The sequence below is a fragment of the Rutidosis leptorrhynchoides genome, chromosome 3 (assembly GCF_046630445.1).
Source record: "Rutidosis leptorrhynchoides isolate AG116_Rl617_1_P2 chromosome 3, CSIRO_AGI_Rlap_v1, whole genome shotgun sequence".
NCBI lineage: Eukaryota > Viridiplantae > Streptophyta > Magnoliopsida > Asterales > Asteraceae > Rutidosis > Rutidosis leptorrhynchoides.
In genome coordinates this window covers 404,155,188-404,227,276 of record NC_092335.1, presented here as the reverse complement: position 1 = coordinate 404,227,276, position 72,089 = coordinate 404,155,188, and positions in this window count along the sequence as shown.

Here is a 72,089-nt window from a genome sequence, read left to right as displayed (position 1 = left end):
TTTTCCCAAGAGTACGAATTTGTCACCCTTACTTCTTCTTCTTTCATTGATTGATCGATGATTTCGTCGGTAGAGGCTAATGTGTCGATATGTTGTGAAATTGGTAAAGTTGAATAAAAAGTATCATCGGGATAATTGGTGATTTCAGAGCTCTCGAATTCATCAAAATTCGATGATATGAGATTTTCTTGCACACGACTCCTCAGATCAACAGGTGTGTAATCTGATAGAGTTTCAGCTTGTCGATTTACAAACTCTCTCATTTGTTCATTTTGAGCATTGAGTTCTTCGAGTTTGATTTTCATAGTCTAAAAGATTTTCAGACACATAATTTTCCTCGTCTTCTGGTTGTTGAGTTTGGAAATATTCTTGGGAATAATCTCAATTTGAATTGTATTCTTCATAATCGTTCCATTCAGGTTCCATGGGTGCATAATTTTCCATAGGAACGTAATAATAACATTCCCATGTTGAGTGATAATCTCCACAGATTTCACAACCAGTTATTGTTTCGTCATTCGTGATCCAAGATTGACCGAACGAATTGTCATCAACACCCGTTTGAGTGTATTGATTAAATTGATTTCGGATGTCATAAAGAGTTTCCAAAATATTCTCGAGATTTTCCATAATGCGCTTATTACCAAATTTTAGCTACAATGTGGTACATGTACTAATTATCCTATTAGTTATAAAACTAAAAATTATATAAGTTATCAAATTAATAGACATTTTTGATTTTTCCCACGTTTCGAATAGCCAAAAGATGCAGCAGGGAGCCAGAACCCTTTAAATCGGAAGCTCACAACTCAGCCACTAATAAATCCAACTATTACTATGAACCAGAAAATTTAGATGTCTATCTATTTAACCGCTTAAAATAATTTTTCGTTTTTTGAAATTTTAGAGAAGAAATAGAAAATTCTAAGTCCTAAAAACTAGATCGTCGAGAAATAAGAAAGAAAAAGATCGCGTCGGAAAACCTCTAAAAATAAAAGGTCAAAAAATAATAAAAAGAACGTAGCGCGTCGAAACTTAAAAGTCTAAAACTAAGAATTAAAGGTTGCGTCTAAAGGTATTAAAGCTTAAAAGAAATTCTATATCCAAAACGGCAATTACTTAAAAAGGTACTAAAATATTAAAACGGCGTAGCAAAATTCTAAAGCACCTAAATCTTAGTCTAAAAAAAAGCACTTAAGGGATTTTATGGCAAAGCCTAAAAATCTAGAAATATAAAATAAGCTACGGCAAAATACTAGTCTTAAAACTAATTACGAACGATAAAGATACAAATATTACGAATAAACGATAAAAATACAAATTATAATTAAAATGATAAAAATACAAATTTTATAAAAATATTATTTTTATATTATTATTATATAAAAATATTAATCTATATATTTAATAATAATAAATAAACTTAAAATTACAAATTAAATATCAAAACAAACTTAAACTAATTAATATTATAATTAAACCCTAATTTAATTAATAATAAAATTATAAACCCTAACTGCATTTAATGCTCGAGTCAGACCTGCCAGGGCAGACCATGCGATCGCATGGTGTTGAGGCTTCTGGCTTATGCGATCGCATGGGCCTGTAAGTCCAGTTGTTTGTTTTTTTTATAACTTTATATTGTTTTTCTAAAAATATATATAAATATATTTATACAAAAATAAATTAAAAATATTGCATTTCGCTGACTCCCCGGTAGCGGCGCCAAAAACTTGATGTGCATAGAGGTGTATATAAAATAGTTATTAATTTTTACAAGAAAATACTATTAAATACGATACAATTTTACACAAGTTTTATTTATTTATATAGAGGGGATATACCTAAACCTTGCTACAACACTATAGGCAGTATACCTAATCGTAGAGTAGTATAGTTTTTAGTAAGTCAGGTTCGTTCCACAGGGAGACGACTTATTTTACACTATATTTTTAAACAATTATATCTGTACAAAATATATTATATTAATAATATATAAAAGGGGGTTTACCGTTTAATGACTGGTTTGTCGATTTTATATTTTAAGTCACAATTAAAACCTAATGCAAAATATAAATGACGATAATTAAAGTAGTGAAAAATAAATGACAATAAATAAATGACGTTAAATAAAATAGCGAGTAAATAAAAGTACGATGAAAAATACAATAAAACAATTATGCTTATTTAAACTTCTGTAATTATGATGTTTGACGTTTTGATTTTAATTTATTACCCTGGATTAATTGTCCTTTGTCCTGGATTATTCGATAAGTCCATCTGGTTTTGTCCATAATAGTCCATCGGTCATAATTATAAAGTGCGAGGGTCTTCGCCAAATTAACCTTATACCCGAAGTCAAATATTCCAACTAATTGGGGATTCGAACTGTAACAAGGTCTTAATACTTTGTTTAATGAATACACCAGGTTATTGACTGCGTGTAATCCAAGGTTTTAATACTTTGTTAACAATTACACCAATTATCCTTGAATGTAATCCACCCCTGTTTTAATGAGTTCAGTGACTATTAATCCAGTTCCGTGTCCGGTAAAATGAATAATTATTGGTATTTATAGATATCCCGCCCACCGTGCCCAGTCAAGCGTATGTGATTATATATAAATACGTCAAATTATAAGTCTATATATTAAATTAACGAGGTATCATTCAGTTAATATAAAGCCCATTAATAGCCCATAGTCTAATTTCCACAAGTGTCGTTCTTTTATCCAAACCCTAATTATGGTACAAAGCCCAATTACCCAATTTTAGTATTTAGCCCAACATCATGATTACTTCGGCATTAAATAAGCATAATAATAACTTAAGTACGAGACATTAATTTAAAAAGGAGAACATAGCTTACATTGATTATTTATCGCGTAGTGTTACACGGACAGAACTTCGACTTTAAAACCCGTAAAATAACCTTTTCATAACCCAAACTAACTAATATAAAACTACACTATATTATATATATATATATATATATATATATATATATATATATATATATATATATATATATATATATATATATATATATATATATATATATATATATTATATATTTATTATACAGAGGGAGTAAAGAGATTGAATTGGTGTACATAAACTGCAAAATTCGTCGCCTTTTATAGATGTGGCCAGCCTTTCCCTGCCATGCGATCGCATGAGATTAAGGAGGCCAGGCCATGCGATCGCATGGCCAGCCTGTCCAGGACACATTCTTCATTTGAAACGTGGGCGGCTCTTATTTATTTATTATATAATATATATAATTTTATATAATTATATATATATTATATTATATTCTTGTGCATAGTTGACTTATAATTTTCGGCCCGTTGCGTCGCACGTTGATAGTTGGCTCAGGTCCTGGTTCCGAATTTTTGAACGTCCTTTCGTACTATTTAATATCTTGTACTTTGCGTTTCGCAATTTGTAATTTGCACAAAAAATTATTTTCCTTAACTCCCAAAATCCGCGCAAGTCTTTTAACTCAATTTTTGGGACGCTTTTGAGTGCACTATGGCTTTAAGGACCATTTTTCAGTTTTAGGAAGCTTTTGAGTGCACTATGACTTTAAGGACCTTTTTCCAGTTTTAGTGGCACTTTTTCTTCAATTCTTTAATCTTCGTGCTTCGTCTTCGCATTTATTTATTTAAACGATTACAACTTAAAAATAAAATAATTACAACTAAAAACTTTACATATTGGGATGATATTTCGACTAAATATATGTTCATTTGGAGCATTATCAAATATGTAAAAGTCAACAAAAGTCATATTGACCAAAATGTCTTCCAAAATTTATACATGATTATTATATAGTTTAAATATAGTCGTTTTATATATTTAAATATTTTTAACAGATTTTATTAAAGTAAATAATATAGTTCTTTTATTAATAAATAAAATTTTATATTAAAATTTATATAATAAAAATATACTTTTATATACCTTAAGTAATAAAAATTATAAAGTTCATTTAATATCATAAAAATAATATGATAGGTATTATTAATGTAATTATATTATATGTAGTAAAATATCTGTGTATCACATATTTACTTGATAAAATAATATTGATAATAATAATAATAAGTAAAAGTTGTATTATTTTGTAATAATTAAAAATAACAATAATTATATTTTCTAAAAATGATAAAATGATAATATTATTAATAATAGTACTAAAATGATAATAATAATGATGTTTCATATTAACAATGATATTTTTATTAAAAATAATAATTTTAGTAAAAATGATAGTTTTAATATTAATAATACTTTTAATAATAATAATAGTAAAATAATGAAAACGATATTTTTCCTTTAAATCAATATCTTACAATATCTTAATTTCATCATGATACTCGTACTCATTATTTCCTAATCGCTTCGTTTAATAGCTTTTAGTCGTCTTTTATATCGCTTTCATATTAATAATAATAATAGTAATCATAATAATTAGATGTTACTAATATTAGTTTTAATTATAATAATACTAATAATAATAATATTAATGATAATACTAATAACTATTTGAATGATAATAATAATAATAATAATAATAATAATAATAATAATAATAATAATAATAATACTAATAATAATAATTATAACCTTAACGATAATAACGATAATAATAATAATAATAATAATAATAATAATAATAATAATAATAATAATAATAATAATAATAATAATAATAAAAATAATAATAATAATAATAATAATAATAATAATAATAATAATTAGATTATAACGACGATAATAACGACGATAATAATAATTATTTTTACAAAAATTCAATTGACTATAACTTCTAAACCGTTCATCGAAAACATTCGATATCTAAATGAAAAGTTCTCAATTTTTCGCTAGCTTTCCAACGACATGCATATCATATACCTTATCTTAATAGCATATGTATTTAATTCAAGATTCGACATAACCTATCTAACGACAATAACGAACGTATAAGCATGCATAATCCTATATACTCGAGCACTAGTCAGGGATACACTAATAATATATAAAAGTTAAGTTATGAGGGCTCACGTATCAATATTGAGATTCAATATTGCAGGAAAAGTACGTAAACGCGACGGGGATGATAAACACTAGTTTGACTCACGAGCAATACTCCCGAACCATACCCATAACCTCCATAGCTATAACCCATAATTTTCTTAGCTCTATCCCGCTCAAAAAACAATTTCGAAATCACTCGGACAGCACTCTGTCGTAATATTTTATGTATACTAATAATATCTTGAAATAATACGGAGTAAATATATATATGTAAATCGATTGAGAGAGTTTAGAGAAAATTATTTTCAAGTTTCTATGAAATAATGAAACCTATTGAATTCTATTTATAATAAATTTTTGAATTATTAAAGTGAATTATTAAAGTATGAATTATTAAAGTGAATTATTAAAGTATGAATTATTAAATTGAATTATTAAAGTATGAATTATTAAAGTTAAAGTAAAGTAAAAATAAAGCAAAGGTAAAGTTTAAGTATAGTAAAAGTATAAAACTATGTACGTATAATACGCGTATAAATATATATAATATTAATTTAAATCGTTATATATATTTAATAAAATAAAATATAAATATCGTTATCTTTATCATACTGGTTAAGTAATGAGTTATCAAAAGTGGTTCTAGATATTTATAAAAGTTATATACGTTTTAATAATAAAGTTCTTTTTAAACTGAAAACGTTTTTGTACGTTTGAAACTAAATCAAATAAATATGATAATTTTGTTTTCCAAAACTAAATATCTTTAAGAATCATTTTGTTTAAAGTTTAAAATAATGGAAATCGTTATATCATAAAACATTTTAGAAAAGTAGAATCATATATATTATTAATAGGTTTTAAGTTTTTAAATTACAGTCTGTTGTTGAAGCATGGGATAAAGTCCAAAGGTTAAATAAACGTATGAAATCATCTTAATGAAAAATGTCGAGTTACTTAACTTGTCGATATCCAACATCTAAGTTAGTTACACTCCACGTTGTTACTTATAAATCACTTTACCATTTTTCGAATGTTGTCAAAAAGAATAGATTTCTTAAATCACAGTGGACCTCATAACATAGACCCGTAATCATATTACAATGTATAGGATAAATCAATCATTTGATATTATCTTCTAATTCCATCGATAAACATATTGAAACAAATACGTTCGTGTAAAGTATTATACGTTTAATACTTTATTAATATTCTCAAGTGATAATATATATATATATATATATATATATATATATATACATATATACATATATATACATATCTATTTATGTATAACGGTCCGTGAATCGTCGGAATTTGGTCGAGGTTATAATGAATGTATGAACACAGTTTAAAATTCTTGAGATTTAACTTAACAAACATTGCTTATTGTGTCGAAATAATATAAAAATAAAGTTTAAATTTGGTTGGAAATTTTCGGGTTGTCACAGTACCTACCCGTTAAAGAAATTTCATCCCGAAATTTGAATGGGATGGTCATGGCTGACAATAAGTATGTTTTCATGACGTATACGAGTTGGAAATTAGAGTTTTATTATCATCAAGTAATATAGATAAAGCAATTTTATTTTTGTGAAGAGTACGAGTGAAGTTATCACAAAAGAATAAAATGAGTAAATGCATGTTCTTTTTAATCAATGACATAGTCACGGTTGATTTCCGGAATTCAAGGAATTTAGAGAAAATCTTCGAAATAAGATTTGGTTCTTCGGTAATTAAGGAAGTTAGGATCCGCTTTGATTAAATGCGATAATCTGTTTTGATTGCTCTGTCGGATATTTTACTATATATCCACCTCCTTCGTTTCTTTTTAACTCACACCTTCTATTCTTTCTTCCTCAACTCATATTTTAAAACATTCATTAATATGCTTCATCCAGTTCTGCTTCTTGATATATTCCTCACTTTCATATATGTCGTTTTTCTTTTTCATCTGCCACCAGAAGAATCTATTTACTTCTACTATACTCTTGGTTTTATAGTGTTTTTAGTTCTTCCCTGTCTTTATATTTCCATATGCATCGATATATACGGGTTGTAATTTCCAGGTTGTTGTTGGCCTTATATTTCAAAGTTCCTGCTTCTGCTTTCTATAATCATTGTCATCCCCAGTTAATGCTCTTTTTTATTTACTGCGATTTATATCCCAATTTCTATTTTGGAGTTTTGTCCTTTCGTTTCTTCTTCTTGCGATTAAGCACCGCTTGTAATGGTCCAGAATTCGCAGATATAAATTGTGATGCCCCGTACAAAACCATCGTGTACGAATCATCAACAACAGGATCATTACAAGGTCAAATACTATATGCTGTTTCAAAATACGTTTGCATTCATAAAAGGATGACATCTTAACCAATCATCAAATGTTTAACAACCAAAAGTATACTTCTACGAATAGCAAGCATAAGTAATAGTACGTGACCCATAGGTCGTTACAATACATCGTTTCAAAAGTAATAAAGTTTGAATGCAAGATAAAATGTTTCATGCGGTGACATCTCTAGTAAGCACAGCGGAAGTCTACAAGGCATGACTAGTACAGCGAAAACAAGCAAACCTTAAGCACCTGAGAAAAACATGCTTAAAAACATCAACACAAAGGTTGGTGAGCTATAGTTTAAGTATAACAGTAATGTAAGGTAGACCATGAGATTTCAGTGCTTCAACAGCGTTTCAAAACAGTATGAAAAGTATATGTATAACCGTGGGCACTTGGTAACTAACTTAACGTAAATAACACTCCCTAAAAGTATACTTGGTGAGTGCGTAAGTTTACGAAGTATTAAACACCCATTAAATGCTAGCGCTACTAGCCCGAGTGGGGATGTCAAACCCTATGGATCCATATTTAAGATTCGCGTTCACCGGTTCAAAGACTAATGACTAAATGTTACCGAGCTAAGGGGAAAGTTTATGCCGTTGTATAACTCACACATATATAAAGTTTAAGTACTCGTGCCTAGTATGTAAAATGTAAAATGCGCATGTATTTTCAGTTCTCAAAATAGTTAAAGTAAAAAGGGATGCTATAACTCACAGTGATTAAGTAGTTAAGTTGACACGGGAAAAGTAAGCAAGTATGTTTGTCCGAAAAGGTCCTCAACCTAAGTCAAAAGTTACTAAGTCAGTAAATCGTTCCCAGAGGTTTAAATGTATGTAAATTAGGTCTTAAGTACCATCATCATTCATCATTAACAAAAAGTGTAATGTAAGTTTTAAGTCAAGACTAGGGTTTGAAATAAAGGCTGACTTCGTTCAGTCGCCACGACCTCTATACAAACTGAAATGAGGTGAGACTAGGGGCCATGGCTCCGTATATAAGTCCCCTAGAGGTTGACCAATTTCCAGAAGCAAAATCGTCTTCGTTTGACCGTGGAGACGGTTTAAGTGCGAGTAGGTCAGAAATTTCAGCACAACGTTAATAGGGTGTAATGACTTTCGGATGGCCGTAAATCCTAAACCGTAACTCGGATTAAGACGAGGTCTAAACGAAAATAATCTACTCGAACCGAACTAACTGAAAATAAACTTTATAGTAGCCCAGGTAGTCTGATTAGTTCCAGAAACAATAAGTAAATGTGTTCCGGTGGGTTCTTGGTGCTTGATGCTCATCACGGTTCTCATCCTTGATGCGTATAGCTTCAAGTGTACAACTCGTTGATGTGTTTGCATCATCTTAAACAAGTTTTGACCATCATAACACTTTTGTAGGTCTAAGATAAGTTGCACAACTCACTTAAGAGTTGTATGTAGTTTGATGAACCAAAGTTACATCAAGATCTTAGATCCGACACATACATGAGTTCTACTAGTAATACTAAGCTACAAACTTGAAAATAAACTAAATAAACAAGATCTTAAGTTGTAGAACATAGTTCTTAGTTAGATCTTGAAGATCCTAGACCCAAAAGTCTAGATCTAAAGTTCTTAAGTTAAACCCTAAGTTATATAACTTGGATCTTCACTTTAATGAACCATAAGTTATGAAACTTAGATTTTCAACTTGAAAAATGTATGTAAGCTTACAAGCTTTTATTTACAACAAAATTAGTAGACCATAAGCTATAGAAACTTAGATCCAACATAAGTGTATGAAGTTATAACTAGAAAGTACATCACAAGGCTTTGATCTTTAAAGTTGTGATGTACTTTAAAGTTGTGATGTTGTAAATTTGGACAACCATGAGCTTTAATGAACAACCATGAGCTTATGAAGTGATGTTGTGATGTTGTAAATTTTAAAGTACATCACAACTTTAAGTGTAGAACCATAAACTAGAAAGTTTAGATTCTTGTTCTTGGTTCTTCTTCAAACAAAGGTTGGAAGTAACCAAGATTACATGAAGATACAAGTTAAAAAACTTGATCTTTAACAACAACAAACAACAAGTAAGTAATCAACAAACAAAGACAAGTAATTAGATGATGATGGTGGCGGTTTTTATGAAGGAAAAAGAGAGGAAAATAAATCTTGATACTTACAATATTTGAGAGAATAGAAATGAGAGAAAGTTGAGAGAAAATGTAAGTATGTGTGTGTGAAGAAATGAGATGAGATACTAGTAAATAAGTCACCAAAAAAAATTGAAAAGTGAACTCCTCCCTCACATGCTAGGTCGACGGTTTCATGGTGCCAAAAGGGGAAAGGTCAAGCTTCTACTTTCATACATGGGGAAGTGGTGAGAGCTCAAATTGGTATTAAAGTTAAATGGTGTTAGAAAATGGTGTAAGTATACAAGTAACTAGATTCCTCATTCACTAATTAATCTAAGTTTCATCTTAATGTAATACTAGCATAAAATATGGGCTTACATGTCCATTAAGAGAGTAGGGTGGGCTTCCAAGTCCATTTCCAATAATAAAAGCCCAAGTCCAAGTAATTATGCAATTAATCAAATAAAGCCCAAGTAACTAACTACTAACATTAGTTAATTAAAAATGATTAATAATAATTAATCATGAATGTAAATAATATTCAAAATATTATTCCTGTAAAGTACGTGTGTCACAAAGACAATTCGAGCCATGAAAAGTTAAATACGGTAACAAGTAACACGTATAAGAACACGTTTATTAAAACGCAAGCATTAATAATAAATTAATAATAATTAAACATTGGAAAATCCAGGGTCGTTACATTACCCACCTGTTAAAGAAAATTTCATCCCGAAATTTTAAGCTGAAGTAGATGGAGGAGCTGGGAAAAGGTGAGGATACTTCTGCATCATTTGATCCTCTCGTTCCCAAGTAAACTCAGGTCCTCGTTTGGCATTCAATCAGACTCGGACGATTAATCTTGTTGTGTTTCAAAGTTTTGACCTCACGGTCCATAATTTTGACAGGCTCTTCCACGAAGTGGAGTTTGTCATCAATCGTAAGTTCCTCCAGTGGTATGACATGTTCCGGTTCAGCAAGACACTTTTTCAAATTCGATACATGAACAGTAGGATGAACTGAGCTCAATTGAGTTGGAAGATCCAAACGGTAAGCAACGGGTCCAACACGCTCCAAGATTTCAAAAGGACCAATGTACTGCGGGTTTAACTTTCCACGTTTTCCAAAACGAATCACACCTTTCCAAGGTACAACCTTCAACATTACACGGTCACCCACGTTGAATTTGAAGTCCTTACATTTAAGGCCGGCATAACTCTTTTGGCGATCACGAGCTGTCTTGAGTCTTGCTTGAATTTGAACAATCTTCTCAGTTGTTTCATGGACTATCTTGGGTCCGGTGATCTGCGTTTCGCCTACATTGGCCCAACAAATAGGAGATCGGCACTTGCGGCCATACAATGCTTCATAAGGTGCGGCATTAATACTCGAATGATAACTGTTGTTGTAAGAGAATTCGGCTAGCGGCAAATGCCTTTCCCAGGCCTTTCCGAAATAAATAACACATGCATGCAACATGTCCTCCAAAGTCTGAATCGTGCGTTCACTTTGTCCGTTGGTCTGTGGGTGATACGCAGTACTCATGTCGAGACGAGTTCCCAAGGCTTCTTGCAAAGAACGCCAAAATCTGGAAGCAAAATGGGGATCGCGATCTGAGATGATTGATAAAGGCACACCATGACGAGATACAACCTCTTTTTATGTATAGTTGAGCGAGTCTCTCCATCGTATCAGTTTTCTTCATGGCTAAAAAGTGTGCAGATTTGGTAAGACGGTCAACGATAACCCAGATGGTATCGTATCCGCCCACCATCTTTGGTAACTTAATAATGAAATCCATTATTATCCTTTCCCACTTCCATTGCGGGATTTCCGGTTGCTGAAGTAACCCAGAGGGCCTTTGATGTTCGGCCTTAACTTTCGAGCAAGTCAAACACTTTCCAACATAAGTTGCAACGTCCTTCTTAAGATTAGGCCACCAGTACTGTTCCTTAAGATCGTGGTACATTTTACCCGCTCCTGGGTGAATCGAATATCTCGACTTGTGGGCTTCATCTAATATAAGGTTCCGTAGATCTCCATAACGAGGTACCCAAATTCTTCCGGCATAGCATCGGAGTCCAGTTTCCTTAACTTCGAATCGAGAAACGAGGATGTTCAAGTATTCGTGAGATATATTCTCTTCCTTGAGAGCCTCATCTTGGGCTGCTCGGATCTGGCTATTGAGGTTCGAATGAATGGTGATGTTCAGTGCCAGAACACGAAGAGGTGCCATCCTTTCCTTGCGACTCAAAGCGTCAGCTACAACATTGGCCTTGCCAGGGTGATAACGAAGTTCACAATCATAGTCGTTCAACGTCTCGATCCATCGACGCTGTCTCATATTCGGTTGCTTCTGATCGAAGATGTGTTGGAGGCTTTTATGATCGGTGAAAATAGTGCTCTTTGTTCCATAAAGATAGTGTCTCCACAGTTTTAATGCAAAGACAACGACTCCAAGCTCGAGATCGTGAGTAGTGTAATTTCGTTCATGAATCTTCTGTTGATGAGAGGCGTAAGCGATAACCTTTGTGCGTTGCATTAGTACACATCCAAAACCGCTTTTCGAAGCATCGCAATAAACGATGGAATCGTCACTGCTTTCAGGAAGTGATAAGATAGGTGTGGTGGTTAACTTCTTTTTCAAGGTTTGAAATGCTGACAACCTATTCGGGTTCCCAAATGAGCTTCTTCCCTTTATGAGTCAGTGCGGTCAAAGGAAGCGCAATCAAAGAGAAACCTTCAATAAATCTTCGGTAGTAACCGGTGAGGCCTAAAAATTGGCGAATGTGAGTAGGAGTAGTGGGGGTTTCCCACTTGCTGATAGCTTCGATCTTTGCGGGATCAACTTTGATACCTTGATCACTCACAACGTAACCCAGAAATTAGACTTCCTTCAACCAAAATTCATACTTGGAGAATTTGGTATAAAGTTGCTCTTGTCTCAAGAGTTTGTGTAGTAATCACAGATGTTGCTCATGTTCTTCTTCGCTTTTGGAGTAGATGAGGATATCATCTATGAAGACGATAACGAACTTATCCAGTTATGGCTTGCAGACACGATTCATGAGGTCCATAAATACGGCAGGTGCATTGGTTAAACCGAATGGCATCACGAGAAACTCATAATGACCATAACGAGTCCTGAATGCAGTCTTCATCACATCGCTCTCTTTCACCCTCAACTGGTGATAACCGGATCGCAAATCGATCTTAGAGTAAACGCTCGATCCTTGTAATTGATCAAAAAGATCATCAATTCGGGGAAGAGGATACCGATTCTTGATCGTCAATTTGTTGAGTTGACGGTAGTCGATACACACGTGGAATGATCCATCCTTCTTCTTCACAAATAAAACAGGTGTGCCCCAAGGCGAGAAACTTGGTTGGATAAATCCACGGTCTAGTAGTTCTTGTAATTGGCTCTGCAAATCTTGCATTTCGGAAGGTGCGAGTCGATAAGGTGCACGAGCTACAGGTGCAGCTCCTGGCACTAAATCGATCTAAAACTCTACTGCTCTCGGTGGCGGTAATTCAGGCAATTCCTCTGGAAAGACATCAGAAAATTCGTTCACAATTCGCACGTCATCCACGCTCTTCTCCTCAGTTTCTAACATTTTCACATGTGCTAAAACATCAAGACGTCCTTTCTTCATGATCTTTTGTGCTTTTATGCAACTTATGAGATTCAGTTTTGAGCTACATCTCTCTCCGTAAATAATCAGTGGCTCACCGTCTCCGTGTGGTATACGAAGAGCTTTATCTCCACAGATAATGTCGGCCCTTATCTTGGTCAACCAATCCATACCGAGTATAACGTCGAAGCTTCCCAACTTAATGGGTATTAAGTCTATCTCGAAATCCATGCCGGCTATGTTGATAATAGCTCCTCGGCTAATTTGGTCAACTTTCTCAAGTTTTCCATTGGCTACCTCTACAAGCATACTCTCTTTTAAAGGAACTAATGACCAATTTATCTTAGAGCAAAAGTGTCTACATACATAACTCCTATCAGCACCAGTATCAAATAGGACAGAAGCTAAGCACCAGTATCAAATAGGACAGAAGCTAATAGATTGTTGATAGTGAATATACCTGTCACCAAGTCGGGCTTCTCATGAGCATCCCTTGCATTTACATTGAAAGCTCGTCCACGCGGTGGTCCGCCATCCTTTCGCTTGTTGGGACACTAATTTATGAAGTGGCCCATCTGTCCGCATTCGTAGCACTTTCTCGGTCCATTGAGGTTCGGCTTTCCAGTCATGGTGGTTGAAATGTCCCGTTCTTATTGATTAAAAACGTTCCATATTAATTGATTTCGTTGCGTGGTTTTGACCTCTATATGAGACGTTTTTCAAAGACTGCATTCATTTTAAAACAAACCATAACCTTTATTTCATCAATAAAGGTTTAAAAAGCATTACGTAGATTATCAAATAATGATAATCTAAAATATCCTGTTTACACACGACCATTACATAATGGTTTACAATACAAATATATTACAACAAAATAAGTTTCTTGAATGCAGTTTTTACACAATATCATACAAACATGGACTCCAAATCTCGTCCTTATTTAAGTATGCGACAGCGGAAGCTCTTAATAATCACCTGAGAATAAACATGCTTAAAACGTCAACAAAAATGTTGGTGAGTTATAGGTTTAACCTATATATATCAAATCATAATAATAGACCACAAGATTTCATATTTCAATACACATCCCATACATAGAGATAAAAGTCATTCATATGGTGAACACCTGGTAACCGACATTAACAAGATGCATATGTAAGAATATCCCCATCATTCCGGGACACCCTTCGGATATGATATAAATTTCGAAGTACTAAAGCATCCGGTACTTTGGATGGGGTTTGTTAGGCCCAATAGATCTATCTTTAGGATTCGCGTCAATTAGGGTGTCTGTTCCCTAATTCTTAGATTACCAGACTTAATAAAAAAGGGGCATATTCGATTTCGATAATTCAACCATAGAATGTAGTTTCACGTACTTGTGTCTATTTTGTAAATCATTTATAAAACATGCATGTATTCTCATCCCAAAAATATTAGATTTTAAAAGTGGGACTATAACTCACTTTCACAGATTTTTACTTCGTCGGGAAGTAAGACTTGGCCACTGGTTGATTCACGAACCTATAACAATATATACATATATATCAAAGTATGTTCAAAATATATTTACAACACTTTTAATATATTTTGATGTTTTAAGTTTATTAAGTCAGCTGTCCTCGTTAGTAACCTACAACTAGTTGTCCACAATTAGATGTACAGAAATAAATCGATAAATATTATCTTGAATCAATCCACAACCCAGTGTATACGTATCTCAGTATTGATCCCAACTCAAACTATATATATTTTGGAATCAACCTCAACCCTGTATAGCTAACTCCAACATTCACATATAGAGTGTCTATGGTTGTTCCGAAATATATATAGATGTGTCGACATGATAGGTCGAAACATTGTATACGTGTCTATGGTATCTCAATATTACATAATATACAATACAAGTTGATTAATTTATGGTTGGAATAGATTTGTTACCAATTTTCACGTAGCTAAAATGAGAAAAATTATCCAATCTTGTTTTACCCATAACTTCTTCATTTTAAATCCGTTTTGAGTGAATCAAATTGCTATGGTTTCATATTGAACTCTATTTTATGAATATAAATAGAAAAAGTATAGGTTTATAGTCGGAAAAATAAGTTACAAGTCGTTTTTGTAAAGGTAGTCATTTCAGTCGAAAGAACGACGTCTAGATGACCATTTTAGAAAACATACTTCCACTTTGAGTTTAACCATAATTTTTGGATATAGTTTCATGTTCATAATAAAAATCATTTTCTCAGAATAACAACTTTTAAATCAAAGTTTATCATAGTTTTTAATTAACTAACCCAAAACAGCCCGCGGTGTTACTACGACGGCGTAAATCCGGTTTTACGGTGTTTTTCGTATTTCCAGGTTTTAAATCATTAAGTTAGCATATCATATAGATATAGAACATGTGTTTATTTGATTTTAAAAGTCAAGTTAGAAGGATTAACTTTTGTTTGCGAACAAGTTTAGAATTAACTAAACTATGTTCTTGTGATTACAAGTTTAAACCTTCGAATAAGATAGCTTTATATGTATGAATCGAATGATGTTATGAACATCATTACTACCTTAAGTTCCTTGGATAAACCTACTGGAAAATATAAAAATGGATCTAGCTTCAACGGATCCTTGGATGGCTTGAAGTTCTTGAAGCAGAATCATGACACGAAAACAAGTTCAAGTAAGATCATCAATTGAAATAAGATTGTTATAGTTATAGAAATTGAACCAAAGTTTGAATATGATTATTACCTTGTATTAGAATGATAACCTACTGTAAGAAACAAAGATTTCTTGAGGTTGTATGATCACCTTACAAGATTGGAAGTGAGCTAGCAAACTTGAAAGTATTCTTGATTTTATGTAACTAGAACTTGTAAAATATATGAAGAACACTTAGAACTTGAAGATAGAACTTGAGAGAGATCAATTAGATGAAGAAAATTGAAGAATGAAAGTGTTTGTAGGTGTTTTTGGTCGTTGGTGTATGGATTAGATATAAAGGATATGTAATTTTGTTTTCATGTAAATAAGTCATGAATGATTACTCATATTTTTGTAATTTTATGAGATATTTCATGCTAGTTGCCAAATGATGGTTCCCACATGTGTTAGGTGACTCACATGGGCTGCTAAGATCTGATCATTGGAGTGTATATACCAATAGTACATACATCTAAAAGCTGTGTATTGTACGAGTACGAATACGGGTGCATACGAGTAGAATTGTTGATGAAACTGAACGAGGATGTAATTGTAAGCATTTTTGTTAAGTAGAAGTATTTTGATAAGTGTCCTGAAGTCTTTCAAAATTGTATGAATACATATTAAAACACTACATGTATATACATTTTAACTGAGTCGTTAAGTCATCGTTAGTCGTTACATGTAAATGTTGTTTTGAAACCTTTAGGTTAACGATCTTGTTGAATGTTGTTAACCCATTGTTTATTATAACAAATGAGATGTTAAATTATTATATTATCATGATATTATGATATATAATATATCTTAGTATGATGTATATACAGTTAAATGTCGTTACAACGATAATCGTTAGATATATGTCTCGTTTCGAAATCATTAAGTTAGTAGTCTTATTTTTACATATGTATTTCATTGTTAATACACTTAATAATATAATTACTTATCATTTAACATAATTAACCAAGTGTATCAATATCTTAATATGATTCATATGTACCTAGTAAGACGTTGTTATAACGATAATCGTTATATATATCGTTTTCGAGTTTCTTAAATTAATAGTCTCATTTTTATGTATATAACTCATTGTTAAAATACCTAATGAGATACATACTTCTAATAAAAACATGTTAACTATATATATAACCATATATATGTCAGTGTATAGTTTTTACAAGTTTTAACGTTCGTGAATCACCGGTCAACTTGGGTGGTCAATTGTCTATATGAAACATATTTCAATTAATCAAGTCTTAACAAGTTTGATTGATTAACATGTTGGAAACATTTAATCATGTAAATATCAATCTCAATTAATATATATAAACATGGAAAAGTTCGGGTCACTACAGTACCTACCCGTTAAATAAATTTCGTCCCGAAATTTTAAGTTGTTGAAGGTGTTGACGAATCTTCGGGAAATAGATGCGGGTATTTCTTCTTCATCTGATCTTCACGCTCCCAGGTGAACTCGGGTCCTCTACGAGCATTCCATCGAACCTTAACAATTGGTATCTTGTTTTGCTTAAGTCTTTTAACCTCACGATCCATTATTTCGACGGGTTCTTCGATGAATTGAAGTTTTTCGTTGATTTGGATTTCATCTAACGGAATAGTGAGATCTTCTTTAGAAAAACATTTCTTCAAATTCGAGACGTGGAAAGTGTTATGTACAGCCGCGAGTTGTTGAGGTAACTCAAGTCGGTAAGCTACTGGTCCGACAAGATCAATAATCTTGAATGGTCCAATATACCTTGGATTTAATTTCCCTCGTTTACCAAATCGAACAACGCCTTTCCAAGGTGCAACTTTAAGCATGACCATCTCTCCAATTTCAAATTCTATATCTTTTCTTTTAATGTCAGCGTAGCTCTTTTGTCGACTTTGGGCGGTTTTCAACCGTTGTTGAATTTGGATGATCTTCTCGGTAGTTTCTTGTATAATCTCCGGACCCGTAATCTGTCTATCCCCCACTTCACTCCAACAAATCGGAGACCTGCACTTTCTACCATAAAGTGCTTCAAACGGCGCCATCTCAATGCTTGAATGGTAGCTGTTGTTGTAGGAAAATTCTGCTAACGGTAGATGTCGATCCCAACTGTTTCCGAAATCAATAACACATGCTCGTAGCATGTCTTCAAGCGTTTGTATCGTCCTTTCGCTCTGCCCATCAGTTTGTGGATGATAGGCAGTACTCATGTCTAGACGAGTTCCTAATGCTTGCTGTAATGTCTGCCAGAATCTTGAAATAAATCTGCCATCCCTATCAGAGATAATAGAGATTGGTATTCCATGTCTGGAGATGACTTCCTTCAAATACAGTCGTGCTAACTTCTCCATCTTGTCATCTTCTCTTATTGGCAGGAAGTGTGCTGATTTGGTGAGACGATCAACTATTACCCAAATAGTATCAAAACCACTTGCAGTCCTTGGCAATTTAGTGATGAAATCCATGGTAATGTTTTCCCATTTCCATTCCGGGATTTCGGGTTGTTGAAGTAGACCTGATGGTTTCTGATGCTCAGCTTTGACCTTAGAACACGTCAAACATTCTCCTACGTATTTAGCAACATCGGCTTTCATACCCGGCCACCAAAAATGTTTCTTGAGATCCTTGTACATCTTCCCCGTTCCAGGATGTATTGAGTATCTGGTTTTATGAGCTTCTCTAAGTACCATTTCTCTCATATCTCCAAATTTTGGTACCCAAATCCTTTCAGCCCTATACCGGGTTCCGTCTTCCTGAATATTAAGATGCTTCTCCGATCCTTTGGGTATTTCATCCTTTAAATTTCCCTCTTTTAAAACTCCTTGTTGCGCCTCCTTTATTTGAGTAGTAAGGTTATTATGAATCATTATATTCATAGATTTTACTCGAATGGGTTCTCTGTCCTTCCTGCTCAAGGCATCGGCTACCACATTTGCCTTCCCCGGGTGGTAACGAATCTCAAAGTCGTAATCATTCAACAATTCAATCCACCTACGCTGCCTCATATTCAGTTGTTTCTGATTAAATATGTGTTGAAGACTTTTGTGGTCGGTATATATAATACTTTTGACCCCATATAAGTAGTGCCTCCAAGTCTTTAATGCAAAAACAACCGCTCCTAATTCCAAATCATGCGTCGTATAATTTTGTTCGTGAATCTTCAATTGTCTAGACGCATAAGCAATCACCTTCGTTCGTTGCATTAATACACAACCGAGACCTTGCTTTGATGCGTCACAATAAATCACAAAATCATCATTCCCTTCAGGCAATGACAATATAGGTGCCGTAGTTAGCTTTTTCTTCAATAACTGAAACGCTTTCTCTTGTTCATCATTCCATTCAAATTTCTTCCCTTTATGCGTTAATGCAGTCAAGGGTTTTGCTATTCTGGAAAAATCTTGGATGAACCTTCTGTAGTAACCAGCTAGTTCTAAAAACTGGCGTATGTGTTTCGGAGTTTTCGGGGTTTCCCACTTTTCAACAGTTTCTATCTTTGCCGGATCCACCTTAATACCTTCTTTGTTCACTATTTGACCGAGGAATTGAACTTCTTCCAACCAAAATGCACACTTTGAAAACTTAGCGTACAATTCTTCCTTCCTCAATACTTTTAACACCTTTCTCAAATGTTCACCGTGTTCTTGGTCATTCTTTGAGTAAATAAGTATGTCATCAATGAAAACAATGACAAACTTGTCAAGGTATGGTCCACACACTCGGTTCATAAGGTCCATGAACACAGCTGGTGCATTAGTTAAACCAAACGGCATGACCATAAACTCGTAATGACCGTAACGTGTTCTGAAAGCAGTCTTTGGAATATCATCTTCTTTCACCCGCATTTGATGATACTCGGAACGTAAGTCAATCTTTGAATAAACATACGAGCCTTGTAGTTGATCAAATAAGTCGTCGATTCTCGGTAGTGGGTAGCGGTTCTTGATGGTAAGTTTGTTCAACTCTCGGTAGTCGATACACAACCTGAATGTACCATCTTTCTTCTTGACAAACAAAACAGGAGCTCCCCACGGTGATGTGCGTGGTCGAATGAAACCACTCTCTAAAAGTTCTTGTAATTGGCTTTGCAGTTCTTTCATCTCGCTGGGTGCGAGTCTGTAAGGAGCACGAGCTATTGGTGCAGCTCCTGGTACAAGATCTATTTGAAATTCAACAGATCGATGTGGGGGTAATCCCGGTAATTCTTTCGGAAATACATCGGGAAATTCTTTTGCAATGGGAACATCATTGATGCTCTTTTCTTCAGTTTGTACTTTCTCGACGTGTGCTAGAACAGCATAGCAAGCTTTTCTTATTAGTTTTTGTGCCTTCAAATTACTAATAAGATGTAGCTTCGTGTTGCCCTTTTCTCCGTACACCATTAAGGGTTTTCCTTTTTCTCGTATAATGCGAATTGCATTTTTGTAACAAACTATCTCTGCTTTCACTTCTTTCAACCAGTCCATACCGATTATCACATCAAAACTCCCTAACTCTACTGGTATCAAATCAATCTTAAATGTTTCGCTAACCAGTTTAATTTCTCGATTCCGACATATATTATCTGCTGAAATTAATTTACCATTTGCTAATTCGAGTAAAAATTTACTATCCAAAGGCGTCAATGGATAACTTAATTTAGGGCAAAAATCTCTACTCATATAGCTTCTATCCGCACCCGAATCAAATAAAACGTAAGCAGATTTATTGTCAATAAGAAACGTACCCGTAACAAGCTCCGGGTCTTCCTGTGCCTCTGTCGCATTAATATTGAAAACTCTTCCGCGGCCTTGTCCATTCGTGTTCTCCTGGTTTGGGCAATTTCTAATAATGTGGCCCGGTTTTCCACATTTATAACAAACTACATTGGCATAACTTGCTCCGACACTACTTGCTCCGCCATTACTCGTTCCGACACCATTTGTTCCTTTCGTTCTATTAACCCCTGGTCCGTAGACCTCACACTTCGCCGCGCTATGACCATTTCTTTTACACTTGTTGCAAAATTTGGTGCAGAACCCCGAGTGATACTTTTCACACCTTTGGCATAGCTGCTTCTGATTGTTGTTGTTGTTGCGGTTATTATTGTTGTTGGGATGATTGTTGTAGTTGCTGTTGTTGTTGTTGTTGTTGTTGTTGGGCCGTTTGTTGTAGTTGCGATTGATGTTGCGATTGTTGGGATAATTGTTGCGATTATTGTTGTAATTGCTGCTGTTGTTGTATTGGTGATTCTTATCACCATTTTCCTCCCACTTTCTTTTGACTTGCTTCACATTGGCCTCTTCAGCAGTCTGTTCTTTAATTCTTTCTTCAATCTGGTTCACTAGTTTGTGAGCCATTCTACATGCCTGTTGTATAGAGGCGGGCTCGTGTGAACTTATATATTCTTGGATTCTTTCCGGTAATCCTTTCACAAACGCGTCGATCTTCTCTTCCTCATCTTCGAATGCTCCCGGACACAATAGGCACAATTCTGTGAATCGTCTTTCGTACGTGGTAATATCAAATCCTTGGGTTCGTAACCCTCTTAGTTCTGTCTTGAGCTTATTGACCTCGGTTCTGGGACGGTACTTCTCGTTCATCAAGTGCTTGAATGCTGACCACGGTAGTGCGTACGCATCGTCTTGCCCCACTTGCTCTAGATAGGTATTCCACCATGTTAACGCAGAACCTGTGAAGGTATGCGTAGCGTACTTCACTTTGTCCTCTTCAGTACACTTACTTATGGCAAACACCGATTCGACCTTCTCGGTCCACCGTTTCAATCCGATCGGTCCTTCGGTTCCATCAAATTCCAAAGGTTTGCAGGCAGTGAATTCTTTGTAGGTGCATCCTACACGATTTCATGTACTGCTAGATCCAAGGTTATTGTTGGTATGTAGCGCAGCCTGTACTGTTGCTATGTTTGAAGCTAGAAAAGTACGGAATTCCTCTTCATTCATATTCACGGTGTGTCGAGTAGTCGGTGCCATTTCCTTCAAAATAGTCAAATGGAACAAGTTAATTATACAGAATATTAAGAGTAGTTAATAGTATTTCGTAGCATAATATGAACTCATTTATAAAAGCTTTTTCTTCATATTAGCGTTTTATAAGTTTAAATTCGGGTAGTACCTACCCGTTAAGTTCATACTTAGTAGCTAATATACAATTCAACTACTACAATTCTATATGAAAAACTGATTATAATAATATTTCGCGTTCAAACTTTTATACAATATTTTACAAACTTACAATACCGCTTATTTTACATAAAGCATGAAATATAGCACACAATAACTTTGATACAAGATAGTTGTGAAGATAATTCTAGCTAGTACACAAGTCGTTCAGCAAAGGCAATAAAGACACGTAATTCATACGTCCAGAAACAAGTCATGCATTCTGGTTTTACTAGGATTACTTCCCATCCTTGATCTTGTGGAACATAACCGTTATGGCCGTTGATAAGACAGCATGTTGTAACGTCGTCAAAAGGACGAGGGTTACGTAATGTCCAACAGTCCCGTAACAATCTAAAAACCTCATTTCTTACCCCAATTACCGACTCCGTCACTTGTGGAAACGTTTTGTTTAATAGTTGTAGCCCGATGTTCTTGTTCTCACTTTGGTGAGAAGCGAACATTACTAATCCGTAAGCATAACATGCTTTTTTATGTTGCATGTTAGCCGCTTTTTCTAAATCACGAAGTCCAATATTCGGATATATTGAGTCAAAATAATTTCTTAACCCGTTGCGTAAAATAGCATTTGGGTTCCCCGCAATATATGCGTCAAAGTAAACACATCGTAACTTATGGGTTTCCCAATGTGATATCCCCTATCTTTCAAACGAAAGTCTCTTATAAACCAAGACATTCTTGGAACGTTCTTCGAATGTCTTACAAACTGATCTCGCCTTAAATAGTTGTGCCGAGGAATTCTGACCAACTCTAGACAAGATTTCATCAATCATGTCTTCGGGTAGGTCTCTTAAAATATTGGGTTGTCTATCCATTTTGTGTTTTTAAACTGTAAAATAGACAAGAGTTAGATTCATAAAAAATACTTATTTATACAAGCAATTTTTACATATATCATAAAGCATAAGCACACTATATTACATATATTATACCACACGAATACAACTATCTTATTCCGACTCGCTCGTTTCTTCTTCTTCGGTTTTGGTTCGTTTTGCCAAGTTTCTAGGGATATATGATGTTCCTCTAATACTAACTGTCATTTTCCACAACGGTTTAGAAAAACCTGGTGGTTTAGAGGTTTTCGGGTCATTGTTACAACTTAAGGACTTCGGGGGTTGACGATACATATAAAGTTCATCGGGGTTGGAATTAGATTTCTCTATTTTTATGCCCTTTCCCTTATTATTTTCTTTTGCCTTTTTAAATTCAGTTGGGGTAATTTCTATAACATCATCGGAATTCTCGTCGGAATCCGATTCATCGGAGAATTTGTAATCCTCCTAATATTTTGCTTCCTTGGCGGAAACACCATTGACCATAATTAACCTTGGTCGGTTGGTTGAGGATTTTCTTTTACTTAACCATTTTATTATTTCCCCCACCGGTTCTACTTCTTCATCCGGTTCCGATTCTTCTTCCGGTTCCGATTCTTCTTCCGGTTCCGACTCTTCTTCCGGTTCCTCTTCGGGAACTTGTGAATCAGTCCACGAATCATTCCAATTTACATTTGACTCTTCATTATTATTAGGTGAGTCAATAGGACTTGTTCTAGAGGTAGACATCTATCACATAATATCAAACGCGTTAAGAGATTAATATATCACATAATATTCACATGTTAAAAATATATAGTTTCCAACAAAATTTGTTAAGCAATTATTTTTCAAGTAAACACGGTCGAAGTCCAGACTCACTAATGCATCCTAACAAACTCGATAAGACACACTAATGCAAAATTCTGGTTCTCTAAGACCAACGCTCGGATACCAACTGAAATGTCCCGTTCTTATTGATTAAAAACGTTCCATATTAATTGATTTCGTTGCGAGGTTTTGACCTCTATATGAGACGTTTTTCAAAGACTGCATTCATTTTAAAACAAACCATAACCTTTATTTCATCAATAAAGGTTTAAAATGCTTTACGTAGATTATCAAATAATGATAATCTAAAATATCCTGTTTACACACGACCATTACATAATGGTTTACAATACAAATATATTACAACAAAATAAGTTTCTTGAATGCAGTTTTTACACAATATCATACAAACATGGACTCCAAATCTCGTCCTTATTTAAGTATGCGATAGCGGAAGCTCTTAATAATCACCTGAGAATAAACATGCTTAAAACGTCAACAAAAATGTTGGTGAGTTATAGGTTTAACCTATATATATCAAATCATAATAATAGACCACAAGATTTCATATTTCAATACACATCCCATACATAGAGATAAAAGTCATTCATATGGTGAACACCTGGTAACCGACATTAACAAGATGCATATGTAAGAATATCCCCATCATTCCGGGACACCCTTCGGATATGATATAAATTTCGAAGTACTAAAGCATCCGGTACTTTGGATGGGGTTTGTTAGGCCCAATAGATCTATCTTTAGGATTCGCGTCAATTAGGGTGTCTGTTCCCTATTTCTTAGATTACCAGACTTAATAAAAAGAGGCATATTCAATTTCGATAATTCAACCATAGAATGTAGTTTCACGTACTTGTGTCTATTTTATAAATCATTTATAAAACATGCATGTATTCTCATCCCAAAAATATTAGATTTTAAAAGTGGGACTATAACTCACTTTCACAGATTTCGATAATACAAGTTGATTAAGTTATGGTTGGAATAGATTTGTTACCAATTTTCACGTAGCTAAAATGAGAAAAATTATCCAATCTTGTTTTACCCATAACTTCTTCATTTTAAATCTGTTTTGAGTGAATCAAATTGCTATGGTTTCATATTGAACTCTATTTTATGAATATAAATAGAAAAAGTACAGGTTTATAGTCGGAAAAATAAGTTACAAGTTGTTTTTGTAAAGGTAGTCATTTCAGTCGAAAGAACGACGTCTATATGACCATTTTAGAAAACATACTTCCACTTTGAGTTTAACCATAATTTTTGGATATAGTTTCATGTTCATAATAAAAATCATTTTCTCAGAATAACAACTTTTAAATCAAAGTTTATCATAGTTTTTAATTAACTAACCCAAAACAGCCCGCGGTGTTACTACGACGGCGTAAATCCGGTTTTACGGTGTTTTTCGTATTTCCAGGTTTTAAATCATTAAGTTAGCATATCATATAGATATAGAACATGTGTTTAGTTGATTTTAAAAGTCAAGTTAGAAGGATTAACTTTTTTTTGCGAACAAGTTTAGAATTAACTAAACTATGTTCTAGTGATTACAAGTTTAAACCTTCGAATAAGATAGCTTTATATGTATGAATCGAATGATGTTATGAACATCATTACTACCTTAAGTTCCTTGGATAAACCTACTGGAAAATAGAAAAATGGATCTAGCTTCAACGGATCCTTGGATGGCTCGAAGTTCTTGAAGCAGAATCATGACATGAAAACAAGTTCAAGTAAGATCATCACTTGAAATAAGATTGTTATAGTTATAGAAATTGAACCAAAGTTTGAATATGATTATTACCTTGTATTAGAATGATAACCTACTGTAAGAAACAAAGATTTCTTGAGGTTGGATGATCACCTTACAAGATTGGAAGTGAGCTAGCAAACTTATAAGTATTCTTGATTTTATGTAACTAGAACTTGTAAAATATATGAAGAACACTTAGAACTTGAAGATAGAACTTGAGAGAGATCAATTAGATGAAGAAAATTGAAGAATGAAAGTGTTTGTAGGTGTTTTTGGTCGTTGGTGTATGGATTAGATATAAAGGATATGTAATTTTGTTTTCATGTAAATAAGTCATGAATGATTACTCATATTTTTGTAATTTTATGAGATATTTCATGCTAGTTGCCAAATGATGGTTCCCACATGTGTTAGGTGACTCACATGGGCTGCTAAGAGCTGATCATTGGAGTGTATATACCAATAGTACATACATCTAAAAGCTGTGTATTGTACGAGTACGAATACGGGTGCATACGAGTAGAATTGTTGATGAAACTGAACGAGGATGTAATTGTAAGCATTTTTGTTAAGTAGAAGTATTTTGATAAGTGTCTTGAAGTCTTTCAAAAGTGTATGAATACATATTAAAACACTACATGTATATACATTTTAACTGAGTCGTTAAGTCATCGTTAGTCGTTACATGTAAATGTTGTTTTGAAACCATTAGGTTAACGATCTTGTTGAATGTTGTTAACCCATTGTTTATTATAACAAATGAGATGTTAAATTATTATATTATCATGATATTATGATATATAATATATCTTAGTATGATGTATATACAGTTAAATGTCGTTACAACGATAATCGTTACATATATGTCTCGTTTCGAAATCATTAAGTTAGTAGTCTTATTTTTACATATGTATTTCATTGTTAATACACTTAATAATATATTTACTTATCATTTAACATAATTAACCAAGTGTATCAATATCTTAATATGATTCATATGTACCTAGTAAGACGTTGTTATAACGATAATCGTTATATATATCGTTTTCGAGTTTCTTAAATTAATAGTCTCATTTTTATGTATATAACTCATTGTTAAAATACCTAATGAGATACATACTTATAATAAAAACATGTTAACTATATATATAACCATATATATGTCAGTGTATAGTTTTTACAAGTTTTAACGTTCGTGAATCACCGGTCAACTTGGGTGGTCAATTGTCTATATGAAACATATTTCAATTAATCAAGTCTTAACAAGTTTGATTGCTTAACATGTTGGAAACATTTAATCATGTAAATATCAATCTCAATTAATATATATAAACATGGAAAAGTTCGGGTCACTACAGTGGTGATCTTGCAGCCTCTGCCAATATGCCCGGTCTTTTTGCATTTTTCACAATCAACGTTACAATAGCTGGTATGGTGCTTGTAGCACCTCTTGCACTGTGGCAGACTACCCTTGTAGTTGGGGTTCGAGTTGGTGTTCGGATTGGGGTTTCCACCTTTATTGTGCCTCTTAGCGGGGGTTTGATCATAGGCTCTCCCCTTGTTGTTATCCCACTTACGCTTATCACTACTACCCATTTCGGACTTAGCCTTCTCCGGTTCATCGATGATAATTTGGTTCATTAAGGTATGCGCCATGCACATTGCTTCCGGGACATTGGGTGGCTTAGACGAGGTGACATTTCCCTTAATGGACTTAGGAAGTCCCCACAAGTACCTTTCAATACGCTTAAACTCCGGGGTAACCATGGTAGGACACATTAGGGCTAATTCTAGATACCTACGGTTGTAACCATCGAGATCGTTTCCCATAACCTTCAACTGCATAAACTCAATCTCCATTTTCTGGATCTCTATCCTAGGGCAATACTCCTTAATCATGGCCCCCTTAAACTCTTCCCATGGAGTGGCATACGCCTCATCAATACCCTTTGCTTGAGCCAGAGTGTTCCACCAAGTTAGTGCGCCGTCTGACAGCGTACATGAAGTATACTTGGTTTTGTTCGCCTCTGAGCAGTTACTAACTCGGAACACATATTCTAATTTCTCAAACCACCTAGTGAGACCAACTGGCCCCTCAATTCCACTAAAGTTATGGGGCTTGCAGCTTTGAAACTCTTTGTATGTGTACCCATTATGAATGGGTTGGATAACCAGTGGTGGTGGAGCTTGGGGGTTCATTTCCGCTAAAGCTGCGGCGACTCGTTCATTGATCATTTCCTCGATTTGGGCTGCGGTGGGTGTTGATATTCCATTGGCCATTGATGTTCTAAACTAAAATTTTGACTCAAGTTAAAATCCAGTATTCAATAAATAATAATACAGTATATGGTAACCAGCATGGAATCAATACAACACATGCTAATTAAGTAACGCAAATAGATTCAGATACCACAAAGTCATCACACAGTAATGTAAATAGAACACTGTGCAAGAATTAAACAACACAAAGTTCCATTCATTAATAATGAGTTGCATACATCCGTATATCTTCGTACAGTACATCAGTAATACATGAAATTACAAACGAGATTACATAAAGAAATCTAATACAAAAGCCCTATGGTGAAGGTGGGTAAAGGATGTCCATCATGTGGGACATCTAGTCCTCGAGCTCAGTTACCCGAGCATGGAGGATATCCACCTCCCTCGTCAGTTCCTCGACAGAGGGAGAGGCTGATGGAGCAGGCGGTGCTGATGGTGCAGGCGGTTCGGCTCCAGAAGTAGAGGCTGCAAAGCGGTAAGGCTTATGCACAAAAGGATCAGCAGGGTACGTCACAAGCCGCTTACGGGCGGTAACCCTACGACGCTTACCATGTGCATCAATGAATGGTCGACCTCCATTAATCCCTGGAATGACGGTACCATCAAAACGGTACCGTTTCTTCGACGGGGTGGAGGGTGGCTGCACGGGTGCTTCCTTGGGATCCTCATCGAAATCCTCATCGCTGGAGTCATCAGAGGATGAGTCGTCGGATGATGAGTCGTCAGAATCATTCGGGGGTGGCTGCACGGGTGGCTCTGCTCAACCGGCTATCATCAGTCGGTATCTGAAAGGCGGGATCGGCACGAGACGTCCATCAGGAAGGCGTCGGCACCAATGGTTATGCTCATTACGGAATGGACCTTCCCCAAGTTCCGCGGGAATCACAACACCACCGAAATGGTGCTGTGGCTCCGAGGGTCCTGGGGCAAGTGGAGCTGGAATCTCCTGTAGGTCCTCGGCTCCGTCTAAGGTGATCACTGGGTCGGGTGCATGGCTACTGGCTCCAGAAGACGGAGCGCCAGAGTCACTGGAGGGTGTCGACGATGGGATTTGAGAATCGGCAACAATGGCAGGCGAGGTGGTGGATGAGTCTGAGTCACTCTCCAAAATGATAACAGGTGGAACATCCAACATCTGAACAAGGAAAAATAACTTTTTCCATGTCAGTAAGTCATAAAGCAAGCACGTATTAGGCAAAGTAACTACGACAGTGTAGATCATCTATAGCAGTAAGTAGCATGGAAATAACGACAAGTATCATGCAATCGAAAGCAGATAATAACATGCAGTAGTGAAAGCAAGTAACAATATACGACATATAGCAGTAAAAGTAAGCAGCAGCATGCAGCAATTTTCGCATAAACGAGTAAACTAGCAAGTTGTAGATTAGTCCTATTAGTGAATCCTACTCGGGTCGGTCCAGACTCACTAATGCAACCTAATTCTCTACAACCAATGCTCTGATACCAAATGTGATGCCCCGTACAAAACCATCGTGTATGAATCATCAACAACAGGATCATTACAAGGTCAAATACTATATGCTGTTTCAAAATTTGTTTGCATTCATAAAAGGATGACGTGTTAACCAATCATCAAATGTTTAACAACCAAAAGTATGCTTCTACGAATAGCAAGCATAAGTAATAGTACGTGACCCATAGGTCGTTACAATACATCATTTCAAAAGTAATAAAGTTTGAATGCAAGATAAAATGTTTCATGCGGTGACATCTCTAGTAAGCACAGCGGAAGTCTACAAGGCATGACTAGTACAGCGGAAGCAAGCAAACCTTAAGTACCTGAGAAAAACATGCTTAAAAACATCAACACAAAGGTTGGTGAGCTATAGTTTAAGTATAACAGTAATGTAAGGTAGGCCACAAGATTTCAGTGCTTCAACAGCGTTTCAAAACAGTATGAAAAGTATATGTTTAACCGTGGGCACTTGGTAACTAACTTAACGTAAATAACACCCCCTAAAAGTACACTTGGTGAGTGCGTAAGTTTACGAAGTATTAAACACCCGTTAAATGCAAGCGCTACTAGCCCGAGTGGGAATGTCAAACCCTATAGATCCATATCTAAGATTCGCGTTCACCGGTTCAAAGACCAATGACTAAACGTTACCGAGCTAAGGAGAAAGTTTATGTCGTTGTATAACTCACACATATATAAAGTTTAAGTACTCGTGCCTAGTATGTAAAACGTAAAATGCGCATGTATTCTCAGTTCCCAAAATAGTTAAAGTAAAAAGGGATGCTATAACTCACAGTGATTAAGTAGTTAAGTTGACACGGGAAAAGTAAGCAAGTATGTTTGTCCGAAAAGGTCCTCAACCTAAGTCAAAAGTTACTAAGTCAGTAAATCGTTCTTAAAGGTTTAAATGTATGTAAATTAGGTCTTAAGTACCATCATCATTCATCATTAACAAAAAGTGTAAAGTAAGTTTTAAGTCAAGACTAGGGTTTGAAATAAAGGCTGACTTCGTTCAGTCTCCACGACCTCTATACAAACTGAAATGAGGTGAGACGAGTGGCCATGGCTCCTTATATGAGTCCCCTAGAGGCTGACCAATTTACAGAACCAAAATCATCATCGTTTGACCATGGAGATGGTTTAAGTGCGAGTAGGTCATAAATTTCAGCACAACGTTAATAGGGTGTAATGACTTTCGGATGGCCGTAAATCCTAAACCGTAACTCGGATTTAGATGAGGTCTAAATGGAAAATCATCTACTCGAACCGAACTAACTGAAAATAAACTTTACAGTCACCAGGTAGTCTGATCAGTTCCAAAAACAGTAAGTAAAGGTGTTCCGGTGGGTTCTTGGTGCTTGATGCTCATCACGGTTCTCATCCTTGATGCGTATAGCTTCAAGTGTACAACTCGTTGATGTGTTTGCATCATCTTAGTCAAGTTTTGACCAACATAACACTTGTGTAGGTCTAAGATAAGTTGCACAACTCACTTAAGAGTTGTATGTAGTTTGATGAACCAAAGTTACATCAAGATCTTAGATCTGACACATACATGAGTTCTACTAGTAATATTAAGCTACAAATTTGAAAATAAACTAAATAAACAAGATCTTAAGTTGTAGAACATAGTTCTTAGTTAGATCTTGAAGATCCTAGACCCAAAAGTCTAGATCTAAAGTTCTTAAGTTAAACCCTAAGTTATATAACTTGGATTTTCACTTTAATGAACCATAAGTTATGAAACTTAGATTTTCAACTTGAAAAATGTATGTAAGCTTACAAGCTTTTGTTTACAACAAAATAAGTAGACCATAAGCTATAGAAACTTAGATCCAACATAAGTGTATGAAGTTATAACTAGAAAGTTATACTTCCATGTTCTTGAACTTACAAAGTTAACTTTTAGTTTCAAGAAATATGAGATCAAGATTAACTAGTAATACTTGACCAAATTTACAACATCACAACTTTAAAGTACATAAAATGAAGAGATAAACTAAATCTACAAGTAATAAATTCATGGTTGTTCATACTTAGAAAGATTAAAGCCAAGGCTTTGATCTTTAAGAAAGTAAACCTTAAGTTTACAAACATGAACACACAAGTATGATAATGAAACTTATGAACTTTAAATCTTTAAAATATTTAAGTGTAGAACCATAAACTAGAAAGTTTAGATTCTTGTTCTTGGTTCTTCATCAAACAAAGGACGGAAGTAACCAAGATTACATGAAGATACAAGTTAGAAAACTTGATCTTTAACAACAACAAACAACAAGTAAGTAATCAACAAACAAAGACAAGTAATTAGATGATGATGGTGGCGGTTTTTATGAAGGAAAAAGAGTGGAAAATAAAGCTTGATACTTACAATATTTGAGAGAAAAGAAATGAGAGAAAGTTGAGAGAAAATGTAAGTATGTGTGTGTGAAGAAATGAGATGAGATACTAGTAAATAAGTCACCAAAAAAATTGAAAAGTGAACTCCTCCCTCACATACTAGGCCGACGGTTTCATGGTGCCAAAAGGGGAAAGGTCAAGCTTCTACTTTCATACATGGGGAGGTGGTGAGAGCTCAAATTGGTATTAAAGTTAAATGGTGTTGGAAAATGGTGTAAGTATACAAGTAACTAGATTCCTCATTCACTAATTAATCTAAGTTTCATCTTAATGTAATACTAGCATAAAACATGGGCTTACAAGTCCATTAAGAGAGTAGGGTGGGCTTCCAAGTCCATTTCCATAATAAAAGCCCAAGTCTAAGTAAGTATGCAATTAATCAAATAAAGCCCAAGTAACTAACTACTAACATTAGTTAATTAAAAATGATTAATAATAATTAATCATGAATGTAAATAATATTCAAAATATTATTCGTGTAAAGTACGTGTGTCACAAAGACAATTCGGGCCATGAAAAGTTAAATACGGTAACAAGTAACACTTATAAGAACACGTTTATTAAAACGCAAGCATTAATAATAAATTAATAAAAATTAAACGTTGGAAAATCCAGGGTCATTACATAAATTTCGGAATGAAAATTGTTAATGTTCTAAGAAGGAAATGGTAATGGCACGATCTTGATTTGTTAAATTACCAGAATACCCTGGAAAAGACCGAATCATTAAGAAAATATTTTCTTGATATTTTAGAGGTTAAATAGAATACAAGAGTCGTGTGACATAGCACATGATGACATTATGATCTGTGAATCATCATGTTTTATTTAGAAACTCAGCATGAATTACTGTAATATAATCACGTTGATCAAGTGTCATTATATTATACTAACTCATGCTTCAGTTCCCAACACTACTTCAAAACATTCATAATTTAAACTCGAAGGTTTCAGAATTTAGAAACTAAAATAGTTTCTTTTATGATATAATACAGATAGCGTGTAGAGGTAAATGATTTCAGATAAGATTAATTATGGAAATATCTTCAAAAATATGGAGGATATTTATAATGAAAGATATGATGATATCTTAGAATTTCTAATATCAGAGGATGATGAAGAATATTGTCCGCAAAGGTTTAGAGTCAGGAGCAAGATATTCGTTAATGACTTCAGCAGATACTGAATCATTTGGATTCCTTGAAGGCAGGTTCAGTCTTTGTGATTTATCCACAGCCTCCTTCATACTTTGCTCAATCCGTTTTTCAGTTCCAAAACTTTTCTTTTTCTGAGCTTTGCCAACACACTATTCTTTATCATCAAACTTTTTACTATTATGGTCGTTTACAGTTTTTGCTGCTTCATCAACATTTTTTCAAAATTTCGAGAACTAGTTTGTAGTTTAGGGTGTTTTTTAGAAACTTCACATTCAAAGTATATAAGTTCAGGAGATAGACGTTGTATGTACACATATAACTGTTGGCGTAGACATGCTGCGAGATTTCAAAATACTGATTGCTGATTCTCAATAATTGGTATAACAATTCTTGTTACAAGGTGCGGATGAGTATATGATAGGGTTCCAATGAATATAACGAATTTTCTGAAAATTAAAGATCAGCGAAGTTGTTGGTAAGTTTATTGCTAATGTGGTGGAACATAAATAGTTCCCCAGTAACAATGATGAAGAGATAATCATCATAATAAGGCTTATTCGAATGAATAATTGAAGTTGATTTGCTGGAGCTGTGACAAAACTGTCTACATTGAAAAGAGGTTGAAAAGTTATTTTTGCTAATAAATGCCAAAGGGTCTGACACGGATACGTGTTAAACTATGACTTTGGGTTTGAGAGTTTTTCAGATACATAACTGTGGGTAACATGTGGTTGGATCATCATTTCGATTGTTCATTGTTTGAAGTGTCTTCGGAAACTTTGGAGGGTTTGAACACAGATTGTAATCGTTAATATACATATGATGTTCTAACACAGTTTTGAAGTCAAAATATAGCTTTGGAAGATGTAAGAATCTAAGAGTGATGATACTGGTTATATTTTGAATTGAATTTTGCGATTTCAAAATCAGAATATGTAATTGAATTTGAATGAGTATGGTTGTTTTGATTTTTATGAAAGAATGTATATTGTTGAGAAAATAGTGAGTATAGTTGATGATTGTTGAATCGGATTCGAAGAATGTAACATATTAATTGTGAATTTATATATTTCTCGGGTATTACCTACCCGTTAAAATAAATTCACAATTAATATTTTGTACAAAAGAATTTTACTACAGTCTTTATGAAAATATATATATATATATATATGTATATTTTCTTCAGATGTAACATAGATTTAATGAGTTAATATTAAATTAAACTCATTTGATTTACGGTTGAAACTAGAATTGAATAATCTCTAAAACTTTAGAAATCACATAAGTATTTCTTTAATGATATTGAAATTATGAATCAATACTTTGTTATTTGTTGATGCATGATGTTGGTTTTTGTGAAGTTCTTGTGAACTTCGCCAGGTACGAATGATGTTATTTGGAAAGTTACTAGTACATCGATGATGAAAGTGTAAAATCAAACATATATATAAATAATACACTTGGTTTATTATGAGTTGGAATTTATTGAATTGAGACAGAAATTGTAGCTAACGATGGTTAAGTTGCGGACGAAGAACGTACCTCATTGAATATTAGTAATATGAATTAACCGATTAGTTAAGATTCACACATAATAGCTTAGTATGGAAAGATTTATTTTTATCTCAAAATTTATATTTTATATATATATATATATATATATATATATATATATATATATATATATATATATATATATATATATATATATATATAATATACATATAATTTCTTCAGAGGGAGTGAGTTAGTACTTCATAACTCGTTGATACAATATATGCGTTATTGATTCGTAATGATGTCCACAGTGATTCTTGAACTGACGGAGTTTGTGATGTTATAGGTGCTGCTGATTCTGATGACACTGACGGCACTGACTGTGATGGTGATGCTACGGTACTGTTGATGCCGTTGGTAAAACAAGTCTAGCTTATAAATCATGCATCATTCTTGTCAGGGTTTCTACTTTTCCTTCGATCATTTCGATTCACTCATCTGATTTATGGTTAGGGTTAGAATAGATAATCTCTGAGACTTTAGAGATTAAATAATCGACGTGGAGTGTTTCTCCAATGAAGTTATGAATCAGCACTTCATCGTTTGTTTTTGTTCGTATTCCTTGGTATCTACAGGGCGTATGACATTGGTGCTCGTGGGACCGATTGTAAAGTTGAGGTTTACGTCGCGGTTGTAGTTGGGGGTGGTAATGGTACTATTGGCGTTGATGATGGTAGTACTGGTTATGCTGCTGGTGCTGCTGCTGGTGTTTGTAACCCTTGCACCATATTCTCTAAAGCCACTACCCGAGCGCGAAGCTCGTTGACTTCTTCTATTACACTGGGGTGATTGTCGGTTCAGACGAGAGGATAAATAAGATCTAGAATTTGGTGTAGTATATAATCGTGACAAGATATTCTAGAAATGAGAGAGAATATGGTGTTTCGGACATGTTCGCTGGTAAGTGCTTCAGGTTCTTCGCCGAGAGGGAAATGTGGTGGATGGAAGGGATTGCCTTCTTCTTGTCTCCAATGATTGAGGAGGCTACGAACCCATCCCCAATTCATCCAAAATAGATGATGGCTGATTTGTTGATCCATTCCAGTTACACTGCTTTCGGAGCTTAAGTGGGATTCCATATCGGAATTCGAGGGACTTGAACTAATGACGAATTCTATTTCGTTCGATTGAATAAAGGATTTTTCGATATGAAATGATTTTTTGGCTATCGGGTGGTATTCTAATTACATAGAATATCTATATATATAGTGATGGAATTCAACATAACAACAAGTTCATAATGTTTATATAATCACAAAACCAATTTTATGAGTGTTAACTCAAGCGGAAGCATTATTTCATTTATAAACAAGTGTATATGTTAAACCATTTTCATCAATTGAATTCCATTATGAATTATTAAGCCTTGAGTATATGCTTACAAAATAGAAGTAGTTTAGAGGTTATACCTGCTCCAAGTTAGGAGGTTAATAAGTGATGATGAAGATGATGAACAAGTGTGTAAAACCTAATCCTTTGATACACCAACACCACCCTTTAAGTTAGTTAAGATTTAGACACTTAACTAACTAAATAACCAAGCTCAATACCCTTTTATTTGCACTTGAAAAACTGGACAGCAGCAACTAGAAAGATGATGAGAATGCAAGCTTCAAAAGCATGAAATCTCAAGAGATAATACCCCAAACTTTGCCCAACACCTAATACTATAGTTAGGATTTGTTGACACTTGAAGATAAGCTTTCAAACAAACTCAAGCACACTCCTTTTTACAAAGAAAATTCGGCCAGAATGCTGTATCAAGAAGAAGAGAGAGTTTTTCACTTGTTTTCTAGGCTTTTGTCAAAGAATACTTTGGTATTTGAATGACCCATGCATATATGAACTTGTGCCAACACAAGTAACAAGGAAACAAGCATGGGAGGACCTTGGAGCCTCCCCAAAACCGTCCACCATGTGGGGTGGGTTTAGTTTTATTTTATAAAACTTGTATTTTTGTTTTATAAAAGCTTGTTACAAAATGCCAAATATTTTGTAAGTTACTTGCATATTTTATAAACCATTTACAAAATAGAACACAATATAATTATTTAAACCTATAAATAATTAAATTCATAATGTATATAAATTATCCAAATAATTTATCTCAAGTGATTATATTTTAGAAAACCGATTTTCTAAAGTTCAAGTGTCGCGTATTTATTTAACGAGCCAATTGTCAATATTAAATACGTTTAAGGTGTCGGTAACTTTGTTATTGGGTATGACCCGACTTGGATCATAACATATTAGCCACATTGATTTAATATGTCTCTCTGGCATACGAAATACCTTCAATCTCCCACTTGCACGAGAAACATAAGAAATTAATGCAAGTGACGGATACCACCTAACGACCATCCATCACCCTCAATATGTTATGACTTTATGCCATTCAATAACATCATCCCTTTCGAGTTCCCATCTCGAATATGAATAGGTGAATCTTTCATTATTTCCTTTTATCCTAGATATCATGTTAAATCCAAGAGACACAGAGTGATCACTCTCTTCTAGATTTAACTTTATCAGGCCTTAGACATCTGACTCTCAACGAATAAGAGGGACAAATTCCATCTTGACTACATACGTCCTAAATATATACCTTGCATTATACCTGAGCTCTTCCTTATGAACTACCATATTTCAGAATAGCGAAGGAATGAATCAAGGCATAATACTTGGTAAATATCTGAGCCCATTATGTATCTCAGGTCAGAGGATACAATGATATTCGCCTTTACTCAAGGTTACATGTGATCAACCACAAAGGCTCCATTTAGTAAATCTTGAGGGCGGGTCTTCCAATATTTGTATCCTACAAATATCTATGAACCTTGGTTGCAACCTTGCCCCACATTTCTCCCGTGAATGTATACCAATCCAAGTTCATAATAGTCTAAACCTCACACTTGTTCCCATAAATGTAATCGACTACGGAATTAAGAATAATTACTTATTCATGGATAAAATATGCAAAATAGGAACATAACTCAAAATAAATTAATACCATAATTATATTAATGAGTTTGAACAATTTCGTTCCGTAACAATACTTAAAACAGATCATGACCAATCACTAGAATATCGAAGCCCTAAAGCACAAACATGTCCTGCATGTTTTGGTCCATGTAAGATCTTCGTGAGAGGATCCGCTATATTAAGATCTGTGTGAACTTTGCGAATACATATCTTTCCCTTTTCAACTTCATCCCTTATGTAGTTGAATCTCCGCTCAATGTGACGGGTCATTTGGTGAGCACGAGGTTCCTTGATTTGAGCAATCGCACCCTCGTTGTCACAAAAGATCTCAAGAGGGTCCTGAATGGAAGGGACTACTCCTAATTCGTCGATGAATTTCTTCATCCATGCAGCTTCCTGAGCTGCCAATGATGCGGCGATGTACTCCGACTCTGTAGTGGATAGAGCAACAACATCCGGTTTTGAACTCTTCCAAGAGACCGCACCTCCATTTAATGTGAATACATAGCCGGATTGTGATCGAGAATCATCTCGATCAGTTTGGAAGCTCGCATCCACGTAACCTTTTACAGCGAGTTCCTCCTCACCAGACCCATATATCAGAAACATATCCTTAGTCCTCCTAAGGTATTTCAATATACTTTTGACAGCAATCCAATGACTATTTCCTGGGTTATTCTGGTATCTACTTGTCAGGCTAAGAGCGCATGACACATCCGGTCTAGTGCATATCATTTCATACATGATTGACCCAATGGCAGACGCATATGGGACTTTCTTCATTCTCTCCTGTTCATCTTTCATGGTGGGGCACTGAGATGAACTAAGGAGCGTTCCTCTTTGAATAGGTACCAAACCTTTCTTAGAGTTCTCCATCTTGAACCTTCTCAAGATTTTTTCAATGTATGCACTTTGATTCAAACCTATCAGTTTCTTGGATCTATTCCTGTAGATCCCAATCCCCAAAACGTATTGTGCTTCTCCAAGATCCTTAATGGAGAAACATTTACTTAGCCAAGTTTTAACTCCTTGCATTGCCGGAATATCATTTCCAAATAACAATATATCATCCACATATAGTACAAGGAACATGATAGTGCTCCCACTAGCTTTCTTATATACACAAGCTTCATCACCATTTTTAATGAAGCCAAATTTCTCGGCTTCCTCATTAAAACGATGATTCCACATTCTAGATGCTTGTTTCAATCCGTAGATTGACTTCTTTAACTTGCATACCTTCTTAGGATATTTCGGATCAACAAAACCTTCAGGCTGAACCATATAGACATCTTCCACAAGATATCCATTTAGGAAAGCGGTCTTGACATCCATTTGCCATATTTCATAATCATAATGAGCAGCAATGGCGAGTAATATCCTAATAGACTTTAGCATTACCACAGGCGAAAAAGTTTCATCATAGTCAATCCCTTGAGTTTGAGTGAAATCTTTTGCTACAAGTCTAGCTTTATATGTATCCAAGTTTCCATGTATGTCGGTTTTCATTTAGAAAGCCATTTACAATCAACTGGCCTTGAGCCAGTAGGTTGTGTAACAAGTTCCCAAACTTGGTTGTCATACATGGATTGCATCTCAGCGTTCATGGCTTCCTGCCATTTATCTTTATCAATCCTTGATAAAGCGTCTTGGTAGTTTGTTGGTTCATCCAAATCAACCACATAGCAACCATCCATGAGAAACCCATATCTCTCAGGAGGATTACTAATCCTACCAGATCTGCGAATGTCTTGTGTATTTTGATCATCCTTTTGATCACTCTCAACATTTTCATGTTGCGTGCTAGTGTCAACCAATTGTGTATCATCTACTTGATCTTGAACCTCTTCAAGATCTATCTTCCTTTCACTATTTCCTTCCATTAGGAACTTAATTTCAAGGAATTTAGCCTTTCGAGCAACAAATACATTTTGCTCGGTTGGATCATAGAAATAGTATCCCATATCATCCTTGGGATATCCTATGAAGATACACTTTGTGGATTGAGCATTCAACTTATTAGGGACGTAACGCTTAGGATAAGCTTCACATCCCTAAACCTTTAAGTATGATAGGGATGGAGGTTTTCCAAACCACATCTCATGAGGAGTTCGTTCCACTTTCTTGGTTGGGGCCATTTTTAAAATACGAGCTGCGGAGCATAGACAATAACCCCAAAATGATAGAGGTAACGAGCTTCTAGCCATCATAGATCGAACCATATCCATTAGGGTTCGGTTCCTCCTTTCGGAAACTCCATTAAGTTGTGGTGTCCAGGGTGGAGTAAGTTGCGAGATAATCCCACAACTTCTAAGATGATCTTGGAAAGCATCGCTTAGGTATTCACCTCCTCTATCGGTACGAAGTACCTTGATTATCTTATTGAGTTGATTTTGTACTTCGTTTTGATATTCTTTGAATGCTTCAAAAGTTTCGTCCTTATGTCTTAACAAGTAGACATATCCAAAACGACTGAAATCATCAATGAAAGTAACGAAGTATCTATCACCATTCCTAGCTATGCGCTTAAAAGGTCCACATACATCCGAATGTATTAATCCTAATAAGTCCTTGGCCCTTTCATAGGTCCCATTGAAAGGTGCTTTAGTCATTTTGCCTTGTAAACAAGATTCACATACATCAAACGAGTCTAGTTCATTTGATTTCAAAAGGCCATTCTTTTGAAGTGTATGCATTTGATTCTTATTTATGTGACCAAGGCGACAATTCCATAAGTAGGAATCACTCAAATCCCTTTTGAGTTTCTTGGTGCTAGTATGGTATATTGAGCTACTAGATGATGTGTCATCATGAACCAATTCATAAATTCCATTTGAAGGCGAAGCCTTAAAATAGAATACATTATCTAAATAAACGTGGATATCATCATTAACAAAATTAAGATAAAAACCACATTGTTTTAAACGGGAAACTGAAATAATGTTTCGACATAAATCCGGTGCATACAAAACATTGTTCAAAATAAGTTCCAAACCACTTGGAAGCTTTAATACAAAGTCTCCTTGAGCCTTCACTTGCACTTTGGCTCCATTACCCATAAAGAGACTTGATGTTCCCGTTTGCTTGCTACTTCTTTTGAACCCCTGCAAAGAATTGCAAATGTGAGTTCCACATCCAGTGTCTAATACCCATGTATTAGAAGAAGTAATACTAAGCTCTATATATACCATATATATATTACCTAAGGTTTGCCCCGCATCCCTCTTTTCCTTCAACTCCTTAAGGTAGACCGGGCAGTTCCGTTTCCAGTGACCCATTTCACCGCAACTGAAGCACGGGTCTTCCTTGAGGTTTGCTTGTCCGGCAACCTTTTGCTTCTTGTTCTTGTTTTTGGTTGGGGTAACCATCCTCCCCTTTCCCTTGCCTTGATGGGCGGGTCCTTTCCTCTTAGCTGCCTTTGGCTTAGAGGTGTTGTTACCTTTGGACCCACCATCATTGATCATTAGCACGGGTGAAGCCCTCTTACCCATGCTAGTTTCCGCCGTCCTAAGTATGCCATGAAGTTCGCCTATGGTCTTATCCATCCCATTCATATTGTAATTAATTACAAATTGGTCAAACCTCTTTGACAAGGAGTTTAGGATAAGATCCGTGGCTAGCTCATTAGATATGTTGAGATTAAGACGGTTTGCGCGATCAATGAGGCTTTTCATCTTAAGGACATAAGATGAAACGGATTGGGAGTCGTCCATACGACATGCATGAAGCGCTCGAACGGTCTCGAAGCGCTCGACACATGCTTGTTGAAGGAACATCTCCTTCAATTGCGTGATCATGTCGTATGCAGTATGATGCTCGAAATCCTTTTGGAGTTCGGGTATCATAGTCCCAAGCATTAGGCAAGCGACTTGCACCGAATCGGCGTAATACTTATCCCAATAAGCCATGCCTTCCGTATCATCCTCTTCGGGTTGATCGGGAATGGGGTCTTCCAACACATACGCCTTATCCTCAAGTTTGAGGACAATCCTAAGATTGCGGAACCAATCCATAAAGTTCGTATGGTTGAGTTTGTCTTTCTCGAGGAGAGACCTTAACGATAGGTTGTTCAAGTTAATAGGTGCGTTTTGTATGTTGTTGTTATTTGCGGCCATCTACAAAATTTAACAAAGTTGTTTAAGTATCAATTTTAATTTAATAATCAATACCCTTTAAATCCAATTGATATTTATTAAATTTTAGAATCCAACAGTAAACCAAATTTCGGTTAGGTGACCTTTATCCCGTCATTTGGTTTAGCTAGGTAGTCATTATATGACAATTGCAATCCTTTTGCAACTTCTAAGTTATGGGATCATGCAATCCTTTTGCATGACATATTATCCCATCAACGCCTATTTGTTCATCATGCTTCGGTGACCCTAAGTTCATGATTTCCAAATCAAGTCGTCCTACTTGTTTAGACATGTAAACTTAACATACAAGTGGTTAGGTGACCTTTATCCCACAAGTGTGCGAAATTTACCTTAATCATATTAGTTTGCTCATAACGGTTAGGTGACCTTTATCCCATTATAAGTTCCTTAATACGTCTAAGTGTCATACAATAGGATGGCGTTTAAACTTGTTAACCTAGTGTGTTAAAGGGATTTTAAGTTTTCATTATTTCTAGTTTGAGAAAACTTTTATGCCATACACCAACATGCATTTAGTGTATGGTTCTTATGAAAATCCATTTTCATGTCATGTAACAATGCCAATTTTATTACTTTGATATAAACCATTTTATATGTGCAATCCGTTTCTAATTCTTAATAACCATTTATTAACGTCTTTTGCCATTTGAATTTAACCAATTAAATTGTAGTTTTGCATGTGTTAATAATGTTAAATTTAACCAATTAAATTGTCATTTTAGTTGGTTGTTAACTTGTGTGATTAACTTGTAGCATACATACAATCCACAATCATACAATAAACAACCAAGCATGCAAAACAACATGTTCACAATCAAGCCTTTTGGTAAGCATTTTGTTTAGCCGAAAACAAAATGCCACCGGGTAAGGGGTAATTACACAAAGTAGGAGATTTCAAATCTCCCACTTAACCTTGCATCCAAATGCTTCTTCATGTGTTCTTCAAGTCTTCATCATTCTTCATCATTTTACAAAATATATCCTAATACATTTTGTCTAAAAAATGAAATTACAACCTAATCTATTTTACATACCAAATATAAAATAAATTACATAACCAAATGAATTATTACATGCCAAATGAATAAATATCATTACAAACCAATTGAATAAATATCAATCAACCATGCAAGCAACCAAACACAAGGTCAAGGCTTAGATTGTGAACTTTAACATACAACCAAGTATGAACCAAATGGAAGAACCAAAACCCACTTTTTGAACTCCATAAATTCGGCCATATAATAAACCCACCCAAAACCATAAATTTTTGCATTTTACAATCATGCATGTACATAAAATGCAAAATATATAGTGAGTTTAAAAACCATCTCGAAGCATATTTCAAGACTTCGGCTCTAGATACCATTGATGGAATTCAACATAACAACAAGTTCATAATGTTTATATAATCACAAAACCAATTTTATGAGTGTTAACTCAAGCGGAAGCATTATTTCATTTATAAACAAGTGTATATGTTAAACCATTTTCATCAATTGAATTCCATTATGAATTATTAAGCCTTGAGTATATGCTTACAAAATAGAAGTAGTTTAGAGGTTATACCTTCTCCAAGTTAGGAGGTTAATAAGTGATGATGAAGATGATGAACAAGTGTGTAAAACCCAATCCTTTGATACACCAACACCACCCTTTAAGTTAGTTAAGATTTAGACACTTAACTAACTAATTAACCAAGCTCAATAACCTTTTATTTGCACTTGAAAAACTGGACAGCAGCAACTAGAAAGATGATGAGAATGCAAGCTTCAAAAGCATGAAACCTCAAGAGATAATACCCCAAACGTTGCCCAACACCTAATACTATAGTTAGGATTTGTTGACACTTGAAGATAAGCTTTCAAACAAACTCAAGCACACTCCTTTTTACAAAGAAAATTCGGCCAGAATGCTGTATCAAGAAGAAGAGAGAGTTTTTCACTTGTTTTCTAGGCTTTTGTCAAAGAATACTTTGGTATTTGAATGACCCATGCATATATTAACTTGTGCCAACACAAGTAACAAGGAAACAAGCATGGGAGGACCTTGGAGACTCCCCAAAACCGTCCACCATGTGGGGTGGGTTTAGTTTTATTTTATATAACTTGTATTTTTGTTTTATAAAAGCTTGTTACAAAATGCCAAATATTTTGTAAGTTACTTGCATATTTTATAAACCATTTACAAAATATAACACAATATAATTATTTAAACCTATAAATAATTAAATTCATAATGTATATAAATTATCCAAATAATTTATCTCAAGTGATTATATTTTAGAAAACCGATTTTCTAAAGTTCAAGTGTCGCGTATTTATTTAACGAGCCAATTGTCAATATTAAATACGTTTAAGGTGTCGGTAAGTTTGTTATTGGGTATGACCCGACTTGGATCATAACATATTAGCCACATTGATTTAATATGTATCTCGGGCATACGAAATACCTTCATATAGCGCAAAAGATTTCGTAGATTACGGAGGAATTTATGGGATATGTGAGGCAAAGTTTACAGTAACATATACGCTAAGATATGAATTTTGTCTACACACTATTCATACAATCAATTTCAAAGTTCCTGCTTCTGCTTTCTATAATCATTATCATCCCTAGTTAATGCTCTCTTTTATTTGCTGCGATTTATATCCCAATTTCTATTTCGAGTTTTGTCCTTTCGTTTCTTCTTCTTGCGATTAAGCACCGCTTGTAATGGTCCATAATTCGTAGATATAAATTTCGGAATGAACATTGTTAATGTTCTAAGAAGGAAATGGTAATGGCACGATCTTGATTTGTTAAATTACCAGAATACCCTGGAAAAGACCGAATCATCAAAAAAATATTTTCTTGATATTTTAGAGGTTAAATAGAATACAAGAGTCGTGTGACATAGCACATGAAGACATTATGATCTGTGAATCATCATGTTTCATTTAGAAACTCAGCATGAATTACTATAATATAATCACGCTGATCAAGTGTCATTATATTATACTAACTCATGCTTCAGTCCCCAACACTACTTCAAAACATTCATAATTTATACTCGAAGGTTTCAGAATTTAGAAACTAAAATAGTTGCTTTTATGATATAATACAGATAGCGCATAGAGGTAAATGATTTCGGATAAGAATAATTATGGAAATATCTTCAAAAATATGGAGGATATTTATAATGAAAGATGTGATGATATCTTAGAATTTCTAATATTAGAGGATGATGAAGAATATTGTCTGCAAGAATTTAGAGTCAGGAGCAAGATATTCGTTAATGACTTCAGCAGATACTGAATTATTTGGATTCCTTGAAGGCATGTTCAGTCTTTGTGATTTGTCCACAGCCTCCTTCATACTTTGCTCAATCCGTTTTCCAGTTCCAAAACTTCTCTTTTTCTGAGCTTTGCCAACACACAATTCTTTATCATCAAACTTTTTACTGTTATGGTCGTTTACAGTTTTTGTTGCTTCATCAGCATTTTTACAAAATTTCGAGAACTAGTTTGTAGTTTAGGGTGTTTTTCAGAAACTTCACATTCAAAGTATATAAGTCCAGGAGATAGATGTTGTATGTACACATATAACTGTTGGCGTAGACATGCTGCGAGATTTCAAAATACTGATTGCTGATTCTCAATAATTGGTATGGCAATTCTTGTTACAAGGTGCGGATGAGTATATGATAAGGTTCCAATGAATATAACAAATTTTCTAAAAATCAAAGATCAGCGAAGTTGTTGGTAAGTTTATTGCTAATGTGGTGGAACATAAATAGTTCCCCGGTAACAATGATGAAGAGGTAATCATCATAATAAGGCTTATTCGAATGAATAATTGAAGTTGATTTGCTGGAGCTGTGACAAAACTCTCTACTTTGAAAAGAGATTGAAAAGTTATTCTTGCTAATAAATGCCAAAGGGTCTGACATGGATACGTGTTAAACTATGACTTTGGATTCGAGAGTTTTTCAGATACATAACTGTGGGTAACATGTGGTTAGATCATCATTTCGATTGTTCATTGTTTGAAGTGTCTTCAGAAACTTCGGAGGGTTTGAACACAGATTGTAATCATTAATATACATATGATGTTCTAACACAGTTTTGAAGTCAAAATATAGCTTTGAAAGATGTAAGAATCTAAGAGTGATGATACTGGTTATATTTCGAATTGAATTTTGCAATTTCAAAATCAGAATATGTAATTGAATTTGAATGAGTATGGTTGTTTTGATTTTTATGAAAGAATGTATATTGTTGAGAAAATAGTGAGTATAGTTGATGATTGTTGAATCGGATTCGAAGAATGTAACATATTAATTGTGAATTTATATATTTCTCGGGTATTACCTACCCGTTAAAAAAATTCACAATTAATATTTTGTACAAAAGAATTTTATTACAGTCTTTATGAAAATATATATATGTGTATATTTTCTTCAGATGTAACATAGATTTAATGAGTTAATATTAAATTAAACTCATTTGATTTACGGTTGAAACTAGAATTGAATAATCCCTAAAACTTTAGAAATCACATAAGTATTTATTTAATGATATTGAAATTATGAATCAATGCTTTATTATTTGTTGATGCATGATGTTGGTTTTCGTGAAGTTCTTGTGAACTTCGCCAGTTACGAATGATGTTATTTGGAAAGTTTCGAGTACATCGATGATGAAAGTGTAAAATCCTACATATATTTAAATAATACACTTGGTTTATTATGAGTTGGAATTTATTGAATTGAGACAGAAATTGTAGCTAACGATGGTTAAGTTGTGGACGAAGGACGTACCTCATTGCATATTAGTAATATGAATTAACCGAGTAGTTAAGATTCATACATAATAGCTTAGTTGGAAAGATTTATTTTAATCTCAAAATTTATATATATATATATATATATATATATATATATATATATATATATATATATAAAATATACATATAATTTCTTCAAAGGGAGTGAGTTAATACTTCATAACTCGTTGATACAATATACGCATTATTTATTCGTAATGATGTCCACAGTGATTCTTGAACTGACGGAGTTTGTGATGTTATAGATGCTGCTGATTCTGATGACACTGACGGCACTGACTGTGATGGTGATGCTACGGTACTGTTGATGTTGTTGGTAAAACAAGTCTAGCTTATAAATCACGCATCATTCTTGTCAGGGTTTCTACTCTTCCTTCTATCATTTCGATTCACTCATCTGATTTATGGTTAGCGTTAGAATAGATAATCTCTAAGACTTTAGAGATTATATAATCGCCGCGGAGTGTTTCTCCAATGAAGATATGAGTCAGCACTTCATCGTTTGTTGTTGTTGGTATTCCTTGGTATCTACAGGGAGTATGACATTGGTGCTCGTGGGACAGATTGTAAAGTTGATATTTACGACACGGTTGTGGTTGGGGGTGGTAATGGTACTGTTGGCGTTGATGATGGTAGTACTGGTTATGCTGCTGGTGGTGCTGCTGGTGTTTGTAACCCTTGCACCATATTTTCCAAAGCCACTACCCGAGCGCGAAGCTCGTTGACTTCTTCTATTACATCGGGATGATTGTCGATTCGGACGAGCGAATAAATTAGATCTAGAATTTGGTGTAGTATATAATCATGACGAGATATTCTGGAAATGAGAGAGAAAATGGTGTTTCGGACAGGTTCGCCGGTAAGTGCTTCAGGTTCTTCGCCGAGAGGGAAATGTGGTGGATGGAAGGGATCGCCTTCTTCTTGTCTCCAATGATTGAGGAGGCTACAAACCCATCCCCAATTCATCTAAAATAGATGATGGATGATTGGTTGATCCATTCCAGTCACACTGCTTTCGGAGCTTGAGTGGGATTCCATATCGGAATTCGGGGGACTTGAACTAATGACAAATTCTATTTCGTTCGATTGAATAAAGAATTTTCGATATGAAATGATTTTCCGGCTATCGGGTGGTATTCTAATTACATATAATATCTATATATATAGCGCAAAAGATTTCGTAGATTACGGAGGAATTTACGGGATATGTCGGGCAAAGTTTACAGTAACAGATACGCTAAGATATGAATTTTGTCTATACACTATTCATGCAATCAATGCAGTAAGACGTGTCTAGACTAAGAATGATAAGCAGGCAATTTCTGACAAAAATGATAAGCAAAACTTTTGACATGCAGACACGGTCGAAGTCCAGACTCACTAATGCATCCTAACGACTATCAGTTAGACACACTAATGCTGACGTGGTTCGCTAAGACCACCGCTCTGATACCAACTGAAATACAGTGGGGACGCATCCCACTCAGTGCCTTCCCAGCTAACCGCCTGGTGACTACTGAGTGTACCTCAGACACTGATTTTACGGCCATGCCTCTCGGCAAAGCCAACCTTATTCAGACCGCGAGGGGTAAGAGCCAATGCTTCGTCACAGGTAACACTGTGAGAACCCCCTCTACGATTAAACCGACGACACAGCTTAAACTAGCTCTGATACCAACTGAAAGGACCCATTTATATACATTATAAACTATTCACAATAGTTGATTACATCGCGAGGTATTTGACCTCTATATGATACAGTTTACAAACATTGCATTTGTTTTTAAAAGACAAACTTTCTTTACATCTAAAGTTGACGGCATGCATACCATTTCATAATACATCCAACTATAATTGACATAATAATAATCTTGATGAACTCAATGACTCGAATGCAACTTCTTTCGAAATATGCCATGAATGACTCCAAGTAATATCCTTAAAATGAGCTAATACACAGCGGAAGATTTCTTTAATACCTGAGAATAAATATGCTTTAAAGTGTCAACCAAAAGGTTGGTGAGTTCATTAGTTTATCAAAATCCATCAATTCCATAATTTTAATAGACCACAAGATTTCATTTATTCAATAATCATACACTTGCAAGTGTTTAAAATTCATTCGTATGGATTGAACACCTGGTAACCGACATTAATAAAATGCATCTAGAATATCCCCATATATAAACATCGAAGTACTAAAGCAGTTCAAATTCTCTGACTGGGGCGTGTCAAAGCCCATAGATCTATCTTTAGGATTCGCGTCAATTGGTGGCAATTATAATAAACACCAATTCTTAGGTTACCAAGTTCAACAAGGGCGATATCCGGTATAACAATTCAACTATAGAATGTAGTTTCGATTACTTGTGTCTGTTTCATCAAACATTTATAAAAGCAACGCATGTATTCTCAGTCCCAAAAATATATATTGCAAAAGCATTTAAAAAGGGAGCAAATGAAACTCACAATACTGTATTTTGTTGTAAAAATACATATGACGTCATTGAACAAGTACAAGGTTGGCCTTGGATTCACGAACCTATATTAATTATATATATATATTTATATGTTTGATCAATATCTGTCTAACAATTTAGGTTAAGTCGTAGTGTATCACAATCCTAATGCTCGAGACTAAATATGCAAAAGTCAACAAAAGTCATATTGACCAAAATGTCTTCCAAAATTTATACATGATTATTATATAGTTTAAATATAGTCATTATATATATTTAAATATTTTTAACAGATTTTATTAAAGTAAATAATATAGTTCTTTTATTAATAAATAAAATTTTATATTAAAATTTATATAATAAAAATATTCTTTTATATGTCTTAACTAATAAAAATTATAAAGTTCATTTAATATCATAAAAATAATATGATAAGTATTATTAATGTAATTATATTATACATAGTAAAATATCTTTGTATCACATATTTATTTGATAAAATAATATTGATAATAATAATAATAAGTAAAAGTTGTATTATTTTGTAATAATAATTATTATTCTACTAATAAAAATAACAATAATTATATTTTCTAAAAATGATAAAATGATAATTTTTATTATTAATAGTACTAAAATGATAATAATAATGATGTTTCATATTAACAATGATATTTTTATTAAAAATAATAATTTTAGTAAAAATAATAGTTTTAATATTAATAATACTTTTAATAATAATAATAGTAAAATAATGAAAACGATATTTTTCCTTTAAATCAATATCTTACAATATCTTAATTTCATCATGATACTCATACTCATTATTTCCTAATCGCTTCGTTTAATAGCTTTTAGTCGTCTTTTATATCGCGTTCATATTAATAATAATAAGAGTAATCATAATAATTAGATGTTACTAATATTAGTTTTAATTATAATAATACTAATAATAATAATATTAATGATAATACTAATAACTATTTGAATGATAATAATAATAATAATAATAATAATATTAATAATAATAATAATAATAATAATAATAATAATAATAATAATAATAATACTAATTATAACCTTAACGATAATAACGATAATAATAATAATAAAAATAACAATAATATCTTTTATTAATAACGACAATGATAATAATAATAATAATAATAATAATAATAATAATAATAATAATAATAATAATACTAATAATAATAATAATAATAATAATAAAAATAATAATAATAATAATAATAATAATAATAATAATAATAATAATAATATTAATAATAATAATAATAATAATAATTAGATTATAACGACGATAATAACGACGATAATAATAATCATTTTTACAAAAATTCAATTGACTATAACTTCTAAACCGTTCATCGAAAACATTCGATATCTAAATGAAAAGTTCTCAATTTTTCGCTAGCTTTCCAACGACATGCATATCATATACCTTATCTTAATAGCATATGTATTTAATTCAAGATTCGACATAAACTATCTAACGACAATAACGAACGTATATGAAATGTCCCGTTCTTATTGATTAAAAACGTTCCATATTAATTGATTTCGTTGCGAGGTTTTGACCTCTATATTAGACGTTTTTCAAAGACTGCATTCATTTTTAAACAAACCATAACCTTTATTTCATCAATAAAGGTTTAAAAAGCTTTGCGTAGATTATCAAATAATGATAATCTAAAATATCCTGTTTACACACGACCATTACATAATGGTTTACAATACAAATATGTTACAACAAAATAAGTTTCTTGAATGCAGTTTTTACACAATATCATACAAGCATGGACTCCAAATCTTGTCCTTATTTAAGTATGCGACAGCGGAAGCTCTTAATAATCACCTGAGAATAAACATGCTTAAACGTCAACAAAAATGTTGGTGAGTAATAGGTTTAACCTATATATATCAAATCGTAACAATAGACCACAAGATTTCATATTTCAATACACATCCCATACATAGAGATAAAAATCATTCATATGGTGAACACCTGGTAACCGACAATAACAAGATGCATATATAAGAATATCCCCATCATTCCGGGACACCCTTCGGATATGATATAAATTTCGAAGTACTAAAGCATCCGGTACTTTGGATGGGGTTTGTTAGGCCCAATAGATCTATCTTTAGGATTCGCGTCAATTAGGGTGTCTGTTCCCTAATTCTTAGATTACCAGACTTAATAAAAAGGGGCATATTCGATTTCGATAATTCAACCATAGAATGTAGTTTCACGTACTTGTCTCTATTTTGTAAATCATTTATAAAACCTGCATGTATTCTCATCCCAAAAATATTAGATTTTAAAAGTGGGACTATAACTCACTTTCACAGATTTTTACTTCGTCGGGAAGTAAGACTTGGCCACTGTTGATTCACGAACCTATAACAATATATACATATATATTAAAGTATGTTCAAAATATATTTTCAACACTTTTAATATATTTTGATGTTTTAAGTTTATTAAGTCAGCTGTCCTCGTTAGTAACCTATAACTAGTTGTCCACAGTTAGATGTACAGAAATAAATCGATAAATATTATCTTGAATCAATCCACGACCCAGTGTATACGTATCTCAGTATTGATCACAACTCAAACTATATATATTTTGGAATCAACCTCAACCCTGTATAGCTAACTCCAACATTCACATATAGAGTGTCTATGGTTGTTCCGAAATATATATAGATGTGTCGACATGATAGGTCGAAACATTGTATACGTGTCTATGGTATCTCAAGATTACATAATATATAATACAAGTTGATTAAGTTATGGTTGGAATAGATTTGTTACCAATTTTCACGTAGCTAAAATGAGAAAAATTATCCAATCTTGTTTTACCCATAACTTCTTCATTTTAAATCCGTTTTGAGTGAATCAAATTGCTATGGTTTCATATTGAACTCTATTTTATGAATCTAAACAAAAAAATTATAGGTTTCTAGTCGGAAAAATAAGTTACAAGTCATTTTTGTAAAGGTAGTCATTTCAGTCGAAAGAACGACGTCTAGATGACCATTTTAGAAAACATACTTCCACTTTGAGTTTAACCATAATTTTTGGATATAGTTTCATGTTCATAATAAAAATCATTTTCTCAGAATAACAACTTTTAAATCAAAGTTTATCATAGTTTTTAATTAACTAACCCAAAACAGCCCGCGGTGTTACTACGACGGCGTAAATCCGGTTTTACGGTGTTTTTCGTGTTTCCAGGTTTTAAATCATTAAGTTAGCATATCATATAGATATAGAACATGTGTTTAGTTGATTTTAAAAGTCAAGTTAGAAGGATTAACTTTTGTTTGCGAACAAGTTTAGAATTAACTAAACTATGTTCTAGTGATTACAAGTTTAAACCTTCGAATAAGATAGCTTTATATGTATGAATCGAATGATGTTATGAACATCATTACTACCTTAATTTCCTTGGATAAACCTACTGGAAAATAGAAAAATGGATCTAGCTTCAATGGATCCTTGGATGGCTCAAAGTTCTTGAAGCAAAATCATGACACGAAAACAAGTTCAAGTAAGATCATCACTTGAAATAAGATTGTTATAGTTATAGAAATTGAACCAAAGTTTGAATATGATTATTACCTTGTATTAGAATGATAACCTACTGTAAGAAACAAAGATTTCTTGAGGTTGGATGATCACCTTACAAGATTGGAAGTGAGCTAGCAAACTTGAAAGTATTCTTGATTTTATGAAACTAGAACTTTTGGAATTTATGAAGAACACTTAGAACTTGAAGATAGAACTTGAGAGAGTTCAATTAGATGAAGAAAATTGAAGAATGAAAGTGTTTGTAGGTGTTTTTGGTCGTTGGTGTATGGATTAGATATAAAGGATATGTAATTTTGTTTTCATGTAAATAAGTCATGAATGATTACTCATATTTTTGTAATCTTATGAGATATTTCATGCTAGTTGCCAAATGATGGTTCCCACATGTGTTAGGTGACTCACATGGGCTGCTAAGAGCTGATCATTAGAGTGTATATACCAATAGTACATACATCTAAAAGCTGTGTATTGTACGAGTACGAATACGGGTGCATACGAGTAGAATTGTTGATGAAACTGAACGAGAATGTAATTGTAAGCATTTTTGTTAAGTAGAAGTATTTTGATAAGTGTATTGAAGTCTTTCAAAAGTGTATAAATACATATTAAAACACTACATGTATATACATTTTAACTGAGTCGTTAAGTCATCGTTAGTCATTACATGTAAGTGTTGTTTTGAAACCTTTAGGTTAACGATCTTGTTAAATGTTGTTAACCCAATGTTTATAATATCAAAAGAGATTTTAAATTATTATATTATCATGATATTATCATGTATGAATATCTCTTAATATGATATATATACATTAAATGTCTTTACAACGATAATCGTTACATATATGTCTCGTTTAAAAATCATTAAGTTAGTAGTCTTGTTTTTACATATGTAGTTCATTGTTAATATACTTAATGATATGTTTACTTATCATAGTATCATGTTAACTATATATATATCCATATATATGTCATCATATAGTTTTTACAAGTTTTAACGTTCGTGAATCACCGGTCAACTTGGGTGGTCAATTGTCTATATGAAACATATTTCAATTAATCAAGTCTTAACACGTTTGATTGCTTAACATGTTGGAAACATTTAATCATGTAAATATCAATCTCAATTAATATATATAAACATGGAAAAGTTCGGGTCACTACAGTACCTACCCGTTAAATAAATTTCGTCCCGAAATTTTAAGCTGTTGAAGGTGTTGACGAATCTTCTGGAAATAGATGCGGGTATTTCTTCTTCATCTGATCTTCACGCTCCCAGGTGAACTCGGGTCCTCTACGAGCATTCCATCGAACCTTAACAATTGGTATCTTGTTTTGCTTAAGTCTTTTAACCTCACGATCCATTATTTCGACGGGTTCTTCGATGAATTGAAGTTTTTCGTTGATTTGGATTTCATCTAACGGAATAGTGAGATCTTCTTTAGCAAAACATTTCTTTAAATTCGAGACATGGAAAGTGTTATGTACAGCCGCGAGTTGTTGAGGTAACTCTAGTCGGTAAGCTACTGGTCCGACACGATCAATAATCTTGAATGGTCCAATATACCTTGGATTTAATTTCCCTCGTTTACCAAATCGAACAACGCCTTTCCAAGGTGCAACTTTAAGCATGACCATCTCTCCAATTTCAAATTCTATATCTTTTCTTTTAATATCAGCGTAGCTCTTTTGTCGACTTTGGGCGGTTTTCAACCGTTGTTGAATTTGGATGATCTTCTCGGTAGTTTCTTGTATAATCTCCGGACCCGTAATCTGTCTATCCCCCACTTCACTCCAACAAATCGGAGACCTGCACTTTCTACCATAAAGTGCTTCAAACGGCGCCATCTCAATGCTTGAATGGTAGCTGTTGTTGTAGGAAAATTCTGCTAACGGTAGATGTCGATCCCAACTGTTTCCGAAATCAATAACACATGCTCGTAGCATGTCTTCAAGCGTTTGTATCGTCCTTTCGCTCTGCCCATCAGTTTGTGGATGATAGGCAGTACTCATGTCTAGACGAGTTCCTAATGCTTGCTGTAATGTCTGCCAGAATCTTGAAATAAATCTGCCATCCCTATCAGAGATAATAGAGATTGGTATTCCATGTCTGGAGACGACTTCCTTCAAATACAGTCGTGCTAACTTCTCCATCTTGTCATCTTCTCTTATTGGTAGGAAGTGTGCTGATTTGGTGAGACGATCAACTATTACCCAAATAGTATCAAAACCACTTGCAGTCCTTGGCAATTTAGTGATGAAATCCATGGTAATGTTTTCCCATTTCCATTCCGGGATTTCGGGTTGTTGAAGTAGACCTGATGGTTTCTGATGCTCAGCTTTGACCTTAGAACACGTCAAACATTCTCCTACGTATTTAGCAACATCGGCTTTCATACCCGGCCACCAAAAATGTTTCTTGAGATCCTTGTACATCTTCCCCGTTCCAGGATGTATTGAGTATCTGGTTTTATGAGCTTCTCTAAGTACCATTTCTCTCATATCTCCAAATTTTGGTACCCAAATCCTTTCAGCCCTATACCGGGTTCCGTCTTCCCGAATATTAAGATGCTTCTCCGATCCTTTGGGTATTTCATCCTTTAAATTTCCCTCTTTTAAAACTCCTTGTTGTGCCTCCTTTATTTGAGTAGTAATGTTATTATGAATCATTATATTCATAGATTTTACTCGAATGGGTTCTCTATCCTTCCTGCTCAAGGCATCGGCTACCACATTTGCCTTCCCCGGGTGGTAACGAATCTCAAAATCGTAATCATTCAATAATTCAATCCACCTACGCTGCCTCATATTCAGTTGTTTCTGATTAAATATGTGTTGAAGACTTTTGTGGTCGGTATATATAATACTTTTGACCCCATATAAGTAGTGCCTCCAAGTCTTTAATGCAAAAACAACCGCGCCTAATTCCAAATCATGCGTCGTATAATTTTGTTCGTGAATCTTCAATTGTCTAGACGCATAAGCAATCACCTTCGTTCGTTGCATTAATACACAACCGAGACCTTGCTTTGATGCATCACAATAAATCACAAAATCATCATTCCCTTCAGGCAATGACAATATAGGTGCCGTAGTTAGCTTTTTCTTCAATAACTGAAACGCTTTCTCTTGTTCATCATTCCATTCAAATTTCTTCCCTTTATGCGTTAATGCAGTCAAGGGTTTTGCTATTCTGGAAAAGTCTTGGATGAACCTTCTGTAGTAACCAGCTAGTCCTAAAAACTGGCGTATGTGTTTCGGAGTTTTCGGGGTTTCCCACTTTTCAACAGTTTCTATCTTTGCCGGATCCACCTTAATACCTTCTTTGTTCACTATGTGACCGAGGAATTGAACTTCTTCCAACCAAAATGCACACTTTGAAAACTTAGCGTACAATTCTTCCTTCCTCAATACTTCTAACACCTTTCTCAAATGTTCACCGTGTTCTTGGTCATTCTTTGAGTAAATAAGTATGTCATCAATGAAAACAATGACAAACTTGTCAAGGTATGGTCCACACTGTAACATCCCGCATTTTTCCGTTAAATTATTTTAACGCCCGTCTTTTTCTTTTAAATGATGCCCTTCGTATCTAGATTCGTATCCTTGTTAAGTAACATTTTAAATATTCTCGTTATCGGATTATAACGTCTCCCGTACTCCCGTGTAATTTAAAATATTCGTTCGGTTAACTCTCGCACCCGATTACAAACTAAAGGGACTAGTTTTGCCAAAAAGACAAAGAGGTGACTAGCACTTTGACTAGTCAACCTCCTCCCCATCTTTCTTTTAATTTCTTTTCCATTTTCTCCTCATACTTCTCCATTTTCTTTCAATCTTTCAAAAAGCAATTCATCATCTAATTTTGATTTAGGAAGCTCACAACAAATCCGACTACATATTCTTGATCCTCGTTTCATCCTCTTCGATTTGATACCAACCTCATCCATTTTGGGTAACTTTCTAAAATCACTAATTTTATGTGTTCTTGAGATTTTTGAGTTATAAAGTTGTTAATTAGTGTCTATGGCTCATTGTGATGTCGTGTATGTAAATTGTATGCTCGATTCGTTGTTTTTGGTGTAACTAGTTCAATATGAAAATTACTTGCTAAATCCTTGATTTTGGATGATCAAATGTTGTTAGATTGTTAAAGTGCATGTTTTAAAAGTGTTACTAGTATCATTAGCTTCGGTTTGATGTATAGGTTGATTAAGGAAACTCCAAGAACATGATTAATGATTTTGTGAACTTGGATTAGGGTTTGATAAGCTTTACATGAACTTTTGATGCGTCAAATGCTATGAGATATTGTTGTTAAGTGTTTTGTTGCAATGTGTGTTTGATTACCTTCGAAACGGCATAACATACATGTAAATTGGTTGCCCGAATCATAAAATGCGTTTTTGGAACTTGAACTTAGATTATGAATGTTTAATTTCGGTTTTTGGTTGTTATAAGTGCAAGTTTGATTGATGATATGTGTTTAGTTGCATTCCTCGTCAAAATACCTTTCCAACGATGTATGATAGGCGTTATAAGTGTTTACGGGTCAAGAGTTGTGTTTGAATTGGTTTTGGCTCGTGCATATTTGTGGAAAACAGAAACAGACCTGTACAGGGGGTGGCGCGGCGCGCCCCTTACCCGCGCGGCGCGCAGAATAGGCTGAACAGATTCTGACCTCCTTGTCCATTTACACGCGAAATGTTTGACTAGCTACCGACCTCCGATTAACATGTAACTTGGCCAACATGCTCATATATGACTTCTAAGCTTAGAAAAATAGTTCGGGACCCGACCCGAACGTGTTGACTTTTCGTTGACTTTGACCAAGTTTGACTTTTAGTCAAACTTAACCAAACTTTTATGCAATCTTCCTAACATGCTTTTATACTTGTATCTTGCATGAAACTTGACAATTTGCTTCACATGCTACATAATCGAGTCGTGTCGAGCCATAGGACTAATTGAACATCTTTGACCGATCGTGTTTACCGTTAGTTGATACAACCTATATGTTTAGGTCAAGGCTAAGCAACTTTCATGCACACGTTTACTTGTTGAAGTACCTTTATACTCGTGCACTCGAGGTGAGATCATAGTCCCACCTTTTCAACAACTTTTATACTTTTACATCGTGGGCTGAGAAAACATATACTTTGTTACATCTTGTACTACTTACTTTTATATTTTGAACACAAGTGTGAAAACAAACATTCCACGTGCGAGTTAGAACAAAATGCCTCAATTCGATTATCATTAGTTACACTTGCAGGGTGTAAGCGAGAACTTATATTGTGTGGCCATACGGGTTTAACAAACCCTCATTCGGACGGTTCGCTACCGTTATGCGGATGAAATATATTTTTGTGTTTTAGTGTGGGTTCTAGCACTGTGTGATGGGGTAACGTTGGTTAAGTTTTGATAATTGAGTGCTCGCGTATAACAACACTTTTGGAATGCAAATGATTTGGATAATCTACGTTATGGATATACAAAATCTTGTGGTTCAAAGACAACGTTTAATACTTACTAAACCTATGATTTCACCAACGTTTTCGTTGACAGATTCTTCTATGTTTTTCTCAGGTCTTGCACGATATGTGATACATGCTTCCGCTCACTATTTGATACTTGCATCCGATGTCGAGTATACATGCATTTCATGGAGCGTCTTTTGACTTTACTTTAAACCGTGTCGCCTAGATTTCAATCGTACTTATAACGTTGTAACTTAACTTTTGGTTGAACAATTCTTGTAAACTTTGAAACAATCTTTATTTTGAAATGAAGGCGACATATTTTGGTCATACGTTATCTTAAAGACTTATAATCAGGTAATGGGACCCACGTAGCCGACGCCGTCACTTGACGATTTGTCGGGGTCGCTACAGTTGGTATCAGAGCCTTGGTTGTAGGGATTTAGAGTTCATTTGTGTCAACCCCGGGTCATAGGGTACATAGGTGAATCTAGACTACAACCGGCATATAGACTGAAGTAGGGATTACTTGACTAATTGTGCATTTATACTCGAACTCTTATATCATATCTAACTCGTGTTCGATCTTAATCTTAAGTTGATAAATTTTGTTGATGCGCCACTTTGACTTTATGAAGTAATGTTAAATGCACATGAGAATCAGGGTAATATAATTTCCGGGATTATATTACGGTGATTCACATGGACGTTCCGACATTATGACATAAAGAATTTAAGGCGAGTCAAGGAAAATTTTCTCTACATCATCCTTCCCTATCATGATTAGTATTATTGAGAATACTAATCAACGATATTCTTGTGTCTTGAAGGAACAATGCTTCCCCGTCGCGGACCACGTAATGAAACTTCCGAACAAGCTTTTCAACGCATGATAGCCACCGCCATAGGTGCGGCTATGGCTAGTATCTCCTCCGACATCAATAACAACCACAACCACAACAACCATGGAGCCGGTAATTCAAACGAGGGTTGCTCCTACAAAACTTTCATGGGGTGCAAACCTCACACCTTCGATGGGACCGGAGGACCGGTTGTGCTCACCCGATGGTTTGAGCAAACAGAAGCCGTTTTTAGCATAAGCGGTTGTCGGGACCAAGACAAAGTCAAATATTCCACCCACACTTTCGCCGGTATCGCCCTCACATGGTGGAATACGTATGTGCTGTCGGTGGGTATCGATGAAGCTCACACTCTCTCATGGGCCGACTTAAAGAAAAAGATGATCACCGAATACTTCCCGCGCGAAGAGACCCGTAAGCTCGAACACGAACTAAGAACTTTAAAAGCGGTCGGGAATGACCTAAAGGCATATAATCAACGATTTTCTGAGCTATCCTTGATGTGTCCAAACCTCGTGACCCCCGAACCTCTAAGGGTTGAACTTTACATGGATGGTCTTCCCAAGAGCATCAAACAAGGAGTAATGTCATCCAAACCCAGTAATCACCAAGAGGCCCTGAATATGGCCCGTCAATTGATCGAAACGGTAGACGAGATTGAAGTGCCGGCACCTAAAGCCGAGGATGAGTCGGGTGACAACAAAAGAAAATGGGAAGCCCCCCAATCGAGTAACTACAACAACAACTTTTCCAAGGAACCTCTCACCCCCGTCGGCAAGAAAAGTTATGCCGGGACACGACCTTTTTGCAACAAATGCCACAAGCATCATTTTGGTGAATGTGGCAAGCTAATTTGCCATCGGTGCCAAGGTAGTGGTCATATTGCCAAGTATTGTGGAAGTACCGCCCCCGTCACTCAAAAGGGGCCCGGCGCACCAAAGCCGAGTATTTGCTACAAATGTGGCCAATCGGGTCATTTTAGGAATGAATGCCCAAAGAATAAAGCAAAAACCAACGCGCGCCGTTGAACTTACAACATCGACACCTAGGATGCCCGAGACGATGATGGACTAGTCACGGGTACGTTTCTTCACAACAAACCGTATATTTCATACTCGTTCGATTCGATTACCGCTAGACGTTTTACAACCAATACTTTGACTTGTACTCATTACCTTCCATCTTTTTCCCTAGATACTATTTAGGCAATTTAAGCGACCAACAAAAAAAAAAAAAAAAAAAAAAAAAATATTGTGTGCCTATAAACTTTATTGGAGGAAATACGTTAAGACTTTTTTTCTTGACACCTATAGAACTAGGGAGCTCGGAACCTATTCGTAAAAAAAAAAAAAAAAAAAAAAAAAAAAAAAAAAATGTGTTTCCCCATCATCTTGTATAGATTATTGTGAACTGAGTAATTTTTCGGTTGGAAACCGATACCCTCTCCCTCGCATCCATGACCTCATGATTATTTGCACGAATCCCGTATGTTCCAAATCGACCTCTGTTCCGGTTATTATCAATTGGGGGTTAAGTGAGACGATGTCTCCTAAGCCACTTTCCGAACTCGCAACGTTAGTTGTAAATCTCTCTTAGTACCGCTTGATTTATTTAGGGCTCGCCCGTATCCATAAACCTCTTGAACCGCGTATGCAAATTCATACAGACTAATCTGTTATCGTATTTATAGATGACATCTTAACTTATTTAAGTAAAGAAGAAAACGAACAACATCACCATCTTAAGCTCGAACTTTTGAGAAAAGAGCAACTTTATACCAAATTCTCCGAGTGAGAATTTCTGTTGAACGAAGTCCAATTTTCTAGACCATGAAGTTAATGGTCGAAGAATTACAATCAATCTCGAAATCAAGCCACATGTAATCAGGAAACTCTCCCAACTCAGACTTGTATTCGTAAAAATCTTAGATCTCACCGGTTGTTACCGAAGATTCATTTCCGACTTTTCTCGTATTACACGACTTTAATCTCTCCACGATCGAACCTTGAGCGTGATTCTTCACACGAACATTTCTAGCTAAATTCGTACAACACCAGATGGGACTCAAATATGGAAATATTTCTACTTGGACGCCGAAAGGCATACTCTCTCGACTCGAAATCAACGGGACGGAAATTCGTTATTTTGCACGAAGAATTCAAATACTAAATTGTGGATCCGATCAATATTCTTGTCATCACGTACCACACTACATACCTCTGTTATTTCACCGTTACCGTCTGATATTACTGGAAATTAAGATAACACACAATCCAACGATATTTCACTCTTCTTTGACTTAACGCCCTTGTGTTTCTGATAATCGGTCAACTATCATTCAACCCCGAACTATACAACTACGTGTACTACCTCGTTTCTCTTTCAGACTTCAACTTTCGACAACTAGAGGCACGTTATAGCAACCTCGAGATGCAAGCTCATCCTATTCTAAGTCCTCATTTCACTCCTATCTTTATCGCTCGCATTTCCGTTTAAAGAAATTCCTCATATTACCTAAGTATTCGCCACGAGGATGAATAGCCCTAACGAACATATTTCGAACCCTAACTAACTTGTTCAAACGTATCTTAAGAGATTCTATTCCAACACGGCGTATCTTTGTCAATTATTCCGTATCAAAATACTCGTTTCACTTCTAGTTTTACAAGAAACCTTGGAGACCCGTTTAGACATGAGTACCGCGTACCACCCACAAACCGACGAACCGAGCAAACGAACGATTTACGTCTTGGAAAGACATGTCACAAATTCGTATTGTCACCTTTAGTAGATCACTCTTACAACAGTAGTTACCACTCGTGTGTTCACGCGCACTTTCCGAAACCCTATATGACCGCTAATGTCATACCCCCGTTCATTCAACCAAGCGTCAACCACCGAAATCTGAACTCCATCAAGAAACAACAATTGAGATCATTCAAGTCCGGGAAGGGCTCGAGGCGGCCCGTAGTCGTCAAAGGAGTTATACCAAACTTAGATGAAAACTTCACAAATTCCAGTGTGTAACCGCGTAATATTGAGAAACCGCACCTTGGAAAGGTGTAATCCATGTTGGGGAAATCGAGAAAGGCTAGCCGCAATATCGAACCTTTTGAAACCTTGGGGCGTATTGGAACCGCTTCCTACCGCTTAGAACTTCCGACTCAATTAAGCTTCCGTTTACCCTACATTTCGTGTAACAAACTTGGAAACGTGTCCTGCGGAACAGGAACGTGCAATCCTGCCAGATACACCAACTATTGATGACAAACTTCTCTTCATGGGAAGACCGGTTAAAACCGGGGATCGTAAAACCAAACTTTAATGCAACGTAAAACCCTAACTATCTAAATTCGTGAGAACACTCAAGGACGTACCTTCACTTATTCATAGCATGGACAACGTAAAGTCTCGAATAAGAGATATCGACTACTACTTCCAACTAAATTTCGGGACGAAATTTCTTTTGAGGTGTGGATAATATAACATCCCGCATTTTTCCGTTAAATTATTTTAACGCCCGTCTTTTTCTTTTAAATAATGCCCTTCGTATCTAGATTCGTATCCTTGTTAAGTAACATTTTAAATATTCTCGTTATCGGATTATAACGTCTCCCGTACTCCCGTGTAATTTAAAATATTCGTTCGGTTAACTCTCGCACCCGATTACAAACTAAAGGGACTAGTTTTGCCAAAAAGACAAAGAGGTGACTAGCACTTTGACTAGTCAACCTCCTCCCCATCTTTCTTTTAATTTCTTTTCCATTTTCTCCTCATACTTCTCCATTTTCTTTCAATCTTTCAAAAAGCAATTCATCATCTAATTTTGATTTAGGAAGCTCACAACAAATCCGACTACATATTCTTGATCCTCGTTTCATCCTCTTCGATTTGATACCAACCTCATCCATTTTGGGTAACTTTCTAAAATCACTAATTTTATGTGTTCTTGAGATTTTTGAGTTATAAAGTTGTTAATTAGTGTCTATGGCTCATTGTGATGTCGTGTATGTAAATTGTATGCTCGATTCGTTGTTTTTGGTGTAACTAGTTCAATATGAAAATTACTTGCTAAATCCTTGATTTTGGATGATCAAATGTTGTTAGATTGTTAAAGTGCATGTTTTAAAAGTGTTACTAGTATCATTAGCTTCGGTTTGATGTATAGGTTGATTAAGGAAACTCCAAGAACATGATTAATGATTTTGTGAACTTGGATTAGGGTTTGATAAGCTTTACATGAACTTTTGATGCGTCAAATGCTATGAGATATTGTTGTTAAGTGTTTTGTTGCAATGTGTGTTTGATTACCTTCGAAACGGCATAACATACATGTAAATTGGTTGCCCGAATCATAAAATGCGTTTTTGGAACTTGAACTTAGATTATGAATGTTTAATTTCGGTTTTTGGTTGTTATAAGTGCAAGTTTGATTGATGATATGTGTTTAGTTGCATTCCTCGTCAAAATACCTTTCCAACGATGTATGATAGGCGTTATAAGTGTTTACGGGTCAAGAGTTGTGTTTGAATTGGTTTTGGCTCGTGCATATTTGTGGAAAACAGAAACAGACCTGTACAGGGGGTGGCGCGGCGCGCCCCTTACCCGCGCGGCGCGCAGAATAGGCTGAACAGATTCTGACCTCCTTGTCCATTTACACGCGAAATGTTTGACTAGCTACCGACCTCCGATTAACATGTAACTTGGCCAACATGCTCATATATGACTTCTAAGCTTAGAAAAATAGTTCGGGACCCGACCCGAACGTGTTGACTTTTCGTTGACTTTGACCAAGTTTGACTTTTAGTCAAACTTAACCAAACTTTTATGCAATCTTCCTAACATGCTTTTATACTTGTATCTTGCATGAAACTTGACAATTTGCTTCACATGCTACATAATCGAGTCGTGTCGAGCCATAGGACTAATTGAACATCTTTGACCGATCGTGTTTACCGTTAGTTGATACAACCTATATGTTTAGGTCAAGGCTAAGCAACTTTCATGCACACGTTTACTTGTTGAAGTACCTTTATACTCGTGCACTCGAGGTGAGATCATAGTCCCACCTTTTCAACAACTTTTATACTTTTACATCGTGGGCTGAGAAAACATATACTTTGTTACATCTTGTACTACTTACTTTTATATTTTGAACACAAGTGTGAAAACAAACATTCCACGTGCGAGTTAGAACAAAATGCCTCAATTCGATTATCATTAGTTACACTTGCAGGGTGTAAGCGAGAACTTATATTGTGTGGCCATACGGGTTTAACAAACCCTCATTCGGACGGTTCGCTACCGTTATGCGGATGAAATATATTTTTGTGTTTTAGTGTGGGTTCTAGCACTGTGTGATGGGGTAACGTTGGTTAAGTTTTGATAATTGAGTGCTCGCGTATAACAACACTTTTGGAATGCAAATGATTTGGATAATCTACGTTATGGATATACAAAATCTTGTGGTTCAAAGACAACGTTTAATACTTACTAAACCTATGATTTCACCAACGTTTTCGTTGACAGATTCTTCTATGTTTTTCTCAGGTCTTGCACGATATGTGATACATGCTTCCGCTCACTATTTGATACTTGCATCCGATGTCGAGTATACATGCATTTCATGGAGCGTCTTTTGACTTTACTTTAAACCGTGTCGCCTAGATTTCAATCGTACTTATAACGTTGTAACTTAACTTTTGGTTGAACAATTCTTGTAAACTTTGAAACAATCTTTATTTTGAAATGAAGGCGACATATTTTGGTCATACGTTATCTTAAAGACTTATAATCAGGTAATGGGACCCACGTAGCCGACGCCGTCACTTGACGATTTGTCGGGGTCGCTACACACACACTCGGTTCATAAGGTCCATGAACACAGCTGGTGCATTAGTTAAACCAAACGGCATGACCATAAACTCGTAATGACCGTAACGTGTTCTGAAAGCAGTCTTTGGAATATCATCTTCTTTCACCCGCATTTGATGATACCCAGAACGTAAGTCAATCTTTGAATAAACAGACGAGCCTTGTAGTTGATCAAATAAGTCGTCGATTCTCGGTAGTGGGTAGCGGTTCTTGATGGTAAGTTTGTTCAACTCTCGGTAGTCGATACACAACCTGAATGTACCATCTTTCTTCTTGACAAACAAAACAGGAGCTCCCCACGGTGATGTGCTTGGTCGAATGAAACCACGCTCTAAAAGTTCTTGTAATTGGCTTTGCAGTTCTTTCATCTCGCTGGGTGCGAGTCTGTAAGGAGCACGAGCTATTGGTGCAGCTCCTGGTACAAGATCTATTTGAAATTCAACAGATCGATGTGGGGGTAATCCCGGTAATTCTTTCGGAAATACATCGGGAAATTCTTTTGCAATGGGAACATCATTGATGCTCTTTTCTTCAGTTTGTACTTTCTCGACGTGTGCTAGAACAGCATAGCAACCTTTTCTTATTAGTTTTTGTGCCTTCAAATTACTAATAAGATGTAGCTTCGTGTTGCCCTTTTCTCCGTACACCATTAAGGGTTTTCCTTTTTCTCGTATAATGCGAATTGCATTTTTGTAACAAACGATCTCCGCTTTCACTTCTTTCAACCAGTCCATACCGATTATCACATCAAAACTCCCTAACTCTACTGGTATCAAATCAATCTTAAATGTTTCGCTAACCAGTTTAATTTCTCGATTCCGACATATATTATCTGCTGAAATTAATTTACCATTTGCTAATTCGAGTAAAAATTTACTATCCAAAGGCGTCAATGGACAACTTAATTTAGCACAAAAATCTCTACTCATATAGCTTCTATCCGCACCCGAATCAAATAAAACGTAAGCAGATTTATTGTCAATAAGAAACGTACCCGTAACAAGCTCCGGGTCTTCCTGTGCCTCTACCGCATTAATATTGAAAACTCTTCCACGGCCTTGTCCATTCGTGTTCTCCTGGTTCGGGCAATTTCTAATAATGTGGCCTGGTTTTCCACATTTATAACAAACTACATTGGCATAACTTGCTCCGACACTACTTGCTCCGCCATTACTCGTTCCGACACCATTTGTTCCTTTCGTTCTATTAACCCCTGGTCCGTAGACCTCACACTTCGCCGCGCTATGACCATTTCTTTTACACTTGTTGCAAAATTTGGTGCAGAACCCCGAGTGATTCTTTTCACACCTTTGGCATAGTTGCTTCTGATTGTTGTTGTTGTTGCGGTTATTATTGTTGTTGGGATGATTGTTGTAGTTGCTGTTGTTGTTGTTGTTGTTGTTGTTGGGCCGTTTGTTGTAGTTGCGATTGATGTTGCGATTGTTGGGATAATTGTTGCGATTATTGTTGTAATTGCTGTTGTTGTTGTATTGGTGATTCTTATCACCGTTTTCCTCCCACTTTCTTTTGACTTGCTTCACATTGGCCTCTTCAGCAGTCTGTTCTTTAATTCTTTCTTCAATCCGGTTCACTAGTTTGTGAGCCATTCTACATGCCTGTTGTATGGAGGCGGGCTCGTGTGAACTTATATCTTCTTGGATTCTTTCCGGTAATCCTTTCACAAACGCGTCGATCTTCTCTTCCTCATCTTCGAATGCTCCCGGACACAATAGGCACAATTCTGTGAATCGTCTTTCGTACGTGGTAATATCAAATCCTTGGGTTCGTAACCCTCTAAGTTCTGTCTTGAGCTTATTGACCTCGGTTCTGGGACGGTACTTCTCGTTCATCAAGTGCTTGAATGCTGACCACGGTAGTGCGTACGCATCATCTTGTCCCACTTGCTCTAGATAGGTATTCCACCATGTTAACGCAGAACCTGTGAAGGTATGCGTAGCGTACTTCACTTTGTCCTCTTCAGTACACTTACTTATGGCAAACACCGATTCAACCTTCTCGGTCCACCGTTTCAATCCGATCGGTCCTTCGGTTCCATCAAATTCCAAAGGTTTGCAGGCAGTGAATTCTTTGTAGGTGCATCCTACACGATTTCCTGTACTGCTAGATCCAAGGTTATTGTTGGTATGTAGCGCAGCCTGTACTGCGGCTATGTTTGAAGCTAGAAAAGTACGGAATTCCTCTTCATTCATATTCACGGTGTGTCGAGTAGTCGGGGCCATTTCCTTCAAAATAGTTAAATGGAACAAGTTAATCATACAGAATATTAAGAGTAGTTAATAGTATTTCGTAGCATAATATGAACTCATTTATAAAAGCTTTTTCTTCATATTAGCGTTTTATAAGTTTAAATTCGGGTAGTACCTACCCGTTAAGTTCATACTTAGTAGCTAATATACAATTCAACTACTACAATTCTATATGAAAAACTGATTGTAATAATATTTCGCGTTCAAACTTTTATACAATATTTTACAAACTTACAATACCGCTTATTTTACATAAAGCATGAAATATAGCACACAATAACTTTGATACAAGATAGTTGTGAAGACAATTCTAGCTAGTACACAAGTCGTTCAGCAAAGGCAATAAAGACACGTAATTCATACGTCCAGAAACAAGTCATGCATTCTGGTTTTACTAGGACTACTTCCCATCCTTGGTCTTGTGCAACATAACCGTTTTGGCCGTTGATAAGACAGCCTGTTGTAACGTCATCAAAGGGACGAGGGTTACGTAATGTCCAACAGTCCCGTAATAATCTAAAAACCTCATTTCTTACCCCAATTACCGACTCCGTCACTTGTGGAAACGTTTTGTTTAATAGTTGTAGCCCGATGTTCTTGTTCTCACTTTGGTGAGAAGCGAACATTACTAATCCGTAAGCATAACATGCTTCTTTATGTTGCATGTTAGCCGCTTTTTCTAAATCACGAAGTCCAATATTCGGATATATTGAGTCAAAATAATTTCTTAACCCGTTGCGTAAAATAGCATTTGGGTTCCCCGCAATATATGCGTCAAAGTAAACACATCGTAACTTATGGGTTTCCCAATGTGATATCCCCCATCTTTCAAACGAAAGTCTCTTATAAACCAAGACATTCTTGGAACGTTCTTCGAATGTCTTACAAACTGATCTCGCCTTAAATAGTTGTGCCGAAGAATTCTGGCCGACTCTAGACAAGATTTCATCAATCATGTCTCCGGGTAGGTCTCTTAAAATATTGGGTTGTCTATCCATTTTGTGTTTTTAAACTGTAAAATAGACAAGAGTTAGATTCATAAAAAAAATACTTATTAATACAAGCAATTTTTACATATATCATAAAGCATAAGAACACTATATTCCATATATTACACCACACGAATACAACTATCTTATTCCGACTCGCTCGTTTCTTCTTCTTCGGTTTTGGTTCGTTTTGCCAAGTTTCTAGGGATATATGATGTTCCCCTAATACGAGCCGTCGTTGTCCACATTGGTTTAGAAAAACCTGGTGGTTTAGAGGTTCCCGGGTCATTGTTACAACTTAAGGACTTCGGGGGTTGACGATACATATAAAGTTCATCGGGGTTGGAATTAGATTTCTCTATTTTTATGCCCTTTCCCTTATTATTTTCTTTTGCCTTTTTAAATTCAGTTGGGGTAATTTCTATAACATCATCGGAATTCTCGTCGAAATCCGATTCATCGGAGAATTGGTAATCCTCCCAATATTTTGCTTCCTTGGTGGAAACACCATTGACCATAATTAACTTTGGTCGGTTGGTTGAGGATTTTCTTTTACTTAACCGTTTTATTATTTCCCCCACCGGTTCTATTTCTTCATCCGGTTCCGATTCTTCTTCCGGTTCCGATTCTTCTTCCGGTTCCGACTCTTCTTCCGGTTCCTCTTCGGGAACTTGTGAATCAGTCCACAAATCATTCCAATTTACATTTGACTCTTCATTATTATTAGGTGAGTCAATGGGACTTGTTCTAGAGGTAGACATCTATCACATAATATCAAACACGTTAAGAGATTAATATATCACATAATATTCATATGTTAAAAATATATAGTTTCCAACAAAAATGTTAAGCAATCATTTTTAAAGAAAACACGGTCGAAGTCCAGACTCACTAATGCATCCTAACAAACTCGATAAGACACACTAATGCAAATTTTCTGGTTCTCTAAGACCAACGCTCGGATACCAACTGAAATGTCCCGTTCTTATTGATTAAAAACGTTCCATATTAATTGATTTCGTTGCGAGGTTTTGACCTCTATATTAGACGTTTTTCAAAGACTGCATTCATTTTTAAACAAACCATAACCTTTATTTCATCAATAAAGGTTTAAAAAGCTTTACGTAGATTATCAAATAATGATAATCTAAAATATCCTGTTTACACACGACCATTACATAATGGTTTACAATACAAATATGTTACAACAAAATAAGTTTCTTGAATGCAGTTTTTACACAATATCATACAAGCATGGACTCCAAATCTTGTCCTTATTTAAGTATGCGACAGCGGAAGCTCTTAATAATCACCTGAGAATAAACATGCTTAAAACGTCAACAAAAATGTTGATGAGTTATAGGTTTAACCTATATATATCAAATCGTAACAATAGACCACAAGATTTCATATTTCAATACACATCCCATACATAGAGATAAAAATCATTCATATGGTGAACACCTGGTAACCGACAATAACAAGATGCATATATAAGAATATCCCCATCATTCCGGGACACCCTTCGGATATGATATAAATTTCGAAGTACTAAAGCATCCGGTACTTTGGATGGGGTTTGTTAGGCCCAATAGATCTATCTTTAGGATTCGCGTCAATTAGGGTGTCTGTTCCCTAATTCTTAGATTACCAGACTTAATAAAAAGGGGCATATTCGATTTCGATAATTCAACCATAGAATGTAGTTTCACGTACTTGTCTCTATTTTGTAAATCATTTATAAAACCTGCATGTATTCTCATCCCAAAAATATTAGATTTTAAAAGTGGGACTATAACTCACTTTCACAGATTTTTACTTCGTCGGGAAGTAAGACTTGGCCACTGTTGATTCACGAACCTATAACAATATATACATATATATTAAAGTATGTTCAAAATATATTTTCAACACTTTTAATATATTTTGATGTTTTAAGTTTATTAAGTCAGCTGTCCTCGTTAGTAACCTATAACTAGTTGTCCACAGTTAGATGTACAGAAATAAATCGATAAATATTATCTTGAATCAATCCACGACCCAGTGTATACGTATCTCAGTATTGATCACAACTCAAACTATATATATTTTGGAATCAACCTCAACCCTGTATAGCTAACTCCAACATTCACATATAGAGTGTCTATGGTTGTTCCGAAATATATATAGATGTGTCGACATGATAGGTCGAAACATTGTATACGTGTCTATGGTATCTCAAGATTACATAATATATAATACAAGTTGATTAAGTTATGGTTGGAATAGATTTGTTACCAATTTTCACGTAGCTAAAATGAGAAAAATTATCCAATCTTGTTTTACCCATAACTTCTTCATTTTAAATCCGTTTTGAGTGAATCAAATTGCTATGGTTTCATATTGAACTCTATTTTATGAATCTAAACAAAAAAAGTATAGGTTTCTAGTCAGAAAAATAAGTTACAAGTCATTTTTGTAAAGGTAGTCATTTCAGTCGAAAGAACGACGTCTAGATGACCATTTTAGAAAACATACTTCCACTTTGAGTTTAACCATAATTTTTGGATATAGTTTCATGTTCATAATAAAAATCATTTTCTCAGAATAACAACTTTTAAATCAAAGTTTATCATAGTTTTTAATTAACTAACCCAAAACAGCCCGCGGTGTTACTACGACGGCGTAAATCCGGTTTTACGGTGTTTTTCGTGTTTCCAGGTTTTAAATCATTAAGTTAGCATATCATATAGATATAGAACATGTGTTTAGTTGATTTTAAAAGTCAAGTTAGAAGGATTAACTTTTGTTTGCGAACAAGTTTAGAATTAACTAAACTATGTTCTAGTGATTACAAGTTTAAACCTTCGAATAAGATAGCTTTATATGTATGAATCGAATGATGTTATGAACATCATTACTACCTTAATTTCCTTGGATGAACCTACTGGAAAATAGAAAAATGGATCTAGCTTCAATGGATCCTTGGATGGCTCAAAGTTCTTGAAGCAAAATCATGACACGAAAACAAGTTCAAGTAAGATCATCACTTGAAATAAGATTGTTATAGTTATAGAAATTGAACCAAAGTTTGAATATGATTATTACCTTGTATTAGAATGATAACCTACTGTAAGAAACAAAGATTTCTTGAGGTTGGATGATCACCTTACAAGATTGGAAGTGAGCTAGCAAACTTGAAAGTATTCTTGATTTTATGAAACTAGAACTTTTGGAATTTATGAAGAACACTTAGAACTTGAAGATAGAACTTGAGAGAGTTCAATTAGATGAAGAAAATTGAAGAATGAAAGTGTTTGTAGGTGTTTTTGGTCGTTGGTGTATGGATTAGATATAAAGGATATGTAATTTTGTTTTCATGTAAATAAGTCATGAATGATTACTCATATTTTTGTAATCTTATGAGATATTTCATGCTAGTTGCCAAATGATGGTTCCCACATGTGTTAGGTGACTCACATGGGCTGCTAAGAGCTGATCATTGGAGTGTATATACCAATAGTACATACATCTAAAAGCTGTGTATTGTACGAGTACGAATACGGGTGCATACGAGTAGAATTGTTGATGAAACTGAACGAGAATGTAATTGTAAGCATTTTTGTTAAGTAGAAGTATTTTGATAAGTGTATTGAAGTCTTTCAAAAGTGTATAAATACATATTAAAACACTACATGTATATACATTTTAACTGAGTCGTTAAGTCATCGTTAGTCATTACATGTAAGTGTTGTTTTGAAACCTTTAGGTTAACGATCTTGTTAAATGTTGTTAACCCAATGTTTATAATATCAAAAGAGATTTTAAATTATTATATTATCATGATATTATCATGTATGAATATCTCTTAATATGATATATATACATTAAATGTCTTTACAACGATAATCGTTACATATATGTCTCGTTTAAAAATCATTAAGTTAGTAGTCTTGTTTTTACATATGTAGTTCATTGTTAATATACTTAATGATATGTTTACTTATCATAGTATCATGTTAACTATATATATATCCATATATATGTCATCATATAGTTTTTACAAGTTTTAACGTTCGTGAATCACCGGTCAACTTGGGTGGTCAATTGTCTATATGAAACATATTTCAATTAATCAAGTCTTAACACGTTTGATTGCTTAACATGTTGGAAACATTTAATCATGTAAATATCAATCTCAATTAATATATATAAACATGGAAAAGTTCGGGTCACTACAGTATAAGCATGCATAATCCTATATACTCGAGCACTAGTCAGGG